General features: G+C 32.2%; 1 protein-coding gene, 1 long non-coding RNA gene and 1 other non-coding gene across 3 annotated transcripts; 2 read left to right on the top strand and 1 right to left on the bottom strand.

Annotated features, from left to right (window-relative positions):
* Positions 1-10866: 10866 nt before the first annotated feature.
* Trnas-aga (transfer RNA serine (anticodon AGA)) lies at positions 10867-10948 on the bottom strand. Its single transcript has one exon. It is a non-coding gene; the product is annotated as a tRNA-Ser (tRNA).
* Positions 10949-29634: 18686 nt separating this feature from the next.
* On the top strand, positions 29635-30646 carry LOC127869312 (uncharacterized). The gene is made up of 3 exons (XR_008044509.1): positions 29635-29697; positions 30078-30185; positions 30609-30646. It is a non-coding gene; the product is annotated as an uncharacterized LOC127869312 (long non-coding RNA).
* Positions 30647-32478: 1832 nt separating this feature from the next.
* On the top strand, positions 32479-37094 carry LOC127870152 (leukocyte tyrosine kinase receptor-like). The gene is made up of 6 exons (XM_052412808.1): positions 32479-32657; positions 33430-33520; positions 36095-36192; positions 36307-36399; positions 36586-36687; positions 36932-37094. The coding sequence occupies exons 1-6, from the start codon at positions 32479-32481 to the stop codon at positions 37092-37094; spliced, it is 726 nt and encodes a 241-aa protein (XP_052268768.1).
* Positions 37095-56476: the final 19382 nt, after the last annotated feature.

Here is a 56476-nt window from a genome sequence, read left to right as displayed (position 1 = left end):
TGCTTTATGTAAAATTTCCCAACACACTCACCCCCACGTACGTATTTTAAGTGTGCGTTAATTGAATGACGGAGCATGTTTTGTAAAGTTAATAAGTTGTATGATGTAACTATTTGTATTACGAACAGCAACCAACATTGCATATATTTTTGTATTTATTGTTCTTTAACATTTTATTGGATTGTTTATTACTATATAGGAACTATTTTTATATAAAACTATAAAGCAAGTGTGTAATATTTCTATGTAAATTGTTAATTGCATACAATTAAAAGCGTTATAGCATTACGGGAAATGTTGACATCATAACATTTATATACCAACATGAGTGGAGTGTATATTATAATGTTTCAATGTCTTATTGCTACAGTAAAATAAACATATCATAATGATATGCAATTACAAATTGGTGTTTAAATACGGGGCATAATTACATAAAAATGGTATAAAAGCATGTTTTCGTGCTTGCACGAACATACATAATTTTTTGAAAACCCTAATTTCAATATAAAAAATAGTGTATATATATATATATTTTAAATATAATACAAAATGACTATATGTTATAATCATTGGCTTCATTCAAAGTGTACAATTGGTTCCTGGTCCCCCTGTTTGTTTGAAAATGGAACACAATGAGAGTGATTAAATTGTTTGTCATTGGACAAACGCCGACTATCTGCCTGGTTTTAATAGATTTTGTTTAAATACAAAACAGTTTATCAGAACGTTTAAGATCCTACAGACATTTAAAACACAGAATAGGGGCCTTTTGAGAAAACGGGCTCACGAGTTTCTAAATGCAATTTATTTTTCACGAAATAGCACTTTCCTCCTTCGACTAATTCTTAAACTCTATATGTATATTTGAACTTATTACACTCATACGAAGGTAATAAGGAATCATTTTTCACATGTATGCAACACTATACCTTAACAATAAAACAACACATAACGTATGTTTTTTTGAAAACATGTGCAATGTAGCAAACATAATTATTCTATTTATCGATTTAGTATAGGAATGTGCAAATATATACACTTTGACGTGGACGATAAGAAGACAATTTGATTACATAGTTTTAAAAGTATTGCAAGCAAGTGGGGACTTGTCTTGCAATGAACATCCCCATCAATTAATCCTGTTTATAGCCGTCAAAGTATCGTTAATCATTGTATTTGTTTTGGATAAAATCATATATCTATTTGTAAAACAGTATTACTTTTGTTTAATTATCCATACACGTTTGAATTTCTCCGCATACACACACTACAATGGTATTCATGTGTATACTTAGTCTCATGATAGTAGCATATTTCCTTCTTAAAGAATTGCAGGATCTAGGGTATTTATTTTACTTGTGCATGTCCCCTGACATTTTACTTTGATACTGCCCGACCTAAAACGTATTGTTAAATGTCCGTCTCCAATTGTATGTTATGAGTGTGCCCGGTTTTTCACAAGTACCTTCAGTAATGTTTGATACATCTTACTATGCAATTGTTAGCTAAACGTCCCGTAAGATGTAATACTTAAGATAATAAAGAATAATAACGATGCATAATGGACCAATCAAACCTTTTGAATATTTAATTATCTTACCTAGTCATTTCCCTAAAAGCGTTTCATCATATTTTGCTAGGAAACAAAGAACTGATTTTCGTTATTAATATGAGTAATATTTCCAATGTCTGTAGCATTTAAGAAACACGACGTCTAGAGTAAATGTAACGGCACTCTCATTGGCTAGCTAAACAGATATCCGTTTTAAAAGAAATTAATTTGGACGTTGTGATAATTAGTATATTAATTGAACACTTGGGGAAATAAATATCAAGCAAACGTACAATTAAAACAATATTAATGCTAATACAATAATTGTGATGGACACCACATTTTGAAAAATTCTTTACAAATAAAGGACCACATGTCTTAAACAATACGTTAACTGACATTCTATATTTTATGATGCTACACAATCTGATTCACCTTCGAGAATTAAAATACCTGAAGATACCACGTCAATCATCTTCATACGATAATCGGATAAATACAACATCAGTTGATTGCCTTTGTCATATGATAATAATGTCTTCTCCCTCGTCAAACGTGTGCATTTATATTACAATGTGCACATCTGTCGCAAACATATTGCGCTTATTGAAAGTTAAAAAGAAAGTAAGATGTTAAAGAGTAATGTGTATATTTTAAGTACAACAGTTTGCTTTGTTTCGTGCCTGTTGTTGCAATTTTTATGCAGTAAGAAATTATATCCGATTAAATAGATTATGTATGCTTAACTGTGCAGATAATAATGTGTGGTTAATTCTCCTAATATAACCGGCAACATGACGGATTTCCGTTATATTGTATGAAGCAATATAATTTTGGCATTAAAAACCACAGCCAGAAGAAAAACTTCGCAATTTCGTAATATCGTCTGAAAAGGAAATACAGTTGATTGCACATTCTGTTTTCTTTGGGTGGAATGTTAAGTAATTAAACGCAAAACCAATAATGCGCTATGAAAAAAGTTTGCTGACTGCCATTCAACAATGAAGTGATATTTAGAATCAAGATGAAAATTGACGTTTGGACATGTAAAAATCAATACTAATTACACAGATATGTAACAATTACTCGACAAGTTGATTAAGATATGAATGGAGTTAAGAACGTGTTTAATAAACGTGCATTTTCCATGAAATAAAGACATTGTTTTAAAATGTGTTATGTCATAATTAAATTTCATTTTTATGTTCATTTGTCTCTGAATCGAGATCGAATTAAAAACTGTTCAATTATTTGATATTTGGTATATTTGGTTGCATATCAAATGTATGGATTCTTTCTAAAAGGGAGATAATTATTTAAGTTTACAGTTAACATTCAACGGCGAACTTAAAATGACGTAAGCTGCTGTGCTAGTGGAAAATACAATCGGACACAGGGCCTTGTGCATTTGTTGTTTATTAAGTTATGTTTGTAGTATATTTCAAACGATATTATTTATTTGAAGCCGATTTTCAAACGAAGCCGTAATTGACACATATGTGTGTTCCTTTGTTGCAAAATGCGTTAGATTAACAAAATAAACATACTTAACAAACACACTGCGTGGAACGAACACAACTCAAGTATCAAGTAATAAACTTCAATTGTTCAGTCATAAAACTTCAACTTTCAACGTTTATTAAATTCTCTTTATTGGTAACTGATCATCATACGCTCTTTGACGTTGTTTGTTAACTTTCGTTCTATGGAACAGCAACACAAAAAGAGCTTGGCTGTTTACCTCAGTGTAGGTGCAATTACATTTTTTTTATCAATACATTTTAAAGATGGCCATATTGTTGGAAACAACAATTTCATTTCAATTGATACCTTTTTACATATGCGATCTCAGAATGTTCATCCACATCGCCAAAGGTAGCCATGTAAAGGTAGTGGGAGCATAATAGGTACTTTCCCAGAACATCACTGTAATTATTTCCATATTGAAAATTGCATATCACAACCTATCGCAGAATTAAAAAAAAACACTTTTAACTAGCAAGTTAATTTTTTATACTTGGTTGCACACACCTAAACTTTAACTCGGTTGGATTTACAATGTATCCAACATCTTTACTTTTTGTACATTGGATAAACATATATTTTGACAATTAACTGAATACATATTATCAACTGTATTGTGCTAAGAGATACGGCATGAAAAAAGTAACATAGAAAGCGAATTATTCATTTGATCTCTAATCATATGTGCCCTCATCTGGATCAAATGGCAAAAACGAACCAAATCATTCAGTGACAAGGAACTGCGTGATAATCCATAGGGGAAGGCAAACTCAAAGGGATATTTTCTGGTACAAAAACTTTCTGAAATTCACTTAGTATGTAGAAAATATCAACTCTGATATATGACGAAATTCGGCTTAATATTGAAATAATAATATATTGATAAAACAATCTTAAGGCCATCCATAGTCCACGACAAACCATGTATTAGGTCGCATTTAACCACAACATATCAAGTTTTCCTAATACGACGGTATCGCCCGAATTTTACCGATCTCATTAGATTCCCACTGCCTTACACGGATATCGACAAGTCTTTCGGTTACATGCATTAGCTCCAATTTAGCTTTTTCCGCCTTTTTGGCTATAGTTTTGAGTGAAGATCGCGGTCGATACATTGAGTACTGGTCGTAAACCTATGATAATATTTTTGTCCTTAGAACCCACATACAATCGATTGTAAAAGTCATTTAATGTTATCAATTGCATACGGTATATCAACAGACATGACAGTGCGTTAACCAAGCCCCGAAGCAGACCGACTTACGTACGGGCTTTAAAAAAAATAACAATCATGTAACTTAGACGTTAAAGTATTTTGCATACTGTTCATTACAATAAAATCCCTTTGCACAATTATCGATAATCTTTTGTACAATATTTTGTTTCATCTTAGTTATATTTTGATCATATGTTTAAATACTTGCGTAGATCATGTATAACAATCTATAAGAATATATAAATTTGGTTAAGTTTTGAAGACAAAGAATTGTTTTGGTATGGAATACATCAACCATTTTCCGAAATAGTTCTATAAGGTATACGAAAACAACAAAATGTTTTTTTCTGGATGAAATAAATCAAACCCATAACCGAAAGTCCAAATCCGTCATTTTAATAATAAAGATGTGAGTTATATGCTTACTCGTATATTTTCAGGTTCGTTTGCCGTGCTAAATGAAGATGCTCTATCTGGAGAAATTATTAGTTCAATTATGTCAGCAAATATTATAGACGACCAAGAGAAAAACACTAGATGTTTAAGCATGCAGTCATTCCACTCGAGCAGTGGCAACATTACTCTTTTCATGTTGGAAGTAAGGACAGAACTAGACGGTGCGATCCATGGACTATCAAATATATCACTGTCGTTAGATGGAAGGTAAATATTGAACAATAAATTAGAGCATTGCTCGTATCCAAAAATAAATAAATACTTATTTTAGTTAAAGATCGTTCAATGACAACTCTGGGTTTACATATTTAGCATCTCAATATTTTCGCCTCATTATCGATAGCACATATAGGTTTTCATACAGTAAAAGTACCTTAGGCTACTTTGCGAGAACAAGCTTTTGACCGTATTTTATTGCAAGCATACGGCAAAGTCAAGAATTTCCGGTCAAAACGCATCATATGTTTGAATGTAATGTTAATTATTGTACTTAGTGTACATCAACTTTTGCAAACATTAACCAAGTTTTAACATAAGCCGGATTTCATTAAGTTATTTCATAAATATTTTCAAAAAGCTTACATGGCATTAACAGCTTTTATGTTGTTTTAATGAGTCAAATGACATGTAGTCTCAAGTTCCTACATGTTAAACTTTTATCTAAGCCATTAAACATGTTATCGAATTCCGTAATTAGTTGACTTGTGATAGTGTGTTTACGAGATGGTTTTCTAATACAACGCATGTAGAATATACATTGTTAAGTATGATCTGCACCGACGAATATGTATCTCAAATGGACGTGATCATTAATGTTGTCCATGATTTATTTTCTGAATATTTTCTCAAAATGCCTAACATAGACATATTATGCTGTGATATATATTGTTCAATTGAACATGAGGTGGTTTTAGTATTGAATGGTATAGTTCAAGATATGAATATTATTATTTAAATATTGGTGCAATAGCTCCGTTTTGTCATTGAAATACAACTGATACCTGTATATTTATATATACTATCTATTTTTAATAATTGACTAATAATATCTTTATTGTATTAGTGGATACCTAATGGTCACAATGAATGGCGCTTTGTGAAATACTCACGATCTAATGGAGAACTCATGCAATTATCAGACACAAATAGTTGACATTGACAACAAACCACGACATTATGTTTGTGGGCCATTAGTGGCGGAAACTTTGTTAGTTAGAGTAAGAATCATACTTAAATGGTAAATGAGGAATGATAGCTGTTAACGCGATTTAATTTGTGCGCATGTTTTGCAAACATATTTTCCTTAGTAAATGATTAAGCGAGCGTTTGATGTGATTCTGACTGAAGAGATGTGATAATAGTTGTTTTGCCATATTGGTATAGGACGGTTTCTTAAAAATAACGTCATAGAATATATATTACAATTTATATAAGAAAGTTGTACACGTTTTCCTTTCATTTTGAACGATATTTCGTGCTAATTGTTAAAGATATGGTATCCTCGTTGTCGTGAAAACTGTTAAATTCGTCGAAAACCAGTTTCGTTTTAAATGCGTTTTTCAATTACAGTGCACATAGTTCCATAATTAACACATAACCCACAGCCCGAAAGATTATAAAAGAAACACTTACGTGAACAGTTGTGCGCTTTATTTTCCCAAATGTTATTTATTTCTACAGACCATTGCTCAACTTGGAAATAGATGTTTTGGTAGAATTTAGTAGAATGTGTATCTCTTCGTTCGTAGTGAATGTATTCCAGGCAAACAAGCCAACCTTTTACAAATGGGTTGTAAATTGTGCATAAATAGGAAACATCAAATTTGAGCAATAATCGTTTTCAACATTGTTTTTACGTTTAGTGTGTCTTCTTTAGAAACGTATTGTACTAAAAATTATATGGTTATTTTACGATTTATAAAAATAAATGCCTACAAGAACGACGGCCTTTTGAAACACGTTTGTCAACGATTATTTGTCAAACTATTTGTTTCTTATATTACCATTCAGTACTGACGCAGTTTGAAACGTGATCCGATTTTATCAAGAAAACTTCCTTAATAAATTAACAGAATGAAATAGAAAGCGAGACACTTACATTAAAGTTCATTACTGATGGAAAGAGAGTATTTGAGAGTTTTGTTCGTGCTTTGGTTTTATTGCACGAACGGTGCATGCAAAATCGTTTGTTTAATAAGGTAAATATTAAAAAAAAATATATGCATGTTTTTGATGTTTCAAGTAATTTTCTAATAATAAAGTTGCATTATAAATAAGATAAAACATATAAAACCAAATACATTACTGCGCTTACAACTGGGACATATAACCTTCTTTTAACTTGGCCGCTAACGTTTTCGACAAAACTTCGAAGCTCATTTAAAAAAACGTATCAAACGGGAATCCCTTGAGAAAACATCGTCGTTTTAGAAGCTACTAAACAAACAAAAATCAGGTCTTATCCACTGACAACAAAAACACACAATCGAAGAATTAACCTTTAATAGGACTTTATGAAAAAAATAATCCCAACATATGTAAGACAATATCATGTATACATTCCACGGTGGCAATTCTTCTTTTCCTCGAGTGCTAGCATTTAAATAAGTACAAACCAGAGACGACGCGACACTCTTCGTAAGCTTATTACATCAAGTTCGGTTCAAACCCATGCAATAACTTTTCGTAGCGGATTATATATATATTGAATCGTTTATATGTTTATGCTATTTTAAGCAAATTGTTTTCAAATAATTGAACAATTACCAATGTTTTTGATACTGGTTTACTTCCATCGGATATGGCCAATCTGTTTGTTAGTTGCGCAGCTTTATATGACAAGCGAAGATCGCTGTATAGTGGTTTTATACCCACAAATGTATGTGTTTAATAGGGAACAATTCTTTACATAACACGAAATGACAAACCTTAAAAAAACGTTTAAGCATTTTGTTAATCAGAATGGTATGATGCTAGATGTGAAACATTCATATTGAGTTGATACACGTTTGTTTTCCGGTTGTTTTTTCTCTGATACGTTTTCATTGATGTATTGATTTTTAAATTTAATATTAAATTTTATTATAATGCATCTTACCTTTGCTGAGAATTCACAACCTAATGCTATGTCTTGAAATAATGACATTTTATAATATAACATTCGATAAATAGTCTGTTTGCTCGTGAGACCTCGCACACCAATGATCCAAAGCAGAACACGTTGAATGCGGCATTTTGTGGATATGCGTTATTGTCACTCCACAGTCAAGTAAATATTCTCTCTGGTTTGTTGATATTTCAAAGCCGTTTGGCTCATTTTTTTGTTTCCGAGGTTTCAATAAACTCATACATTGACAAAGCACATATCTCGGCTCTTCATTAAGTTTAACTGTAATTTTTGTTTTGTAATTATTTGTTTCTCGTTTTCTCATATGTATCGATGGAGAAGAGATTCTTAAGCAACAATGAAATTTGTATCCCATACTGGATAATGAAGCATATGCCTTCACTGCATCCAATCATTTCTAAGTAAGACGACAAATTGTATAGAAATTAAAAAGCTTATAATTAATGTGCTGCTTTCTGAAGTAATTGCAAAGACAAGCATAACATATTATTACAGAAAACATCACATGTATTGCTTATTATGATAATGCATCTTACCTTTGCTGAGACTTCACAACCTAATGCTATGTCTTGAAATAATGACATTTTATAATATAACATTCGATTAATAGTCTGTTTGCTCGTGAGACCTCTCACACCAATGATCCAAAGCAGAACACTTTGAATGCGGCATTTTTTGGATATACATTATTGTCACTCCAAAGTAAAGTAAATATTCTATCTCCGGTTTGTTGATATTTCAAAGCCGTTTGGCTCAATTTCTTGTGTCCGCGGCTTCAATAAACCCATACATTGACGAAGCACATATCTCGGATCTTCACTAAGTTTTACTGTAATTCTTGTTTTGTAATTATTTGTTTTTCGTTTTTTTTCATATGCACAGGATGTAAACTACAGTTTAATATTAGAAACTCAAAATGTATGTTAATAACTCTCTGATTATACTCCTTTAATTGACGTTTCGGCATAATGCCTTTATCAAAACATTGGAAATTATATGTTAACTACATTTTTACGTCTTTTGACTGCACAATTTAAATAACAAAGAAAAATGTTTTTAAACGTCAAATGACGTTGTACATGATGACGTCATAAATCATGTACAACGTCATTTGACGTTTAAAAACATTTTTCTTTGTTATTTAAATTGTGCAGTCAAAAGACGTAAAAATGTAGTTAACATATAATTTCCAATGTTTTGATAAAGGCATTATGCCGAAACGTCAATTAAAGGAGTATAATCAGAGAGTTATAATTTTTTAATATCCCTTCGGATAATTCAACTGAGCTTGTATGTTAATATTTTACATTATATAAGTTATATTCCTGTGCAGTTCATTAAAACAACCGGTTTTGTATATATGGTATTTTATCTTCGGAAAACGTTCTCGATCACAGTGGATCGACTTATGAATATATGCATATTTATATTGATTACTGACAATTGCTCTTGTTTTATCAGCGGTTAGATGTTTAGCAATATCTATTAATGTTGTGTGAATTATCACATGCCAAATAACTTAAGTGGTAGAGCACCGATACCACAATCCACGAATTGTATGTCCATCACGAAACCAACTGAGCTTCACGTGTGCGGACTTAAGACAACGACGAATACCAAACTATATTAAACGTTGGTCTCAGGAAGAAAAATTGCTAACCGCGGCAACTTTCGCCTGGACTATATTTTATATAAAAATAGCACATGAAACGAACATTACCAGAAACGCAGTAATTGTTGTCCCTGAAATGTTTGAGCTGACTTCATTGGCTTATCATTGGCGATAATTTTATCACATGCCTTAAAGCGACATTGCTACAAATTTTGCATCTATTGAAGTTTGTTATTTAATGCTTTATATTGATAAATGTAAACATTTGATCTAAAAAGGTCCAGCTACAAAAACATAATAAAATTAAAGAAATGAAAAACTAACCCTCAACCGGCCTCGAAACACTTACCTCTGGAGTAGAAGTCTAACGCTTAGACCACTTGGCCAACCTTGCTCATACAATGAATGATGTATTTTATACTTAATAGACGCAATCCGTGTAATGTCACGTTTTAATGTAACGTCAACAACAGAAGTGTTTAAATTATTCAATTGTTACGCGTTGCATCGCTTTATAGTTTTCAGGTTTTTAAATCGTCGCAAGATGTATTTTATTGATATTTTAGATTATGGTCAATGTTCAGTATTACTATTTCCTCATAAATATCATTACTACAAGGACAATTTGCGAAAATGAGACCTTTTTTATGATAGTGCACCCGTAATGGGCATCTTTCCAAATATAATCTAATGTATTTTTTTTTTCTTAATCAGCATCATTTCACTGAACTACAAGCACGTTTTTAGGAAGACTTTCCATACTTAATACTGATTTTTACAAAACCACCCCCACGCTCAGCTTTTGTCAAGATTAATTGCTCTACTGGGATATATGAAAGTTCCACAATTCATCGAGATTTCCAAAAATGGGCATGCAGTTGGTGTGTACAGATGCAGTAAAGATGTTTAAACTTTAAACAAGATGAAATAAGTATTATTTTACATACATTTATTTTTTATATTTGGTTATCTATGGAAGAGCGCCATGAAATGTAAGTGGTTTCAGCCAATGTAGAAATTGGGTTGGTTAAAAACAAAGTGTCATAAAATTCAAAATAGTATCATTAAAATAGTATTTTGAACTTAGTTTGTATAGATACACTATATACACTATATACAGCAATAATGCCAAGAAATAGACAGATGTACCGTTTACTGTTTGAAATGAAAAAATAAAATAAAAATAAACATGCAGCATGCATAATTCGTATTTCCAGCAGTTAATCGCCCAATTTAGCCATAACGTTGTTTTAATTTTAAAAATTGAGAATGTGCACAAAAAATTGCAACATATGTAACAATAAACATAGCGTATATGCTATATTAAATCAAATTACGATAGAAAAGAAATAAAACTCGTCGCAAAAAGTATGCGTTGTCGGCAGTATTCGAACCTGCGCGGGAAGATCCCAAAAGATTTCTAGTCTATGGCCTTAACCACTCGGCCACGACAACTTCAAATTAGATGCTGCTTAAATTAAATATCCATAAGTAAACAGGTAAAGAGGCTCTTCGATCTTTGAAGAAATCGCGGGAAATCATTGCGGGTGCGCTACCTTAACTTTTTCCAATTTACCTTAACGTGAACAGGTCCCTTAAAGCATGCTATTCCCAGACTACGGCATATTTATTAAATTAAAAAGAGGTGCAGGGGGTACACTTGCGATACTACGGATCTCTTAAAGGCTTATTAATCTTATGTATCTTATCATATCTGTTTTGCAAGTCAATAAGGTTCAAAATAACACAAAAAACAACAAAACACATGTGTTAAGCTTTGTTCTTGCTTTATCTACATATCTTAAAACACAATACTGTGACCAACCATGGTTAGTTACTGAATGACCTCTGTTTCGTCAAGCGGCACAATAAACTTCAGCCAATATACATTATCTCTTAAAGGAAGTGCTGAACGGAAAATTTGATTATTTGCTTCTTTGACCCGTTTACAAATTATGTAGACTTCATACGAACTTGAATATCCCACTCTGTATTTTATGTAGGTGTATCCGAAACCAAGCCGGTGTTATTGATTGGTGAAAAGGTTCAATTCTAACTCGGAAATTCGCATCCACAGTTAACAACAGATGATGAAGAACGTCACGGTGATAAAAATGAGATAAAATCAACAACAAACATTTCCAAGAAAATAAGCAAAGTGTGCGTTTTGATTTTGCCATATGGATGATCAATAATTTATGTGCAGGGATTCAAATAATACTACTACTTATTTCTTTAAATAGATGTATTCATTTTCTTCAGTGATGCAAAAAACTTGATCATCTGGCTAAAGTATACATACATACATGATTTGAATAAAATTACTGTGTCATATGACTGGTTTAAATGTACAGAGGTTACATGTTAAAGCTTATAAGTAATCACAGCCAATCACTGTGATAGTATGACCGACCAACTGTTAAACAATCCGACACATGCTTCAAATAAACAAAAACAAACAAAACCAATGAGTGATTGTTACATTGTGTTTACATAGTTCCACATAACAAAAGCATGACGTGTCATATGACTTTGACCAATACACATTATGTCAGGACTGGCATCTTTGTAATAATGATTCCAAGGTGTGCTGCAGCATTAAATGTCAGTTATAAAGCATACGATAATTAAAAAAATCTTCATATATTACATCGACATTCAATTTGAAATATATCCATCGAGTAACTGGACATATTTCGATTATATTTGCAATCTCGCAACAAGAACTTAAAACTGCCTAACTTCCTATCAAATTGAAACTTATATTAAAAATGTCTACAGACGGAAACTACCTAATATTCGCTTATAAACATAAGGAAATCGTGTTTTTATAAATTGTATACGTCCGATAAATAACAAAAAAACTGTATATATTAGAGTATAAAAATATATCTAAAATAGTGTTTCAAAATTTCTGATAATTATGTATTTTCGCATGGGTTCTAATAAAACGAGAATAAAACGTCAAGTTGAGTGTAAAAAAACGTAAAAACGTAGCACTATCCACACGTCATAGTTTGAAAAAACTCATACATTTAATACACAAATTATTTCGTACATAACCGAAACAGTGTCTCCTTAATAATCTGTTCGTGTTTCAGAAAGACATCCTCTTGTTGCCCATGTTACTTTATATTTCTTTATCATTATTTTATCACACCTGAAGACAATAAACAACACTCAAAATCGATTATCCAATACATTTATAACATATTAACTAACAAAAGGTTAGTTTCTTAATTTAATACTGTTTTTGGTGTACTAAATTAAACAACATATGCATATTTCAGTTGGTGGTAAATGCTTCCAACCCCCTTTGAAGAGGTTTATCAGCCTTTAACGTCGGCCTCGGTTATCATCACTCACCCTGGGGTTAATATCTACTATAGCCCTCATCAACGTATGATATTTATTTATTGTACACCATCTTTTAAAATGAATTCCTTTTTTTGAAAAAAATGCATGGGCAAATCATTTTTTAATGTATATGCAGACAAGTTGTTATCATCAAAATATCCTCATAATAGCAAATTCCTATCGTAATGGTACATTTTGGTAAATTGACAAAATTAAAAAAAACTGTTCCAGATTCGCAAATTTTCGTTGTAATTATGATATTTGTGAGGAAAGAGTTATACTGAACCATGCTCTAAAATCTCCATTATATGCATATTCTGACGATTTAAAAAAACTGAAAAATTATAAAGCGTTGCAACGCGAAACGATTGAAAACATTGGAGAGTTTTTTTGTTGTTATATTTTTGATACAACAAAAATTGCTTCTATATAGTGCTTCTATATAGTGAAAAAGTCCTCACTATTTGTACGAGCTCGGATAGCCGAGTGGTCTATGCGATAGACTTTTAATCCAGGGGTCAGTGGTTCGAGCCCAATTGAGGGTTACTTTTTAAATTTTATTCTTGTTTTTTACTTAAGGATGTTCGATCGTTTCCACTTTACGGTAATTGATTCACTATATCGTGAAAATTAAAAACCTTTATATATTTTCACGGTTTCAAAATATTAGGTTGGAATAAACGAGTGTAAATTCTAGTTTTACTGTTTTGATTATGCGCCTTTAAATTTTCGGCATTTACATATTTTCGAGATTTACTGCATTGAAACCAAGCGTTCGATTGCTTGACGTCACTTCGTGATCGACATCGATGAAACGCTTGCTTACGCTGTAGATGTTATTTTCTGTGCAAATACAAGCGTCTATTGATAACGAAACGATAATTTGTCAACAATGAGAATCAGATACTTGGCTTAATAATTTTCATTTAAAATGTCTAATTTGGATATAATTCGGAATACAAAACGAAACTTAAAAGGTATTGAAAACAACAACGTTCAAAAGAACAATGTGGATTTCAATAGAAAGACTATTTCCACCGACAATCAGGATTTCCGGTATGACCACTGTTATTTTGACGATTTTTCTATCGGTTCGTCGGTAAGCGTGACCACATGTGACAACAGCGATGCTAGTTGGATATAAAATTGGTAGACGTGTCGTTGAACTCGACACATTGACCGAATCGCTTTTAGCATGCAGTGCTTGTCAAGTGCCCATGCATTTACTTAACACTGTAGAAAGCAGGGATTTCGGACAGGCATGTGTTTTGGACATACAGTTTAGCAATTGTGGTGCAGTAAATAATGTGGCTACTGGACGGAAACATGGCAGAGTTTATGACATGATCACAAAGCTTGCATTTGGGTAAGACTTCTTTGTCTTTTTGGTACATTGGTGCATTATATCATGATTTATTGTCTAAATTACTGATACTTTTGAATACATTCAGATAGTTATCTCTAAGTAATTTGCGTGTAGTCTACATGCATACATTTTTTATATTGTACTTGCTATATTTTTCCTTCATATTTTGTCTGATTTACTGCCAGTAAACACAATTACAGTAGAATGTGAATGGTTGTCCTTAGTTAAACATGTATATTTTAAAGTGACATAAGTTTATTTTCTTCCTGCAGTCTTAGTTATTAATACCGGTAATAAATATGAAATTTTACAAGTTTACAAAACATAAATATTCTCAATTTGTCAAATACGTATTGGTTTTGAAAATAAAGGGCTTGAATTAATTATTATTTGTGTGTATGTAGATCACTAGGTCTTATAAAATGTTGTAACTTTTGTAAATTAGTGACATTATTTCATATTATTTTATTCCGCATAAGCATATTCTAGCATTGTGCATTGTCAACTGTTCTGTCATTTACTGCAATCTGTTTCAGGTAAATCAAAAACTGGGTGTTTCACCTGGGACTTTCACATCGAAACTGGCCCTTCTCCATGACCTTCAGCACAAAAAAGAAAGGCTATAACTGTTACTCGTGCAGCAAAACAGTGACGCATAAGACTTAAAACTCGAACGGTATTTTTAATTATGGGCATTTTATATTTAAAACACAGTATTCTTCATTTGTATGCCCCCAATTGGCGACATAGTTTTCGCACTGTCCGTGGGTCAGTCAGTCCCTCACACTTTTCGTGCCTGCTCTCTAATTCAAGTAGTTTTCATCCGATCTTCACCAACTTGGGTTTCTTACAATTGTATGGATTATTTTTTTATATAGTTACAAAGTTGGAGTTTGGGGCATCCGTGTCGTGTGGACACATTTCTTGTTGTAGATTGTATCAATAGATCCATCAATTATATATGCAAAGTAGTAGTAACATTTAAAAGCATATGCTAATGTTTGTAAATTGATTATTGTAAAAGCATTAATGTGCTGTGTAATCATTTCTTTAAATAAAAATCGGAGATAACCCATGAAGGTGCAAGCAAATTTTCCAATTTGAAATTCTGTTTTTCTGTTCAGGCATTCAAAGGACAGTGCAAGAAGTACGAGCGGGACCAACATACAGTTCAAACATAGAGGACCAAGACGTTGATGTTACAACTATACCCCCACCTATACCCAAGCCTGGTCCAGCAGGGCTAGACACTACCGGGAAGGAATTTGTTTTCTTTGATTTGGAAACAAAAGGGTTAGGTAAAGGTTATTTTTTAACATATTCCTTATTCACAGTGTTGCACAAACAGAAGTTTATCTTGGTCCAATTCAGGTATTTAGGTACTCTAAATCTCCAAAGTTGAACTTCTATTAAAAAATATACATATTTACTTACATGTATAACATAATTCAACCTGCTACTGCTGAGTAACTCAATGTGTCAGAGATATCGTGTGAATTGTTGGTCAACCTAGCATATGATTGAATTGCAACAAGAGTTATGTTCAGACTAATTTCTCATTTTGCTTTCATATAATACATCATTCTTAATCTTTATTGATAAAATGATAGTAAATACCACTTAGATGATGCAATGTTACATTACCCACACCTGGCTTTAGTATATTATTGTGCATGATGCCATCGTTTAAGAATTTAAACACTATTCTCTTCGCTTCTTCAGATTTATGAATACATAAGATCATTAGATGCCTACAACTTACTTTGATATATCCATGAATGGAAGAAAAGAGCGTTTCAATTTTCATAATAACAGTTATTATGCCCCCCTTGGAAGAGAGAGTTAATATTGTTTTGCTGGATGTTTGTCTGTGGGTAGATCATTAAGTTTCCGATCAATAATTTGTCAACTTTTTCACTGATTGGCTTTTTACTCTCCATGTGCATAGGGATTGGACAGTATATAACCCCCATTTAAATTATGGTCACTTAGTCAAAGGTCACAATAAGTGTGAACATTGTTTCCGATCAATAACCCTTCAAGTTGAAGTTCAACTGAAAATTCTCTTAAACCACAATGCATAGAGAATGAATGTGAAGGAACCTCTTCTACGATTGTTCACATTAAGCTTAAAAAAAAGTCCTGTCCTGGTGGGGGGCAATGTTTTTCCCTTTTATATTTATTGTAAACACTTCAAATGTATTTTAAGAAGTTTACATTGTACTTGTGGGAGCGACCCAGGGCTCTGTGATTAACGGGGCTAAAATGGATTTTGTGCAATTTCTATTTAAAAATTTTGTTTTGTTTTTTCAGAGCACACTTCTCACATAATTCAGATAGCTGCAGTGCATTCAACTGGTCAGAAGATTTCCTTGCAAGCGTCAGAAATAACTGGAGTGACAGTTGTTAGCGACTCTATGCTTGTCAAGAGACAAACAGTAACAGCTGTCCCCATCAAATCTGCATTGACAAGTTTTATAACATTCTTACAGAAATGTTCACCAATTATTTTAGTTGGGCATAATATAGAGTCTTTTGATTGTAAAGTGTTGCTCCGTGCTATCCATACTTGTTGAAAAATGTTTGAGTTTCAGCAAAATATTTGTGGCTTTTTAGATATTTAAAAATGTTAAAGGAAATATTACCAAATATGAAATCATATTAGCGGGAACATTTAGTTAAAGACGTCATTGGTGAATTATACATGGCACATGGCGCAATACAGGATATTTTAGCTTTACAAAAGTTAGTGAACTCTGTTCCTCTTGACCAAAAATTGTTAACAAATATTCATTCAGCTTTTACCGAGCAGTGTTAACATACAATGTGTAACTAAATGTTGCTTCCAACATCAAATCTTTACAAACCATAATTGATACAAAAGTTATAAGTCAAGGTGTTGCAAGGAAAGTTGCAGGAAGTGGATTTCAACTTAAACATTTGAGTCCTGTATCAAAAAGAAACGGACTGAGTGGTTTGAGGAGCCCCCTTTCAGAGGTTACAAACGGACAAATCAGAGTAACAAAATCAGAGAAAATAATATGTACAATAGCGAGTTATTTGTTGCCTGACATCTAACCAATTGTAATTTGCATCTTGTATATAGATAAGCTATGAAATCTAATAGCTGTTACATCATTGTTTTTCCTTCTCGATGACGAACATAGTTGTGATTCTTATGTCAGTTGTATTTCTCATGTTTCACCTAAGTTGTAAGATATTTTTGGCAGTGCATTAAACCACAGATGGTGTGTGAAACATAATTGCCCAGCTTATTGTATTCTTTGTTGTTTTAAGCTTCACTGGCCAAAGGCCAGCGGGGCTTATGTTATGATTCTGTGTCCGTCGTGCGTGCGTGCCTGAACGTTTCCTTTAAACATCTTCTTCTCCTAAACTACTGGTCCAATTGTGATGAAATTTCTCAGGAATGTTCCTCTTTCAACGTTGTTCAAATTATGCCCCTGGGGTCAAATTTGACCCTGCCCCGGGGTCACAAAATTGAACATATGCTTATATAGGGTCTATTTTGTGAAAACTTCACATATTTTTTCGTCCATAACCATTGAGCCTTGGGCTTCCAAATTTGGTATGTAGTGGCATCTTATAGTCCTCTACCAAGTTTGTTCAAATTATGCCCCTAGGGTCAAGTTTGACCCTGCCCTGAGGGTCACAAAATTGAACATATGCTTATATTAGGCATTTTTTGTGAAAACTTTAAAAATCTTCTTGTTCATATTAGTATGGCATAGGGCTACCAAATTTGGTATGTAGTGACATGTAATAGTTCTCTACCAAGTTTGTTCAAATTATGCCCCTTGGGTTAAATTTGAAACTGCCCCGGGGGTCACAAAACTGAACATATGCTTATAAAGTGCTTAATTTGTGAAAAAAAGCCTAGGGCTACCAAATTTGGTATGTAGTGACATCTTATAAACCTCTACCAAATTTGTTCAAATAATGCCTCTGGGGTCAACTTTGACCTTGCCGCGGGGGGTCACAAAATTTAATAAACGCTTATAAAGCGCCTATTTTGTGAAATCTTTAAAAATCTTGTCGAAAACCATTCTGACTATGGCTACCAAATTTGGTATGCAGGAACATCTTATAGTCATCTACCAAGTTTGTTACTTTGGGTCAAATTTGACCCTGACCCGCGGGTCACAAAATTGAACATTATATACGCTTGTATCTTGCTTATTTTATGAAAACTTTAAAAATATTCTTGTCCTTAACTCTACATCTAAGACTTAGGGCCACCACATTTTGTATGGAGTGAGATATAGTAGTCCTCTACAAAGTTTGCTCAAATTATGCCCCTGGGGTTAAATTTGACCCAGCCCAGATGGTCACAAAATTGTACATGTGCCTAAAAAGGGCCTATATTTAAGTATCTGCACATGCGGAGAATATTTGTTTCAGTCTTTTTTTCAGCAGTGGAGCGATACAGGGCCATCATGGCCTCTTGTCTTTAAATATACATCACACAGTTCTAAAAATAATTTTAAAATACCTTATACATATGTTCAATTTACAACCAACAACATGGGTAACAGGTGGGTGGGGTAATTTAAGATGTTTATTTGAACATCAACATTGTTTTTACAGTTGTTACATCTGAAATATTTTCATAACAATATGCATTATAAATATTTCTACGTGTATCACATTTCAGGTGATAATTTGATTGTTATGGAGCAGTTATTATATAGATATGTTTTAATTACTATTACAATGTTAGTCACTGTATTTTTGAAATTACGTCCATATTAAAATGTCTATAGCAAAAAAAAATCCACGGTGACCTATCAATTTCTTTACTTCATTTTAATGCTAAGCTAGTTTACTTTAATTATTGAGAACTTCAAATGAATATGAATATTACATCAACAGAAATATGTATCTGTGTTGCATGTTATCTATTTTGAACTGTGCAATACAAAATTCAAAACAAACAAAAAACTAGTCATACTTATTTCTCATTTTTTTTTACGATTTCCATAATTTTTGGTTTTAAAACTGTTCACTATGATAATACACATGTTACAGTTGCTAATCTAATGCAATCTCAATACTATTATGCCATTTTAAATGTATTACACAAAAACTTTTTACCGTACCCCCAAATTTATGCCCCGCAAAAATGACCTTTTTTCAAACGCACATGGCATTTAAAAACCTTCGTTATCTCAAAATTATTCACGGTGACCTCCCTTTTTTATTTTATATTAATTTCAGATACAGATTCATTAATCACCATACAAAAAATTATAGCATTCCGGATATTTTGAAAATTTTCACAAAACGATCGAACATCCTTAAGCTTTTTAGATCCAATGTTTAGATTTATCAATATAAAGCATTTAATGACAAACTTAAATACATGCCAAAATCTGTGAAAATGCACCTTTAAGGCGTATGTTGACATATCATTGATACACAAATGTGGCGCAAACGACATTAAATGAAATAAAATATATATATCAATTATAAAATATTTCAACTAAGACTTTTTATAAAAGGTGTATGTTACTCAGATGCGATGAAATTACAGTGCCCGTATATAATTTGTTTTTGAAGATGTAACTGGTTACCAATAACATTTTATCCATTAATAACACAAGAGTGCTTCATTATAGTTAGATGTCTGATCAAAGTACATTATTATCGTATTAAACCGAGACAATTAAAAAAAGTTTTAGAACAAGGAGATAGAACATCAGTATTTCAATAAAGTGTATACATATTGAATGTATATAACTATTATTATCGGAACCTGTTCCTTTGACGGTTATTTATTCTGCATTTTTTTCCCAAGGGTAATGTAGTTTAAATACTTTCATAATTCTGCTACCCTGTACAAAGATACCTGATTTTGTTCTGTTTTGTGATGATGGCATTTTCTAGAATGTCTTTCAATAATTAGATACATGTAAGCTTCCTCGAGACATCTGGGTTCATAAATGGTGTGCTGGCACAGTTAAAAGACACAAGATGACATCGTCTTATATTTACCGTCAATACAAACTTCACCCTTACGGGAAATAATAGGGTTTTATAAAAATGTTAACAAAAGAAGAAAGTCATTTATGCACTTGTTTAAAGGTATCATAAAACAGAAATAACATTTCATTTGAAGTGATATTATGGGCATCTAACAGTTTATAGGTGTCTATTGCAACCGTTGTTTATTTTTGTGTTTTCACTTCATATACACTTATATTTGCTAATGCAGCATCAACATACTAAACCAATATCCCGGAAAGATTTAAATAATGCATTTGAATATCAACCGTACTTTCGTTTGACAACTGATCATGCATGTACGATGTGATACTAAATTTAGTTTTAGTGCAGATTCGTTCATACGACACAAAGATACAATTTTGTTTTACGGATAATTTTGGCTTACAGGACTCACCAGTCACGTAAAATATCGAATATAATTTATATTATTTTTATAAACAACTGAAAGCAAAATGATTTGCAGATAATTGGTCAGTAACCATATTTTAACTAACTCTTTTGACCTGTTTATTCTTTTCAGCTCAATTCAACAGTGAAAAATGCCCATAATATCACTTTAATCTGTCTCATTTTGAATTAGAAAAAGAATGTTTTTGTCTATTTGCCCTAATTTCAAATTCCAAGAAACCGCATAAGAAAACGACTCGGAATTCGTTTTTATATCACTTCGCTGTATAAAGAAATCTGTGTATTATTTCCGAGCAGTTGGTTCAGGACACTTAATAACTATCATCAATACGTTGTAAGTTCATTTTTCTAGTTTAAAGCATTCATCAAATTAATCCCAATTGAGTCGTTAAACTAGATAATTTATCCAAAAATATATATTTTTATTTACATGTTTTCTTAAGTAGACATAACAAAGCATACTTTTAACGTGCTAAAAGACAATGTCTTCATTCGAACTGAAAAAGGACATTGTCTTCTAAAACAACGTCGTTTTTAACATTCAAAGCACATCACGCTCATGAGCTAAGCCGACGGTTCATCGAAAGATATCACGCTATATTATCGCGCCGCGATATTTCCGCCGAAATGCAGTCGTTTTAATCTAGCATGTGTAAAATGGTATAAGAAACGCAGACAAAGTCGTATACAAATATGAATTTTGCACATTCTAAATCATGTTTGAACAATTGTTTTCATTTACATTCGTAAAATAAAGGGCATATATTTATGTGAAGTTTTTTTATATTCACTAGTGTGGAAACGTTTCTGTTTTCGCTGCACTATTTTATTTTAATAGTGTACAGCAGAAGTGAATTTATTGATCTGACAATAGCTATATATAAGCAGGTTTTAATTCATCAAACATATTTCGTGATATTATCAAACTAAGTGCATTTCAAAGAGACCAAACCAGTCAGCTTTAATTTGTTTTTTATGAATTTTTTTTTTCAGGAAAGGTCGTATTCTCGACAGACATTAATATCTTTATGTTGACACATACCGTTTTCGATTATACCAATTATGGCATTCAAATAGCGTCGTATTTTTGTAATCCGTCGAATATATCATTAATACATAATTTTAAGTACATGCACAGTTGTTTAATTTTCTTAAATAAACTCATTTATACAGTTTTATACGGTGATCGTGTATTGACGACTGCAAATTACTTTAAAAGTAATTTATAGTCGTCAATACACAATAACTGTATAAATAACAACGTAAATTGATATGAGCTGTACGGCAAATTATTATATATTTAATTTTCGGTACCTGCACATAAGCAATAAGGCGTTTTTGTATTATGTAGTTGTCTTACACATTGATTGGAAATGAGATACATTTAACTCCTTTATCTTCTTCCGTAATACAATTGGATTGTACATTTCGTAGTATTGTGGTCCACACTTTCATTGTTGCAATCAATTTTTCTGTTACGAAATTGCTGCATTAAGAAGGCAACCTGTAACACCTCTCCAATTTTGCAAAAGTATTTGTGTAAGCGTTATATGTTGACCTTGTAAACAAGCAAATTAATTGTATACAATATTTAATTGGATGTTGTCGGACATTGAGTATAATTCTAATATGTAGAGAAATAAATGTAAACGTAATGGGGTCGGTGTGTTTCGATATGTTTACATTCGTTTTTACTTCATTATCAGTATGTGTTTAACAAAATATACACATTATATCGATGATTTTAATACACTCACATGTTTTATTACCCTTACTTTAAAACGATAGTATCGTCAATTAATAAGACACAAACAACATTGCAGTCGTTAGTTTCGAATTTAAATATAATTTAACTTATATACTAGATAAAAATAACAATATATACACAACAACTTAAAATAGATATGTAGATATACTTATATTAAAGCTAAAACATTGAATGGACAATACGAATAATGATGAAAGAGGTAATAAGAAAATTAAATAATTGTGATTAAAAGTAAAATGATAATTCGGAAATTTAAAAAAGCCTTAAATCTTGAAAATAGCATTTTACTGCCATGAATGTAGCTATCGTAAGGGTATATCACACTTAATTCACATTGTCATCGAATGAAAGTATATGATTTGTAAAAAAACACATGATGTAGGCAGTGTTAAGCAAACGCAAATGTAGTACATATTCTTGAAAGTCCGGATATCCCCGAACAAATATTTTGTCCAACCATATCAACCAAATATAAATTCATGGTTTAATCGATGTTCGATTGAAATGAGTTTTGTGTTCCACTTCGAGGGTACTGATTGACTAGTTGTTTACATAATATGATGTTTTATGCAGCGGACAATATTTAATGTACGTAATACCGATGAATATAACGTCTTAAACGTTTGTGTTAGATCAAACCATGATGTCGCTCTAAGAAACTCTTTTGACGACAGTTTGTTTTAACATGTCTGCTTCAAACTGTGAAGTTTGATTTCATGCGTTTGAAATATAGAACTGTATAGTGTTCTTTACATACAAATCACGCAAACACAGTGTGTTGCAATGTAGTTTGGAAAATGTTCAAGTTACAAACAGCGTTCAAGTTTTTCTTCATTACGCCAATGTGAACGATCAGTAGAATAAAAAAGAATCACCGTATGATCTCCAAAGCTTACAAAATACCATCAAAATACTTTTAAATTGTAGGCTTCACGAGTTTTGAAATATCATTGTACATATTTAAGTTGCTATATAATTAGTCACTTATGACATTGATTGTTGTACAACAACCACAACCGTTAATTTATATACGACAGTATTGTGTACTAACACATATTCAAACAAACGAATCCAATATGCAATACGCAATAGTTCACATTTCATCTTAGAGACATTAAACGCATCATTATTTTCGTAAGGTGAATTTGAACACGCTCTATTCCTTTACAGTTAATATAAATACTTAGCTAACAACGTACACATGTTAAATAACTGAATAAAACATTTCGATTGAAAAAGACTCTTCCGTCCTAAACACGCTAAATTAATTGTAAGTAAAAGCGTTCGCATGACGTAAGTGAACAGCCTGGCTTGTTATTCCAGCGAGTAAAGTGCAATGACGTATTTGGATGCTAACGTCCATTATTTTTTTATGATAATTATTTATCAAACTGACGTATCTCGAAAGCCACTCTTCATTGCGTCAACCATTACAATTAAACACTTATTATATTTCCCACTGTAACCCGGCTCTTATTAGCTGGAAAGTGTTTTGACAACCAAGTAGGTCCAAAAGTCGTAAGGACATTTTATTTGCAGTACTGTAACGTCGCTTTCCGCCAATAGTTTAATATATTCTAACCAATAAATACTTATACGAAATATATAAAGTTGATTCTTATAACATGCAAATATATCTTACAAATATGTATCATTTACCGAAATAATTGTTTTCGAAAAAGGTATTGACCTATAGACACAATTTGATCTCGTTTACTTCAATTTTGCAGTTCGGTTTCTACAGATACATTTCTTCAATTTGAGAGAGGAATCTAAACCTGTTAAATAGGTTGTTAAATAAGTCGTCCTCTTTTGCGTAACAAAGGACTCATCTTTGCTTCCTATATCATTAGATATTCATATACAATCTATAAGTTGACAAGGCCACGGTGTATGGATATATTTTACTCAGAAAGGTAGACAGCAACCTCTCCAGCCACGACTTTTACGTAAACACTAATTTCGCAGTGGAATAAATCAGCAATTCTGTATCCTATATTTAAGAAACCATATTTCGTTTGGCTCTACTCCCGTCAGAACGTTTGGTATTATTTACATGTTTTGAATTGAAAATTAGTCGGGGAAAGCTTTGGTTTCAATAAAATGTTTCCACAAAATGACAGAGGCATGGTTGTACATGTATTGCTTAACTCGAACAGTTGTCTGTTCGAACAAAAAGGGTCTGCTTGGAGGAATGACAGCCCTTTTGCACAATATACCTACGTCCAGCAGTAATACTAATATTTGATCCATGTGAGATAAATAATACATGCATATGTATCAGTTGTATTGGGATAAGAGAATGGCAAAGTACATAATGAATGCATATGTATACGTGTGGATGTTATTGCAACGTGTACACCTTCTGTATGCAGTAAACCGTAATAGTTTCTAGTATACACGTATGTCACATCATATTGATAAATAGTGCTGTATTGAATAATGTTCTAGTTTTGATACATTTCATTGTATACGTTTTTACGGCCATTTTAATAAACTGCCATTTTCTGTGATAATTCGGTCCTTAAATAATAAAGACATGGAGAAAACGATATGAATAATACAATTAAAATACGCTTACTTTATTTTCGTTCCTGACTGAATTGTATTTAGCTTTTATAAAATGCCCTTACAGAAACATAAGTATTACACAATTGTCGTCCGTAAGTCTTACATATAAAGCAAATTACCAATAACATATACAACACAAACAATACATATATATAAATACAAATATAAAAATAAATAAATAAAAATATATTCATATATATATATATATATATATATATATATATATATATATATATATATATATATATATATATATATATATATATATATATATATATATATATACTTTCAGCCTCGTTTTTTGTACTCAATGTTTTGCGTTTTTGCTAGTTTCCCATTACTTGAAATTTCGAATTTGTCAAAGCAGGAAAGACGACAGGAAATCTGTGTCGCGCGTTCATCCTGATTCTATGCAAATACTTTTAGCGGCTTTGTGCATATGTGGGTAAAATGTATTGACAATTAGCGAGACACGAGAAAAGACAACCATTCCGCACTCTATTTAACCTTAATTTATATTAATACGGAACATGTGTTAAAAGCAAAAAGCTTTTATAGCTGTAACCAGCAAGGCGGTATTGTCAATGAGATTTAGTTATGAGTTTCTAAAAAAAAGAAAACAAGACATAAATCACTAGTTATATGTTTTGATGTATAATGATTCGATTTTGGCGTATAACAATACTTTTATTTCAAGATTTGTTATATTCTTAATGATAAGATTGCCTTTTGATGTTCGCATTGAATCTGTTTAAATATGTATTTTCAATATGTAATATAAAAATAGTTACCTTAATGCTATAAATACTGGAAATTGTTTCGTATAATACATATTTTTGTAACAGTTGACGTGATATTTATTGTAAAATGATATAAAATTCGATGAGAATTATTAGAACTAGATTGTGTTTGTTCAAATTTTTGCACACTTATTTGAGGTACTGTTTTATTGGTAATGTCTTGAAAATGACAGAGAACCAAAGAATGGTCTTATATTAAGACGAATGGCTGCCAACTGGTTACTTTTCTTTTAAAACAATCTCTTGATGAATGCGGTTTGCAACCAATCCTCCGAGGAGTTATTTTGTATGCTAAACCGAAAACTAGTCAAACTAATAATTTCGATTCTGAAGAATACTGTGCCTGAAAAGTAATATAAACGTCTGTGATCATATTAAATTTAGCAAACTTCTGGTATTTTCCTGTATTTTGTTCGTTGTCTATTATCAAAAATTATTTCCTTCAACACATTACCTTCATACACTTAAATTGAACGAAGTGGTCTATTGTGTGGTATCAACATACTGTATACAATGCACTTTGGGGCAATATGGTAGTTTATCTTATTTACCGAAAGCTTGTCGGTTTGTGTTATCTCTTTTGTTTTTGTTTATATAATTACTCTACTACTTTTTATATGATTTTACGTATTTGAGAATAAACATAAATACTTTAAAAAAGCTTCTATTTGAAGTGTTCATTTACTCTTCGTTCCAGTTGGCATGCAACGCATGTGACCTTTCTGGCTCCCCAGACAAATTACCGCCTTGTCATCCGCGCCGAGCTTGCTGGAAATGAATCATTTTTGGCGATAGCGAATATTACTGTTGGATCAGACTGTCAGAACGGTAAGAATCAATACTTTAAATAATACATGAAACATCGAATGTTCTTAGTACCTATACAAATACATCTCACAATGTTAAACAGCATATTGAATCTGTTCAATCTGTTTTATAACATCGTGGTTTTTGTTCCCAACTTTGATGTTGATAATGACAATATAAATAAACTCACTTGAAAAGTTTCGTTTTTAGTTTAGGATTGTTTTTACTTGTAGCTGTGATATGTCCTTCAAGTTAGTTTACTCGTTATGTATTTAAGAACAAACTGAGTAGGTACTGTTAGACAAATGTCTTACCTATGTGAAATGAAAACCTGAATAAATGAGCACACGATCATAAACCAGAAAGTTTATTTCACCCTCACACGAATTCAAATCAAAAGACTATTTGAATTCATGATAACATCAAGAAAAAAAATTAAGAACGACTTGGGACACGTTGATTTTAGAAACGTTAAGTCCGTAAGTTTCAATTTATAAATTATATCACATGAATGTAAAATAGAACCTGCATGTTTGGATCTGACCAGTTTGCCAATATTATATTTACTCGGTGATACATACAAAGCATACACGATATATTTGGTTTGCTGAAATTTCTAAAATCATATAGAGATCACGGGCTGGCAAACACTTGTGTCTATAAGAAGTCGAGTATTTTATCTGATATTACGTAAACGTATGTTTGGCACTTTGTAAATACAAGTACCTAATTTATTATCCAATTGAAAACGATATTTATATAATATCAACTAGCCGTTAGCTAACATAGTATTATTTATTTGTTATGTATTCTACCAAACAAAACATAGGGGCACGATTATGTCACGATTATGTCTTAGTCGCTGATGTTAACAGGAAATACTGCAATTGACAGGAGAGTTAACGTTATTAACAACCTTCCCAAACGTGTTCGGAATTCAACTGGTAATAACATGGTTAAGTTTGTAAAGTTATTCGTCTGCTTCGTTCACGTTTGTATGTATAATAAATCAGAAAGTCATAATTTTAATTTGCTCATACCCAGCTTGGTAGTTGTCTGGGATGACTTAAGAGATATGCGATGAAGATACATTGTTAGGGAATTATATTAAAACATAATAAGAAATCATAGCAAATACCATACTACAAACGTACATATAAGGTGTTTTGTTTGAAGTTTCATTAAACAAGTTATTGTATATCACCTTGTATTTCAGACACTATGCGCAAAAACAGCTTCGCTTGCGGCGACGGAACATGCGTTCCTCTTGAAGTCGTGTGTAATCTTCACCCAGACTGTGACGACATGTCGGATGAAACAATATGTGGTACGGGAATGTTATATCCTGGAATTTAAAACATTATGTGCTTAATTTCATGTTTAGTCAGTCGTTTAGTCGTTCATTTTATTGAACCTAAATATGTTGCAGAGCATCTTCCGCATCAGTCCATGTGCACATTTGACAAGGGCATGTGTGGTTGGTGGGATCTCCCGAGCGATCAGTTTGAGCATTTTGATTGGACGAGACACAAAGGACCATCATCTACAAAGGGCACAGGTCCGCCTTTTGACCACACAAACGGAACGCTTGAAGGTTAGATTTAAAAAGATGTTGTCATCACACAATACAATCATTAGTATTTGATTTCTCAGTTATAATCACTACGACTTCTTCCTTGTATTATTGGTCGCTAGTGGTTAATTACCGGCACTTTGTTAGACAATACGAAGTATCACTAACATCATAAGTATAGCGAAACTATGACCACATTGATACAAGTGTTATATTGTTATATGTATATATATGGGTGAGCAATATAACGCGTATATAACACATTTTAAATATCCTTACTCACAATACAAGTGTTGTGATAAACATTCGTAGCGGCGCCTTTATCATTTTTTAAACGTAGATTATTGCCGTGTTACTATAACACATCAGTTGCGTTTAGTTATTAACATCTTTATTATACAGGCATTTGTTATTTATATTGTTTATTTCAGGCTATTATATGTATATAGAATCCAGCAAATGGAACATGTTAGATCAGGCGACGCTTGAAAGCCCAGTGTTTCCATCAGTTCCAAAGAATACTAACTCAAGGTGTATGGTACGTTGGATTCATCATGTTTTAACTTACTATAACATGATTTAGGCTCCGTTTAATAGATTCGCCAAGTATTACTATGTTATATTAAGTGCTTCCTTTGCTGTCAAAAATTGTGTGTACAAAATATAAGATATTTTATCAACATATTTAAGTTCCGATTTTACTACCACATGATGGGACGAACCGTTGGCGAACTGACAATTAAACTATTGGACTTATGTTCACCTCAAGTGCACAACAGAATACCAACTTGTGTATGGCACAAAGAAGGTCAACAAGGAAAAAGTTGGTTATATGCAGAAGTGCCCATTACAAATATGACGTCGAGGTAATAGAAAGGTTTTATTTAATCTTACCAAAAGACAATCGACACACATTGCCGTAGAACAAGAAACAATAAACGTTTATTGAATACAACCACAATAGTATCTTGAGGCATATTGATCGATCATGGAGTGCTTGTTTATGAACAAAAATGTGTATGGGCTATACAGAAACTTTCTGAAATATATATTTGAACCTGAATTAAAGTGTAATTTTGCCACTCGTATTTGAAAGATGTTACAACTTTTGGTTACGTTGATTATGTTACTGTTAATTATATACATGCATATTAAAACACTTGAACAAGTCGATTTCGTTTTTTTTTTACTTTGATATTTATAACATAAATGTTAATTTTATCTCAGTTCTCAAAATGTATTAAGAGGAAGACGTTTATTTTTGTGTATTAGATTTGTCTTGGGCTTGTTTTGATGGTCTATAAAAACACGTTGAATTATGATAAAAAACTGAGAGAGAATAGTTGTTTGTACGTATTTTGTCTTAGGTTAATTTGTATGCACACGTGTCTTAATGCACAGTGTTACACACCTCTGACATACAATGCATTGTTATTCTTAGGTATGCAGTTCACATATCAGGAACTGGTGGTTTTCAAAATCAAGGTGATATTGCCATAGACGACTTATCGTTAAGCGCTGGATGCTTTGGTAATATTTTTGTTATCTTAAACTTACGTGTGCGGTGCATAACGTATTACTACTCCGATTCTACTTTATTTTTGATTGATACGAACAAAAATTATAAACAAATAACACTAGTTGTGGTCTAGTATTATATGTTTCATGAGAGTTAAATTTATGACACTTTCTTTACGTCGAATTCTTTACATTTTTGTAAAATTGCATTTTATTATACGGATGGTAAAGTTGAATAATGATAAACTAACATTTAACTGATATCTACTTGGATTTAAGAATTTAATTTATATTGAGGTTCATATATACCACATTTAAGTGTTTGTACTGCTGGCTGTATCAGTTTTTAAAAGATCGATGTTCTAAAATGTGTTTTAATTCATCATTTCCAGGCATTGACTTTCAGTCCGATCCTGTCAAAGACATTTCTGAAGATCGCGAAATAATTACTATTCAGGAATTTACCAAAGATGTTAAATTCCACTGTCAGATTCTAAAAGGTACCAAAACAAAGCTGTCAATGCTATGTGACTCTGTTAACATATCAACAAACAGCAATGATTAATTGGAAGCTCCTTTTTTAAATGAGATTACGCGACAAACACACGGGAAAATCAGGGCGACACTTTCCCGATAGTTTGGAATTGTTTTTAATGAAGTAAGGTCTTAACCCAAATCGAGTTTAACCGGAAATTGTCAATGTTTAGCCTTGCTAGTTGGAAATGAGGATTATGGGCGATAGTTAACGCATATCCGCATGTGTATCTATCTTTATTCTTCATGCTCTAGGTAATTTCGTTGGATTTTAGCATCTTGTCGCCAATGCTATATTAGTCGGAGACTATTTATTAATAATATATATAAAATGACACGTGCTGCTTATTATTATTAACGTTGTCTTATTATTTTCTGGCTGTTTTTAGATAATCCTCCATCTAGTGTCAAGGCCCCTAATGAGACGTCAACATCGGATTCTACGAAAGGAAAACTTAAAGGCAATATTCGTATTGTCTGCGCTTTTAGAACTACAAACTGATATGTTTGTGTTTGCGGGCATGCACACCTTAACACATACTTACCTCCACATAAATTCATTATATCAGTTATTTTGAAAGTGCATGGTGTTTATGTTATTTGAGCTTACATATTCGTTATTGTGCGTTTAGATGTTAATATAAACAGTCAACTATTGGCACGAACTTAATATACATACTTGTTTTTCTTTAGTAGGATCACGGACTATACCTTGTACAGAATCAATTCGATAACCTATTATCGTGCTGGTTATATTGTCACGTAATATGAATCACACGTCTGAATGTAAAGTTAAAGTTCTTTATTTAAGATAAACAAATAATTTCAAAACCAAAGTAAATAACACAAAATGAATATTTCCTAAGAGATGGCAAGGGTGTCCTATCTGCATACTTTGACGAGGTATTTATACCAATTTCGTTACGTACTCGCCTTATTCGTGACCCACGCCTGTCATCAAGTAATGGACGTCAAACATGTGAATTTTGCCGTTCTTGGACGGATGACATATCGTCCCAATGGACTTTTCGCCTCTGTAATCGCGGGTCTCCATTTAAGTTGACATCTCCAATTTGTATTCACACCTGGAAAACGCATCGGAATGTCGCTTCTCCCCGCTTAATGTACTTACTAATTGTTTCTATGCATTTAACAAGTCACGATACATTTAGGTATTATGTAGAAGAGACTAAATTGTATGTTATGACACGTTAATTACTTTGTTTTCGTTTGGTATCTTAGATACTAATCGTCTTTATTTAGTTATTTATGATTTTGTTATATTTCTTGCCTCTGTATTACAATTTGATTATAAAATAACTAACCCTAATATAATTACAATTTGATTATAAAATTATTAATCATAATATAATTTTCTGTGTTACGTCACAATATGTGTATTAATTTTAATGCATTGTTGTGATTTTTATTCATGCTGGGTTAATTGCAAACACATTTCTTAAAACTAGTTGTGTGTCTTAGGTTTGAGAAGTTGGGTTACATTTTAGGTTGGTTTTAGGATCAAAAGCTAGAACTCAAAATCGATGATTGTTATACTGGCAAAGTTTTTTGCCAAGCATGCATTCAATACGGCAAAATAGTGCAATCTAATTTAAAATATTGATATTTTTTAGACAATACGACAGTTCCTGGGGCAACCGTGTATATTTCCGAAAATAATGGAAAGATCGGGACAGTCTACATTGCGGTCATCACAGTGTCTGGCATCGCAATTTCTTTCATTTTGTGCGCTGCCTTTCTCTGTTTTTGTAAGTATTAACATTGAAAATGTATGTTCAAGATACCATTGTTACAACCATACTACCACACAAATGAATATATGCGGCGTATCTAGCTTGGCAATGTCCGAAGTTTTGTTTCCTTTTTTTATGTCTGTGCTATATTTTGCTCTGCTAACGTGGTGTTTAATGTTTATATCGAGTGTTTCTCTTATAAATCGAATTGTCCATTCAATTTTTTTTTTTCACACATCGAACTTCAGTTCATAATATTTCGTTTGTAGAATATATTAAAGATAATTTATTTGTAGAATTATTCCGTTGCTTATAAAGTTGAGTTTTGATGGAAGTAATGTGCTAAAATTTTGCTTGGATGAACCTTACGTGATGACAAAGCTTGGATTGTGCAATTAATTATATTAATATAATGAAATTGAAACGAAGAGTTGCAATTTGTATTGTTTTAATTGCAGCATTTCGACAACGGAAAGCACAATGCGAACAAAACTCTCACCTAGAAATGGTGACGACTCCATCGGATGAAAATAATCCCGCAAGCTCAGCCGTTCAGGCGGCCAATTTTGATATGCAGCTTCGTTGCGCCGTCACGGAACTTAATCCAAATTACGACTTCATTACTGCCAAATATCCAGAACAGCAGCTGAGGGAGATTCCGAGAAATAAACTAAAATTGATACGGTAAAGTGGCGATTGAAATAGTCATCAAGTTACATTGTGCTTTAATGAGTCGTGCTGTGGGAGAATACGATATTATGCTGTTTCTACATTTGTCATTTATTTATTTTATTTTTTAAGCAATTGTTTGTGAATGTTTTGTTCATTATTTACTTGCACACTGTAAAAACTTAATTGTTATTGACATTCGTGTTTTTATTGCCTATCGCCCGATTAAATTGAATCAATACGTGTAATGGGAAAAAACAATGAAGCATATTGGCAATAACTTTTACATGTTATGTATTGTTAAATCTTTACTGAAATACGGGGTACAAATAATTATCAGTAATTAGGATGCAATATCTGCATCATAAAATCACTCCATAGATATTGTATTTTTCTCTTTTTATAATAACATATTGAGGAAAACATATGTTATACCAAACTTACATTTGCTAGTATTCAAGCATTCGACCTCAAGGTGGTGAGCAAGCTAGTATGTTACATACCAGCAAGAGTTTTGACGTGGAGATTAACATTTTTTTAAGACAGAGGCATTTGTTCTTAAGACGTCCTTACATTTTAAAACACTTTTAATTCAAATATTTTGAAATGATAATAAAGTGTAGTAATTCCGAGGCATAAATGATCAACTTGAGGTACACGAAGTCAATCCGACGAAGAAAAGCAATTAAATCATTTTATATACATTTATAAAGTGTATCAATAAGGAGAGTACACGTATATCAATTTTTGCAATGGTCTTTTAAAAACCTATTTTATGTTTTTTAAGACTACTTGGGCAAGGCGCCTTTGGAGAAGTGTACGAAGGGACATTGAAAAACATGTGTGCTAACGTCAGTGAGTTATCAGTTGCAGTGAAAGTAAGTAACCTGTTGCCAGTGATAAGGCCATTATTTATATTTGATACTGTTTCACTATTGAATCAAAACATATTTATAATTATGTCGATTTTTAGTATTATATCATTATGTTTGTATATGTATTCCATTTTTCTGAACAACTAAGAGTAAGATTTTGAAAACTAATGGAATGAAATCAGAAATGTTCAAAATAACAAATTCAACACTTCTTAGGTTTGCGAGCTAATGCATAGACGTGTATGTTGAAATTTTGAGGGATTGTAATTTAAACGTAATACATTTGCCAATGTAAATATAAAAAACAAGGATATTTTAAGTGTACTATAAGATGAATAAGGTATGGAGACAAACAAAAGGTGAATATAATTGTATAGACATGAAAATTGTTCAGTGGGTTAAGACAAACAATGATATATTCATTAAAATACCTGATAGCAAATGCATAGAGAACAATAATACGTGTTTATGCTTATGGTTAACTTTACGACACGAAGGCTCTACAATTTTTGTGATTAAGTGATAGTATTTTTAAAATAGCCTTTGTAAAAAGTTCTCAAAACAGAACAATAACTACCACAATCACCTAGTTAAATTTTAGTGTTTCAGACAATTGTATTAAAAAGTTGTCATTCGCGATCAAATGATTCTTAATTGTTTTATGAAGTTGATATTTTTCTCATATTATCATATTTAACTTTATATATTTCTTTGCTCCTGTTATGCTAGAAATGCATGTATTCATTTATTTATGGCAGACTGTGTTAAAATTTTAAAGGATATTAATGAAAGGAGAAGATTGTCCTGGTAACATTTCACCAATAAGTGCTTAAGATATGTGACATTGCTAGAATAAATTTTTGAAATGCTCATCACTTTGTTTGCAAAACGAACATTATGAATGAATCGTAACTTTCGAAAGACTTTTTGAGCAAAGTATCCTGTGAATTATTCTGTTTTGCAACCACTGAACCACTGAACCCTTACAGCTTTTGTTATGAAAAAGGGTAGCTCAAATATGCAATTAAATTTTTGTTTTATTTATTGGGGCATTGAGGTTAGTTCATCATGTTGCTTGTACTGATTTTTGTTACTTTATTTAGAATATTGTAAAGTATTTTTTGCTTCAGAATCTCTTAGTATAAGCTTAAATAATGGGGGAAAAAGGGTTTGATAATTTGTTTGGTGGAACAAGATATACAATTTTGTTTAACAAATTTATCTATTGCTCTTATTAATACTGAAGAGGTTGTACCTTCCTCTATAACGTATAGAATTTAAAAATAACAGCATGCATTAACATTTTAATACCCTGTATGAGGTATAATATTTTACAAGTAACCAAAGCCTTACTTTATTTAATAATAAACTAGTGTAGCATATAAAAGCGTCAACAAAGCAAACGTCAGATAAAAGCAGTGTCGATTTTTTTGGCGTATGTATTATGCGTGTCATAATTTCTGCGTCGAAAAGAAAGCTTTCATCTAATATCGTGCATGCAAAGCTCCTTGTTATTGAAACTAACTCCGTTCATTCTGAAACTTAATCAGTTTTTATAAAGAATTAACATGCCTTTAGTATATAAAATACCCGTTCGTTAGTAACTATATATAAATCATGTTATGTAATTTATCGGTCGATATGAATCTCGTATTGCACTACTTTAAGATATAGTTTAATTTTTATTTTAAGGTGAAAACATTTAAAAGGTTGTTTATACGTTTCTCTTTGAAAACGAATGTATAAATCATATTTGGTAAAATATGTGTCATTATAGACGCTGCCAGCATTAAGTACCCAACAGGCGGAAACAGATTTTATGATGGAAGCTGTGATAATAAGGTAGACTGGTAATACTTAAGCAGCATGTAGAACAATCTGCGTACACAACTTTTTACAAGTTTAAAACTCGTTTTTTCGGGACATCATTGTAAGCAATAACACCACAAAAAAATAAACATCGCCACATGCTGAGTTATGGTTGACAATATCAAAGCAATTTTGAAAAACTAGTATATGTATAGATGTTTGAAATACTTGGTTAACAACGAACCTTACCGTTTATACATTGGTATGTAATTAATATACAAACTGGCATTTTTTCCATTCTATTTATCGCAGCAAGTTTATGCACAAGAACGTTGTAAAGTGCCTAGGGGTTTGCTTTGAAGAACACCCTAGGTACATCATTCTAGAACTCCTAGAAGGGGGCGATCTTAAAACATTCCTCAGGGACTCTAGGCCAAAAACGGTGAGTTACTGTTACTGGTAAACAGGTTTTTGTATATAAATGTTTGTTTGCGATTAAAAGTTGTGATAAATCTCCTACTGATTTAAAATTTATTTGAATCTTTGTTTATTTTTACCGGTTATGTGTAAACAAACATTAATGGTGTCAAAGGAATAATACTCTTATGTTGTTTTTACTATGATGTAAGCATATTACTATAAATGGCAGTTTGACGGTATAAATGAAAACGTGTTTGTGAACGTTTGCCTTATCTAAAAGATTACTTTGTTTACTAAGCAATATGTGATGTTTTTTAAAGTAACAATTGAACATAAAATTGTTTTCAGGACCAACATTACTCCCTGAGTATGAAGGAACTCGTCCATCTTTCGTTAGACGTCGCTAACGGATGTCGCCATCTAGAAGAAAAACACTTCGTACACAGGTCTGAAATTAAAACAACACAAAATGTTGCAATATTAGTAAAAGTTTACTGCACTAAATTACAATTATACGAGAGGCACGATGGTACTAACATTGTTTGCTGTCTTTTGCACAGAGACATAGCGGCAAGAAACTGCTTGTTAACAACACGTGGAGAAGGTCGTATTGCAAAAATAGCAGACTTCGGGATGTCTAGAGATATCTACAGGTATTTACTACACAACGTATCCACTGTGATTTTGTTACATACACAATTGCAACTATGCAACTTGTGAAATACGTAGATGATCAATATGATTGAATCTGAAATATATTAAAATACCTCGGTCCCTTGATATTCTGAGTAGAGAAACCTTAGTGCAAGTGTATCACCATTTGTCGTTTGATGTTGAAGTGCCGACTACTATCGAAAAAGTGGAAAGACAATGCTTCCGATAAAATGGATGCCTCCCGAGGCTTTTCTGGATGGCGTTTTCACCACAAAAACTGATGTTTGGTAAGGTGTATTAAGTAGATAAGAGCTGCAGTACAATATTACGCCTTTTTGGTATTTTCATCAAATAATGTTTATAGATCACGGATGTTAAACTTTGAAATTAACCTGTACCTCATACATAAATACTTACAAAAAACCGTTATAATTGTATTTCTGGATGTGAATTTGTTTTATTTCATATTGTCATTTAATAACCCATCACACTAATTGAGTCTATTAAGGCACCGGTATACTTTGATTCAAGGTCATTCGGTGTTTTGCTGTGGGAGATGTTTACATTGGGATACATGCCATATCCTGGGCAAACGAACAGTGATGTCATGCATTTTGTATCGTCTGGTGGCCGCCTGGAACCGCCAGAGAAATGCCCAGCTCGACTGTTAGTATTTGGCCTATATATAGCTTAAGATACAATTACCTATTAATGTAGTTTATTTCGGGAACATTACTCAGATATAAAAACGAATAATAAAGTGTAGCTGACGCGTTTGCAATGTAATAAAGACTATCGTAAGTATAGATATAAGTTATTGTTCTTACGTTATTTCAAAGCATATTTGTTATTTTTCGCTAGCAATCACGTGCAATTGCTTTAAGTGGTTATGTTATGATATTATTAGTCCATGCAACTCTCTCTGTATCTATCGTTAACAATTTTCAGAAACAAGATCATGATTCTCTGTTGGAACTCTATAGCCGATATTCGACCGACGTTTTCAGAAATAATTGAGCTTTTGGATATGTGCCTTCAGGTAATTGTTTATAATTATAAAACGAAATGTCTAAAACTACAAATGCCTATAACAAAAATCAACAACAAAACCGTTTGAAGTTAACATTGATTGTTCGTGTTACTTAATGATCAAACAATTAAACGTAATGAAGAAAATAAACGACACAAACATATTTTCGTCGCCCGATTCTTTGCTATCTATTAAGAACACATTAGGAAAGTAAACATTCTCGGACATCATCGCGAACTAATATAGTAATTATAAGTTGATGCCATAAAAAATATTAAATAGTATACGTATCATTAATAAACGACCAGCCATGAGATGCAGAGCGATAATCTTCTAAATATTTTCTTTTTCTGATGACATATTTGAAAATGAAAAGGAATTTTGTTGATATTCATTTTATATTATTTTATTAAAAAATTGTGTTTGAGTTTTCTGATAGAGTACAAAAAACATACAGTAGCAGACTAACAGCATTATTGTTTATTGGAAAATATCAACTTCGTACATAACGTTTCGTTTGTTTTGGTATATTGACGGATATTGTCTAACGGTGGTTCTTGCAACACTTTATAATAAACGATAAACTAAACTGCGACGCTCAATAAACACTTTACTAAAAGGGGACGTTTAGTTGTGTTTAAGAAGCTGCAATTTATTCATACAATGAACGTGTTATAGTAAATGTAAGTTTTAAAAAATGCGTTGGGTTCGTGATTTTACAAATGAAAACACGCGTAAACCTCCTCATACACTGAAATCATTGGTTTCGACACAACAGCATACTGACATAAAAACTCGTGACAAAAAGTCAGTATGTTTATGTTTGTTCAAAATAGATTTAACCAGCCATATATAGTATATAGTCGCTTTGGTAACATAATTATGTCCCCGGATCAAAAGATCGGGGGAATATTGTTTTGGCCTGTCTGTCATTGTATGTGTCTGTGTGTGTCCCAAAACTTAAACACAACTTTAACCTTCTTCATAACTTTTGCAATATTGAACATAGCAACTTGATATTTTGCATGCATGTGTATCTAATGGAACTGCACATTTTGAGTGGTGAAAGGTCAAGGTAATCCTTCAAGGTCAAAGGTAAAAAAACCTAATTCAAAGCGGCGCATTAGGGGGCATTGTGTTTCAGACAAACACATATCTTGTTTTTTTTATGTATTTCATCAAAATATGTATAAAACATAATGAATAGTTAAAAGTCCATTTTGCATACAATTTCCAAAAATTTTTAATTTAACATGTCAGTTTTTCAGCTGCTCAAATTATTCTTCGTGATGGCAAAATTTAACGATTGTAGTATTGCATCAGCATAAGTCAGAACGTTATTTGTATTCGCTAAAACAACATTATTCATGTTAGCCCCATGGCCCATACCCTGTACTGACTTTGACAGTTGGACTCTTATTCATCTTTGTTGAATGTGTCCTTATTGTTGTATTTTAATGTAAATTTTATACATACTTTTGTTTATATTGTTTGTGTAAACATCGAATAATTATTAGTTTTAATTACAAGTTGAATGCTAATAGATGCCGATTAATCTGTCTACAGTGTTTTATGTGCTATACAAACAATAACTGTGGTCTCTTATTATTATATCATGGACGCTTTTTCATTTGTTTTTTCTAAGATTGAAACAATTGTCAAAAGCTTTTGCTTTTACGCGACAACATGCCTTCCTATCTCAACGATTATGTCGTATTAATAAAAGATCGTGATACGTGTATTTATGACCTTCAGTGTGCCAGAACCTTCATATTTATTTAAAATAAAAAGCATTATCGCGATATTTTTTTATTGTATGTCACGCTAGTCGATCAATATGAATGTATACGTTTCGTGTGTTGTGATTCATCTTGGGCTCAAAAAGAGGTGTGCGTATCTAAAAAAACACGACCATTGTTTTGTTAAAAGAAAAAGTTCATGTTGAAATAAGGTGTAAATATAAATGACATGTTTTTAAATTTACTATACCTGGGTTATACATATAAGTCAACACAATATAGCTGAATCATGGGATATGGGACAAACCAAAAGACATACGTTACTGCATGTTACACACATGATTTAGATTTCAAATAAAACTGTCTTGTGAAAAAAACTTTAATACGCACTCAAACCATTGTTGCTTCTGGTGTAATAAGTGTGTTTAAGATTTATAAGCACCAAGATCATTATAACATTGTTAATTGATCTAAAAGTGTTTCTCATTGCCAAAATGATATTGTTTTAAGGATGACGAGGTGCTGAACGCTCCCGTGGGACTCTGTCACTTTGCAATGGCGGAAAGTTTCAAAGACGCTTCAACGTTGGCCAAGTCATCTTCATACGACGCAGAGAATCAGGAGATCGATAATACGCTTCATTCCCCATCCCCGTCATCCGCAGCTGAGTTCAGGCCTCATTTCGAGTCACAAAGTCGAGAACCGTTGTTACTGGCTTCTCCAGACCAGTAGGGTGTCCGTAACAGTATTCATACACAAAATTGGAACTTGATTTGTGAGCACTGATGTTCACATAATACGACATTGAGATATTCAATGACAATTCGTGATATCCAGTGTAAGCAGTATTAACGCTGGTGATTTGGATTCTACATCTACATGAAAATACAATGGTGCGAATGAGCTTAATTGACTCATTTATACACTGTGATTAAAAAAACAACAGTTTTGCTTGTAAGAGCAATTTATCTTTATCATTCCGTAACTGTAACGCTATCATGCAGAAATACGAAACGGATCGCACATTTGCTATTTATTGTTTTTATGTGGCCTAACTTAAAAAAACATAGTCATGTTTTGCAAGATGTGCCACACATTTAGAGTAAAGGTTTGGGCTATCCCAGCACCTTCGCATGACATGCTCTAGAAAACAGCCTTGGACGCTAGGAGAACGACCACTGTTTGGAAGCAACTGGAGTACATATGAGACAGCGTATGATAGGATGAAAAAACATTTAAGGTTATATGATTATTCACTGATTGCAATTAAATTACAAAAGAATAACTTCAAGTATTGTGCATGGTATGCTGAGACGATTTGCAAAGTGCTGATCAGTGCTCTTTCAAGCGCTTTGGCATATTTATATTTAAATTGCATATATTCGTCAGCAGTTTTTATAAAAAAGGACAAACGCGTTTAAAGCTTTAAATATGTTGTGTACAATGTGGGTCATAACCACGAATTAATGTCTTCAAGACGAAGTATTGTTGTTGTCTTTGTCAAACGAATTTGCTCAACATGCGTGTGCCATACACGATAGGGTTGTGTTACTTGTTTAACATTCCTTGTGTATGATATCATGACATGTGTTTTATATTATGTTAATTTCAAGAATATATTTCTGTTTCGTTGATTAATACGCATCATTGGTGATAATAGATACACATACTTGTATTATTCGTTAGTATAAATTAATACAAATGGCTACCACATTGCACGTGACAATGTTACGTTAACATAGTAATGTATATACTATTTAATCTACACAAATTATTGTCTCTTGTCTCTCTATCATGCTCAGTATTCTTTTACTCCTAATATTATCCATTTGTAGTATTATTCAGTGTGCTATTTTTGCTGTATTTTAACATTTGTCAGTTTGAATATTCTTAAAGGAAAGTTGAGGTGTTTGTTGAATTGATCATTATAAAATTGCTTCTGTTTACAGTGTTATCTTTTCACCCCATTAGTTTCAAAATGCATACAACTTATTAAAATTGATGATATTTAAGGCTAATAGTGTGAACTTTAAGACAAACGAATATCAGATTATGATTTTTGTTTTAACCCGAACGAATTCTGTAGTTTATTTATCGACTATATGGGCGGTTATATAATTTGCTATGCAAATAACAAACGTAATACCTATAAATGCAACGAAGACAGGCTCGTTCAATTTGAATTCTGTAAATTATTTATTTGATTTTGTAAATTTTGTATTTTCGCGAACGCATTTTTGCGATTAGCTTTGTGAATAAGTCGATGCAATTAATTAAATAAGCGCTAGAAATCCTGAGTAGCAAATTGAATATGCCGTTCGTCTTACATCAATACCGCTTGCTATAGAGCTTAGATAAACAGACGATGTACATGAACGCTTTCAATAAACCAAATTGCTTCTTTTGTTTGACAACTGACGACATAAATTTTTAGTTTTCCTGAAACGATATCTATTCATACGACACACGAACACTAACTCCTATCCTAATAAAAAGACAGTTCCGCTCGGCTTTGAGGACTGGGACAGTCATGCAAAATATCGAATATAATATATATTTTTTATAAACAACTGGTAGCAAGATGAGTTGCAGATAGTTGGTAAGTTACCACAATTTATCTAACTTTTGAGACCTGTTAATTCTTTTCAGCTAAATTCAACAGTAACAAATGCCCATAATTTTACAAAAACTAGTAAATAAATGTAAATTACTAACATTCAGATGTGTTCTTGTTATTTTCTGTCAAATGGGAAGTGTCATTCATATCAAGCTTGTAAAATAAACATAAATGTATGCACTCCTGTGGAAAACGAATAGCTCATGAATATACTGTCTTATTACAGTAAGGTATTTGGTTCTCACACCGTGTTTCGGAATGTCTCTGCCAACAAGCCATTTACACTGATCAGTAAACAGTAGAATAAATTGATCGAGTGTCACTTTCCCAGTAAAACCACGTTTGTTCAATATACTCGTGGAGCAAGGATACGTTAAAAAGTAAGTTTATGACAAACAATGTGAAATCCTCTCGAGAACGAGTGTACACCATTCTTTTAAAGTTACTTACGCTCTATCGTGTTGTCGCTGCATTTATGGCGTCCTCAAGGCGATCATATGGTTTTCTGGAAAGAGAATTTATTGATGAGACGACCATTAACGGACTTAGTAGACAATCAACATGCTTATATTTCACGACCGTACGAAAGAGAGAAAAGACGATGATTAGGGTATACAATAGGGCAATCCTTCGAGATTTGGAAATGGAGATTCCATTAGCATCGTGCGTGTTGTTACTATCACGAGCTGCAGACTATATTGAAATATACATACATCACGCATTGTTTTTCTTTGCGAATATTTCGTAGGCAAGTTATTGCTTATAACATTTGCAAATAATGGTATCGATTCACTATCGACTGGACAGTTTTAAAGTTCACAACTTTTTGCAAGCATCAACAGTTTGGACAGGCGCTAATATCGGCTTCCAAGACGACTTTCTTAGATAAACCAGCTAGAGAAATATCGTTTGAAAGCCAATACGCGGCGTTCAGATCAGTAAAAAACAGAATAAAGATAATTCTGTATTGATATTTTTGCAAAGTGGTGCCGTGGTTTTATGGAGCAGCCGACTGTGTAGTTTAAAAGTAAAAAACAGAAGCAGTTCAGATGATGTACTCAAAACCGTTCAGACGATGTACTCAAACAAAAAACGTTCAGACGATGTACTATTTTCCAAATTACTCGCCACAGATCTAACAAAAAGCTTAAACAACGTGGAAAACCTTGCACGAAATATTCTAAGCATGTTAGAAAGCAAAAACTGTTGTATTTATTTGTTTGTTTGTCATCTTGAATAGCAAACGCGTCAAAAAAAAGTATGTTTAGACGATGTACAATTTTCATTGTTTATTGTGTCTGAATGTTTGAGAAAACTACAGAAATCTCAGGAAAACGACAATTATCAGAGTACATAAGGAGACTAAGCGGGTACTTTGCGCATAGTTATCATTAATTTAGATATTAAAAAATATGAGAAAACCTCGATTTTCGTCATTAAGTGAGAGCTTTTTCCGCAATTTTGTGCGTACGATGTACTTTTGTGATCACGTGATTCCCTGCAGTGTTATAATGCATCTTTCGTTAGACTTCACAACCTAATGCTATGAAATAATGACATTTTATAATAAATCATTTGATTAATAGTCTGTATGCTCGTGAGACCTCGCACACCGATGATCCAAAGCAGAACACTTTGAATGCGACATTTTGTGGATATGCATTATTGTCACTCCAAAGTCAAGTAAATATTCTCTCCGCTTTGTTGATATTTCAAAGCCGTTTGGCTCAAATTCTTGTTTCCGCGGTTTCAATAAACTCATACATTGACAAAGCACATATCTCGGATCTTCATTAAGTTTTACTGTAATTTTTGTTTTGTAATTATTTGTCTCTCGTTTTCTCATATGTATCGATTGAGAAGAGATTCTTAAGCAACATTGATATTTGTCTCCCACACTGGATAATGAAGCAATCTATATGCCTTCACTGCATCCAAGCATTACTAAGTAAGACGACAAATTGTATAGAAATGAAAAAGCTTATAATAAATGTGCTGCTTTCTGTATAAATTGCAAAGACAAGCATAATAAATGATTACAGAAAACATTACATGTATTGCTTATTAGCAATTTATATTGAACGATCGTCGATTTACATCAAGAATCAAAATACATCGAATGCACTTTACCATAGCAAACCTCATTTTATTTAGGGAATAGTAAGTTACTCGTAATTTGATGCAAATCGGCCGGATGTAAATTAAAGTTTAATATTAGAAACTCAAAATGTATGTTAATATTTTACAATATATAAGTTATATTCTTGTGCAGTTCATTAAAACAAGCGGTTTTGTATATATGGCGTTTCATCTTGGGAAAACGTACTCGATAACAATGGATCGACTAATGCAAATATGCATATTTGTGTTGATAACTGACAACTGCTCTTGTTTTATCAGCGTTTCGATGTTATGCAATATCTATAAATGTTGTGTGAATTAGCACATACCAAATAACTTAAGTGGTAAAGCACCGATAACACAATCCACGAAGTGTATGTCCATCACGAAACCAACTGAGCTTCACGTGTGCGTCCTAACGACAACGACGAATACCAAACTAAATTAAACTTCGGTCACAGGAAGAAAAGTTGCTTACCGCGGCAACTTTCGCCTGGACTATATTTTATATAAAAATAGCATATGAAACGAACATTACCAGAAACGCAGAAACTGTTTGAGCTGACTTAATTGCTAATCTTTGGTGATACTTTATCACATGCCTTAAAGGGACCTTGTCAGAAAGTTTGCATGTATTGAAGTTTGTAATTAAATGCTTTATATTGATAAATGTAAACATTTGATCTAAAAAGGTCCAGCTACAAAAACCTTATAAAATTAAATGAAGAGAAAACTAACCCTCAACCGGGCTTGAACCACTGACCTCTGGAGTAAATGTCTAACGCTTAGACCACTTGGCCAACCGTGCTTATGCAATGAACGATGTATTTTATACTTTAACTTTATACACGCACTCCGTTTAATGCCACGTTATAATGTAACGACAACAACAGAAGTGTTTAAATTATTCAATTGTTACGCGTTGCAACTCTGTATAATATTCGGGTTTTTAAACCGTCAAAAGATGTATTTTATTGATATTTTAGACTATGGTCAATGTTCAGTATAACTGTTTACTCATAAATATCCTAACTACAACGAAACATTTGCGAATCTGAAACATTTTTTAATATTATTTTTCAATTAACCTTAACCATGAAAAGGTCCCTTTAAGCATGCTATTCCGTGACTACGGCATATGTATTAAATTAATAAGGGGTTAAGTGGGTACACTTGCGATACTACGGATATCTTAAAGGCTTATTTATCTTTTGTATCTTATCATATCTTTTTTGTAAGACAATTAGATTTAAAATAACACAAACACAACAAAATGTTTTCAGCTTTGTTATTGCTTTATATACATAGCTTGAAACACAATACTATGGCCAACCATGGTTTGTTACTGAATGACCTTTGTTTCCTTAAGCGGAACACTACAATTCAGCCAATAGACATTATCTCTTAAAGGAAGTGTCGAACGCAAAATATGATTACATGTATTTGCTTGTTTGACTGTTTATAAATTATATAGACTTCATACCAATTTGGATATCCCACTCTGTATTCTATGTAGCTTTATCCGCAACCAAGCCTGTGTTATTGATCGATGACAATGTTCAATTCTAACTCGGAAAATCGCATTCACAGCAGATGTTTAGGAACGTGATAAATATGAGATAAAATCAACAACAAACATTTTCAAGAAAATAAGCATTTGAGCAAAGTGTACGTTTTGATTTAGGCATAATGGAATTATCAATAATTTATGTACAGGGATTCATTTAATAATACTAGTTATTTCTTTAAAAAGATGTATAAATTTTCTTCATTATGCAAAACTTTATCATCTGGCTTAATTGTAAATACATACATACATTTGAATAAAATTATTGTGTCAAATGTCTTGTTAAATGTACAGAGGTTACATGTTATAGCTAATAAGTAAACACAGCCAATCGCTGTGATTGTATGACCGACATCCATTTTAACAAGGCGTCACATGCTTCCAATAAACAAAACCATAAAAAAAACAATAGGTGATTGTTACATTGTGTTTCGTATAGTTCCACATAACAAAAGCATGACGTGTCATATGAATTTGACCAATACACATTATGTCAAGACTGGCATCTTTGTTATAATGATTCCAAGGTGTGCGCAGAATTAAATGTCACTTATCAAGCATACGATAATAAAACAAATCCAAATATAATACATCCACATTTAATTTGAAATAAAACAATTGAGTAACTGGACATATTTCGATAATATTTGAAATTTCGCAAAAAGAATTTAAAGTGAAAACTTACATTAATTATTTATACAAACTGACACTAGCTAATGTTCACTTATAAACAGAAGGGAATCGTGTTTTTATAAATTGTAAACGGCCGATAACAAACAATAGAACTGTATATATAAGAGCATAAAAATATATCTAAAACAATTTCCAAAAATGTAAAATAATTATGTATTTTCGAATGGGTTCTAATAAAACGAGAGTAAATATATAATGTCAAGTAGAGTGCAAAAACGTTAAAATGTACGCTATGCACACGTAATAGTTTGTAAAACTAATACATTTACATACATACATTATTTCGTACACAACCGAAACAGTGTCTCCTTAATTATCTGTTCGTGTTGCAGAAAGACATCTACTTGTTGTCAGTGTTAATTTGTATTTCCTTATCATAATTTTATCACAACTGAAGACAATAAACAACGATCAAAATCGATTAGCCAATACATTACTAACATATTAACTAACACAAGGTTTGTTTCTAAATTTAATACTGTTTTTGATGTACTAAATTGAAAATCATATGCATATTTCAGTTTATAGTAAATGCTTCCAACCCCCTTTGAAGAGGTTTATCAGCCTTGAACGTCGGCCTAGGTGATCATCACTCACCCCGGGCCCCGGGGTTGAAAATCTACTATTGCACTTTTGAACGTATGATAGTTATATATTGTAAACCATCTTTTAAAATGAATTCCTTGTTTTAAGTGCATGGGCAAATCATTTTTTATGTATATGCAGACAAGTTGTTAACATCATAATATTCTCATAACAGCAAAGTCCTAACTTAAAGGGGCTTTTTTACATTTTGGTAAATTGACAAAATGGTAAAAAAATGCACCAGGTTTGCAAATTTTCGTTGTAATTATGATAATTGTGAGGAAAGAGTAAATTAATACTGGACCATGCTCTAAAATATCAATCATATGCATCTTTTGACGATTTAACAAACCCTGAAAATTATAAAGCGTTTCAACGCGAAACGATTAAATAATTGTTTTGTTGTTGTCGTTATATTTTTTAATACTACGAACATTGCTTCTATAAAGTGAAAAAGTCATCACTAATTGTATGAGCTCGGATGGCCGAGTGGTCTAAGCGATAGATCCAGGGGTCAGTGGTTCGAGCCCAATTGAGGGTTACTTTTTTAATTTTATTCTTGTTTTTTTACTGGAGCTTTTTATATCCAATGTTTAGATTAATCAATATAAAGCATTTAATGTCAAACTTCAATACATGCCAATATCTGTGAAAATGCCTCTTTAAGGCTTATGTTGACATATAATTAATACATAAAAGTGGCACACACCACATTGAATGAAATAAAATATATATATTAATTATAAAATAGTTCAATTAAGACTTTTTATTATAGGTGTATGTTACTCAGAAATTACAGTGTCCGAATATAATTTGTTTTAAAAGATGTTACTGGTTACCAATAACATCTTCACCTCGGTTACTATATCGAATAAGGTGCCACATAAATCAAGTATACAATTCACACAGATATCTTTAGTTTAAGCCTTTATAATAAAGCGGGGCAATCATTTGAACATGAAAAGGCATTTTATAATGTCTACTATTATGAATAATTGGACATATGGCGAGGATCCCGAACAATTGCAAATGCAAGATTAACACAATGAATTAGACATGAAACGTCGATTCTGTTTTAAAATATACGTCCACATATCCATAAATAACACAAGAGTGCTTCATTATAGTTAGATGTCAGAAAAAAAATACATTATTATTATTAAACCGACACAATTAAAAAAAAGTTATAGAACAAGGGGATAGAACATCATTATTTCAATAAAGTGTATACATATTGAATGTATATAACTATTATTATCGGAACATGCTCCTTTAACGGTAATTAATTCTGCAGTTTTTTTCCCAATGGTAAGGTAGTTTAAAAATAACTGCGTTTCCTTTACAATTCTGCTCTTCTGTAAAAAGATACCTGATTTTGTTCTGTTTTGTAATGATGGCATTTTCTAGCATTTTTTTCAATAATTAGATACATGTAAGTTTTTTCGAGACATCTGGGTTCATAAATAGCCTGCTGGCACAGTTAGAAGACACAATATAAAATCGTCTTATATTTACCGTCAATACAAACTGCATCCTTACAGGAAATAATAGGGTTTTTTAAAAATGTAAACAAAAGAAGAAAGTTGTTTATGAACTTGTTTAATGGTATCATCAAACAGAAATAACAATTCATTTAATCTGTACCATATTTAATTAGACAAAAAATGTTTTTGTCTATTTGCCCGAACTAGAATTCCTAGAAACCGCTCAAGAAAACGACTCGGAATACGTTTTAATATCAACTCGCTGTATAAAGAAATCAGTATATTATTTTGAGCAGTTGGTTTAGGACACATAAATACTATCATCAATAAGTTGTAATTATAAGTTCATTTTTAATATTCATAAAATTAATCCCGATTGAGTTGTCACAATAGATTCATTATCCGAAAAGATATATTTTATTCACATTTGTTGTTGAGTAAATATAACAAAGCATACTGTTATTGTGCTTATTAATGACAATGTCTTCATTCTAACTGAATAAAAGGACATTGTCTTCTAAAACAACGTCGTTTTTAACAGTCAAAGCATATCACGCTCATAAGCTCAATCGACGGTTCAATGAAGGATATCGCGCTATATTATCGCGCCGCTTCCGGTGAAATGCAGTTATTTTAATCGAGCATGTTTAAATGGAATATAAGAAACACAGACAAAATCGTAAATACAAATGAATTTTCACATTCTAAATGTTAATCATGTTTGAAAAATTGTATTCAATTACATGCGTACAATAAAGGGGCATATCTTTATGTAAAGGGTATTTGTATCATCATTAGTGTGGAAACGCTTCTGTTTTCGCTGCAATATTTTATTTAAATAGTGTACAACAGGAGTGAATTTATTGATCTGACAATAGCTATATATAAGCAGGTTTAAATTCATTAAACATATTTTGTGATATTATAAATATAAGTGCATAAAAAAAACAAAACCAAACCAATTAGCTTTAATTTTTATTTTATGAAATGTTTTTTTTTCAGGAAAAGGTCGTATTCTCGACTAACATTAATATCTTTATTTTGACAGATATCGTTTTAGATTATACGAATTATGGCATTCAAATAGCGTCTTATTTTTGTAATCAGTCGAATATATCATTAATACGTAATTTTATGTACATGCACAGTTGTTTATTTTTCTTAAGTAAAATAATTTATACAATGTTATACAGTTATCGTGTATTGACGACTGCAAATTACTTTAAAAGTAATTTATAGTCATCAATACACTTAACTGTATAAATCAGAACGTGAATCGATATTAGCTGTCTGGTTAAGTGTTATATATTTAATTTTCGGTAACTGCACGTTATCAATAAGGCGTTATTGAAACATATAGTTGTCTTACACATGGATTTGAAATGGGAAACATGTAACTCCTTTATCTTCTTCCGTAATAAAATGGGATTGTGTATGTCGTAGTATTGTGGTACACACTCTCATTGTTGCAATCAATTTTTCTTTCACGAAGTTGCTGCATTAAGAAGGACATCTGTAACGCCTCTCCAATTTTGCAAAAGTGTCAATTGGTGTAAATGTAATATGTTGACCTATAAAATAAGCAAATTAATTGTATACAAATATTTAATTGGATGTTTTTGGACATTTAGAATAATTCTAATGTAGAAAAATAAATGTAAACGGAATAGGTTCGGAGTGTTTCGGTATGTTTACATTAGTTTTACTTCATCATAAATGTACACATTTTAAAGGTTCTGGACTAAACATTAACCGGGCGGATTTTCATACGCAACTTCGCAAAGATAAACGTATGTGTTTAACAAAATATATACATTAAATCGATGATTTTAATACACATACAAATGTTGTATTACCCTTACATTAAAAACGTTAGTCTCGCCAATTAACAGGAAACAAAAAACATTGCAGTGGTTAGTTTCGAAGTTTTATATATTTTAATTTATATACTAAATAAATATAACAATATATACACAACAACTTAAAAGAGATACGAAGATATACATATATTACAGCTAAAACATTGAATGGACAATACGACTAATGTTGAAAGATGTAATAAGAAAATTCAATAAATGTAATATAATAATTCGGAAATGTCAACAATCCGTAAATCTTAAAAATAGCATTTCACTGCAATGGCTGTAGTTATCGTAAGAGTATATCACACTTAATTCCTTTTGTCATCGAATGGAAGTATATCTTTTGTAAACACACATGATGAAGGAAGCGTAAATGTATTACATATTCCTGAAAGTCCGGATATCCACGCACAACTATTTTGTCTGGCCATATCACCAAAATTTGAATGCATGGTTTATTCGATGTTGGATTGCAATGAGGTTTGTGTTCCACTTCAGTGGCACTGATTGACTAGTTGTTTACATAATATGATGTTCTATTCAGCGGAAATATTTAATGTACATGTAACCGATGAATATAACGTCTTAAATGTTTGTGTTACGTCAAATCATGATATCGCTCTATCTTACATTTAATATTGGACTGGTAGCCGCCCATAATTTTGCGTCACATGATGAACATTTTTGGAACTTAATTAATAGAAAGCACGTGAACAACTTGCGTTTGGAAAGAAGTTGCTATGTTTTGATAAGGATACAATTGTCGATTACGTAAAACTCTGAACAGTCTTCGATAAATATTTTATTGTCATTGTGTCTGAGAAACATGTATATGTCCTACGAGAATTCTAAATTTAGAGATTAACATACCAGTTGTATTTTGTCTTTTATTGAAGGAAGAATCTACCGCACAGTCAGAGCTGTAAGCATGTGTATCGGTAAACTTTAAAAGTAGACAAATTACTATTGTATTTTAGACATAATATCTATTGCATCTTAAATATGGAATAACAATGTATTGTTATTGTTGTTGAGTTTTAACAGATCTTTAATCATGTGCCATTACAGTTTGATTAACGTTGCTCTCAGCTGTAATGTGAAACTCAATAACACAATATCTAATTATCAAAGGTTAAACCGTAAAAATACTGTGGCATTTCGGCAATACATCCGATAATTTGCAGAGAGTATGCAGCTAAAAGATTGATTACAGTACGTATTTCAGAATTGGGTGTCTGTATTAAAATAAGTAGACACCAAAGAAAAAAATTACAATTTGTAAATACCAAAACTGCTATATTTACAATACAAAAATCACATATGACTACATGTATAACACATGTATTCTCTTTCAGTTCATATGAGTTATATTATTTGAAAACACACACATTATATTCTATAAAATAAAACATTACTTTATAGCACGTACATAAAACAAAATAAAAAAAATACATAAACAATAAATAAATAGGACAAAATAAATAAATATTAATCCACTTCATAAATAATTTGTTCAAATAACACTTAAATACTTTTACATTTTTGATTTTAGAACTTTTACGCAATTCCGAAGTCGTATGTTCTACCAAAATGCGTAATTGCTAAGAAAAGAAAGTCATTTGACGACAGTTTGCTTTACTTCTGCTTCAAACTGTGAAGTTTGATTTTATGCGTTTGAAATATAGAACTGTATAGTGTTCTTTACATAAAAAACACGCAAACACATTGTGTTGCAATACAGTTTGGAATGTGTCCTAGTTTTAAAAAAGCGTCCATGTTTTTCTATTTTACTCCAATGTGTAGAATAAAAAAAAGAATCACCGTATGATCTAAATAACTTTTAAAATACCGTCAACATACTTTCAAATTGTAGGCTACAGAGTTTTGACATATAATTGTGAATATTTAAGTTGCTATATAATAAGTCTCCCATGACATTGATTGTTGTACAAAAACCACAACCGTTAATCTATATACGACAGTATTGTTTACTTACAAATATTCAAACAAACAAATCCAATATGCAATACGCCATAGTACACATTTCATCTTAGAGACATAAAACGCGTCATTATTTTGTAAGGTGAATTTAAACACGCTCTTATTCCTTAACAGTAAATATAAATACTTATCTAACAATGTACACATATTCAATAACTTGATAAAGGTGGGTTCCCACTGCCGATCCGATCATCCCGATCACCAAAATTTCCCGACCGAACCCGACCAAGCTCGTCCAAAAAGGGTATACAAGACTTCTTCTCGACCTCTTGTCGATAAAACACGACCCCCACACGACTCATTCACGACGTCCACTCAACCATCTTTCCGATTTCCGCTCAATCATCTCGACCAATACGCGAGCCCTATACGATCTCAGCTCGACCAAGTGGACCTCAGCTCGATCGCCACCAGATCTTCACACGACCAGATCGTGATGCGATCTAAAATAACTCGGGTAGAGGTCGAGCGGATCGGGTACAGATCGTGACATGAGCTCGTGTATGGTCGAATAGCAATCGGGAAGTGATCGTGTACGGTCGAGTAGCCGTGGGGTAGCATTCCAGTAAATCTGTACATCAAATCGAATAGAGGTCGAGAGGATCGTGTTGCGATCTAAAATAACTCGGGTAGAGGTCGAGCGGATCGGGTACATATCGTTTAAAAGATGTCAATCCGATCGCCACACGATTGCTTCACGATCAACTCGATCTTCTACTCGACTAATACACGACCACTTTCCGAGCGCTTCTCGATCCATTTCCTACTCGACCGCTACTCGATATTTTTTGACATGTCAAAAAATCGGGTAGGAAGCCCGACCAATGCCGACCTACCCGACCGCCCTCGACCACTCATGCCGACCGAACCAGACCAGTACCCGACCGCTTGGTCGGGCTTGATCTAGTTGATCTGATCGGCAGTGGGAACACAGCTTAAAACATATCGATTGAAAAAGAATATTTTGTCCTTATCACGCTAAATTGTAAATAAAAAGCGTTCGCGTGAACACACTGGCTGGTTATTCCAGCGAGTGAAATGCAATGACGTATGTGAATGTTTTTGTGCATTAGTTTGTAATGATTATTATTTATCAAACTGATATATTTAACTGTTTTTACCACAATCAAAACCCACTCTACATTTCGTAAACCATAATAAATAAACACTTATTACATCTCCCACTGTAACCCGGCTCTTATTAGCTGGAAAGTGTTTTGACAACATAATAAGTCCAAAATTCATAAGGACATTTTATTTGCACTACTGTAACGTCGCTTTCCGCCAATAGTTTAATATATTCTCACCAATAAATGCCTATACGAAATAAATGGAGGTAATTGTTGTAAAATGCAAATATATCTTACAAATATGTATCATTTCCCACAATAGTTTGTTTCGAAAAAGGTATTGACCTATAGACACAATTTAATCTCGTTTACTTCAATTTTGCATTTCGGTTTTAACAGATACATTTCTTCAATTTGAGAGAGGAATATTAACATGTTAAATAAGGCGTTAAATAAGTCGTCCTCTTTTGCGTAACAAAGGACTCATCTTGGCTTCCTATATCACTCGATATTCATATAACATCTAGCATTTGACATGGCCACTGTGTATGGTTATATTTTACTAAGAAAGGTAGACAGCAACCTCTCCAGCCACGACTTTTAAGTAAAACACTAATTTCGCAGTGAAATAAATCAGCAATTTTGTTTCCTATATTTAAAAAAACAATATTTTGTTTGGCTCTACTCCCGTCAGAACGTTTGGTATTATTTACATGTTTTTAATTGCAAATTAGTCGGGGAAAGCTTTGGTTTCAATAAAATGTTTCCACAAAATGTCAGATGCATGGTTGTACATGTATTGCTTAACTCGCACAGTTGTCTGTTCGACAAAATATATAACTATATAAATATATATATAAATATATATATTAATATATACTTTCAGCCTCGTTTCTGAAATATATATTTGAACCTCAATTAAAGTGTAATTTCGCCACTCGTATTTTAAAGATGGTCCAACTTTTGGTTAGGTTGATTATGTTACTTTGAATTATAAACATGCATATTAAAAAATTTGAACATGAACTAAGTCGATTTCGTATTTTTTTTACTTTGATATTTATAACAAAAATGTTAATTTTATCTCAGTTCTCCAAATGTATTAAGAGAAAGACGTTTATTTTTGTGTATTATATTTGTCTTGGGCTTGTTTTAATGGTCTATAAAAAACACGTTGAATTATGATAAAAAACTGAAAGAGAATAGTTGTTTGTTCGTATTTCGTTTTATGTTAATTTGTCTGCACACGTGTCTTAATGCACATTGTTACACACCTCTGACATACAATTCATTGTTATTCTTAGGTCTGCAGTTCACATAGCAGGAACTGGTGGTTTTCAAAATCAAGGTGACATTGCCAAAGACGACTTATCGTTAAGCGCTGGATGCTTTGGTAATATATTTGTTATCTTAAACTTACGTGTGCGTTGCATAACGTATTACTACTCTGATTCTACTTTTTTTTATACGAACAAAAATTATAAACAAATAACACTAGTTGCGGTCTAATATTATATGTTTCATGAGAGTTAAATTTATGACACTTTCTTTACGTCAAGTTCTTTACGTTTTTGTAAAATTGCATTTTATTATACGGATGGTAAAATTGAATAATGATAAACTTACATTTAACTGATATCTACTTGGATATAAGAATTTAACTTATATTGAGGTTCATATATACCATATTTAAGTGTATGTAGGTGCTGGCTGTATCAGTTCTTAAAAGATCGATGTTCTAAAATGTGTTTCAACTCATCATTTCCAGGCATTGACTTTCAGTCCGATCCTGTCAAAGACATTTCTGAAGATCGCAAAATGATTACTATTCAGGAATTTACCAAAGATGTTAAATTCCACTGTCAGATTCTAAAAGGTAACAAAACAAAACTGTCAATGTTATGTGACTCTGTTATCATGTCAACAAACAGCAATGAGTAATTGGAAGCTCCTTTTTTAAAATGAGATTACGCGACAAACACACAGGAAAATCAGGGCGACACTTTCCCGATAGTTTGGAATTGTTTTAATGAAGTAAGGTCTTAACCCAAATCCAGTTTAATCGGAAATTGTCAATGTTTAGCCTTGCTAGTTGGAAATGAGGATTATGGGCGATAGTTAACGCATATCCGCATGTGTATCTATCTTTATTCTTCATGCTCTAGGTAATTTCGTTGGTGTTTAGCATTTTGTCGCCAATGCTATATTAGTCGGAGACTATTTCTTTATAATATATAAAATGACACGTGCTGCTTATTTTTTATTAACGTCTTATTATTTGCTGGCTGTTTTTAGATAAACCTCCATCTAGTGTCAAGGCCCCTAATGAGACGTCAACATCGGATTCTACGAAAGGAAAACTTAAAGGCAATATTCGTATTGTCTGCGCTTTTAGAACTACACACTGATATGTTTGTGTTTGCGGGCATGCACACTTTAACACATACTTAACACATACTTACCTCCACATAAATTCAATATATCAGTTATTTTGAAAGTGGTGTTTATGTCAATAAAAAGTATTTCATGTTAGCTTACATATTCGAAATTTTTCGTTTAGATTTTAATATAAACAGTCAACTATTGGCACGAACTTAATATACATACTTGTTTTTCTTTAGTAGGATCACGGGCTATACCTTGTGCAGAATCAATTCGATAACCTATTATCGTGCTTGTTATATGTGAATTAATTACAACGCATTGTTGTGATTTTTATTCATGCTGGTTTAATTGCAAACACATTTCTTAAAACCAGTTTTGTGTCTTAGGTTTGAGAAGTTGGGTTACATTTTAGGTTGGTTTTTGGATCAAAAGCTAGAATCGATGATTGTTATACTGGCAAAGTTTTTTTCCAAGCATGCATTCAATACGGTAAAATAGTGCAATGTAACTTTAAATATTGATATGTTTTAGACAATACGACAGTTCCTGAGGCAACCGTGTATATTTCCAAAAATAATGGAAAGATCGGGACAGTCAACAGTGCGGTCATCACAGTGTCTGGCATCGCAATTTCTTTCATTTTGTGCGCTGCCTTTCTCTGTTTTGATAAGTATTAATATTGAATATGAATGTCCAAGATACCATTGCCACAACCATTCTACCACACAAATGAATATATGCGGCGTATCAAGCTTGGCAATGTTCGAAGTTTTGTTTCTTGTTTTTTTTTTATGTCTGTGCTATATTTGCTCTGATTAGGTGGTGTTTAATGTTTATATCGAGTGTTTCTCTGATAAATCGAATGTCGATTCAATTGTTTTTTTTTCACATATCGAACTTCAGTTCATAATATTTTGTTTGT

The sequence above is a fragment of the Dreissena polymorpha genome, chromosome 2 (assembly GCF_020536995.1).
Source record: "Dreissena polymorpha isolate Duluth1 chromosome 2, UMN_Dpol_1.0, whole genome shotgun sequence".
In the NCBI taxonomy this organism is placed as follows: Eukaryota; Metazoa; Mollusca; class Bivalvia; order Myida; family Dreissenidae; genus Dreissena; species Dreissena polymorpha.
The sequence above is the reverse complement of the archived record's forward strand: the minus strand, read 5'-3'. Positions and strand labels throughout refer to the sequence as shown.

Excerpts from the sequence above, each read along its gene's own strand:
- LOC127870152 (XM_052412808.1), top strand. The coding sequence starts at position 32,479 with ATGGTGACGACTCCATCGGATGAAAATAATCCCGCAAGCTCAGCCGTT. Across the intron at positions 32,658-33,429 it reads AATAAACTAAAATTGATACG|ACTACTTGGGCAAGGCGCCT; the intron begins GTAAAGTGGCGA and ends ATGTTTTTTAAG. Across the intron at positions 36,400-36,585 it reads ATGTCTAGAGATATCTACAG|TGCCGACTACTATCGAAAAA; the intron begins GTATTTACTACA and ends TTGATGTTGAAG.